General features: G+C 39.8%; 1 protein-coding gene and 1 pseudogene across 8 annotated transcripts; one reads left to right on the forward strand and one right to left on the reverse strand.

Moving 5' to 3' along the window:
- LOC123000424 (steroid transmembrane transporter SLC22A24-like) overlaps positions 1-13,167 on the reverse strand; it is a 19,814-nt pseudogene extending 6,647 nt beyond the window's left edge.
- Positions 13,168-28,925: 15,758 nt separating this feature from the next.
- Positions 28,926-52,575, forward strand: LOC113246976 (solute carrier family 22 member 10-like). Of its 8 annotated transcripts, none has more exons than XM_026487754.4 (11): positions 28,926-29,038; positions 29,997-30,811; positions 31,786-31,889; positions 41,718-41,872; positions 41,975-42,143; positions 43,620-43,743; positions 44,989-45,104; positions 46,937-47,151; positions 48,906-49,014; positions 49,701-49,904; positions 52,049-52,575. In XM_026487754.4, exons 2-11 carry the CDS (start codon positions 30,410-30,412, stop codon positions 52,107-52,109), a joined length of 1,659 nt encoding a protein of 552 aa, XP_026343539.1. In that variant the 5' UTR covers positions 28,926-29,038; positions 29,997-30,409; the 3' UTR covers positions 52,110-52,575. The 8 variants fall into 8 exon arrangements, with proteins under 8 accessions (XP_026343539.1, XP_048073650.1, XP_044235859.1 ...); XM_026487753.4 differs by having other exon boundaries at positions 28,953-29,038; positions 51,830-52,575; XM_048217693.2 differs by lacking the exon at positions 44,989-45,104 and having other exon boundaries at positions 47,013-47,151.
- The last annotated feature ends 9,603 nt before the right edge of the window (positions 52,576-62,178 follow it).

Here is a 62,178-nt window from a genome sequence, read left to right on the forward strand (position 1 = left end):
AAAGGCTGCACAGGTGTCAGCAATGGTGAGCTGAAGCAAACACCATTTGAACATCTTTCATCCAAACCTAAGAAATACTGAACCAGGTAAGATTATTTAGGAACCCCCCAAAATATGTGGAAAACTATAAAAATGGACACATTTTGAAATTTAGAATAAATGTTTAATACGTGAAACATTGCACTTGAGACCTGGAAGAATAATTATATTCATCAACAGCAGAAATCACAGATGTAACCTTCCCCATTTGTCAATATGAGACTGTTGTCAAAACTCTCTCATCAGTCTATCACCAGAAGGTCTCTTAATGCTGGTGAAACCATATAAAAGAAGATGAACAAATGAACATAGAGGGAAGAAAAAAGAGAGGCAAATCAAGAAACAGACTCTTCACTATAGAGAACAGACTGATGGTTACTGGAGGGGAGGTGAGCAGGGTGATGGGTTAAATGGGTGATGGGTACTAAAGAGGGCACTTGTTTTGATGAGCACCAGGTATTGTATGTAAGTGATGAATCACTAAATTCTATACCTGAGACTAATATTACACTGTATGTTAACTAACTGGAATTTAAATTAAAATTAGGAAGAAGATGAAATATGGGAAGTTGTCACAAATGTTTATTGTAGAATGCATGCATTTAGGAGAGTGGATTTGTGTGTTGTGTTTAGAGCATTGATAAGTGCAATAAAGAGTTCTGTACTTGGTCTGCTGTGTAGAATACCTTGGCCCACATCTGCTTCAGCTCCAGCCATTTTGCCAGGGTAGCCCCAGTGCTGAGTGCCTGGGGTCAACCTGACCCACACCTGCTCCAGCTCCAGTTAGCCAGCCAAAGCCACCAGTCTCATGTAGTCTACAGGCGATTTTCCTATACAAGGACACTCTTTCAAGAGTGGTAGAAGTAACTGTGTTGCCTAATTCGTAGACACAAATACAGAAAGTCAACCAAAATGAGGAGACAGAAGAATATGCTGCAAGGAAAGAACGAGACAAAACTTTAGAAAAATAACTAAATGAAATGGAGATAAGCAATCTGCTTGATAAAGAATTCATGGCAGTGGTGGTAAAGATGCTCACCAGACTTAAGAGAAAAGTGAATACCCTTAGTGAGAACTTCAACAAAGAGATAGGAAATACAAAAGATAACTAACCACAGTTGAAGAATGAAATAATTGAAGTGAAAAAGACACCAGGGAGATTCAATGGCAGATTAGAGGATGCAGTAGAATGGATCAGCAATCTGGAAGACAGGGTAATGGAAAGCACTCAAGCTAACAGCTAAAATAAAAATAAACTTAAAAAGTGATGAGAGGTTAAAGAACCTCTGGGACAATATCAAATGTACTATCATTTGCATTATATTAGGGAATCTCAGAAGGGGAAAAGAGAAAAAAAGGGTGAGAAAACCGATTTGAAGAAATAATAGCTGAAGATTCCCCTAATCTAGGGAAGGAAACAGACATCCAGGTGCAGGAGGCACAGAGAGCCCCAAACAAGATGACCTCAAGGAGGTCCACACCAAGACACATAATAATTAAAATGTCACAAATTAAAGGTAAAGAAAGAATCTTAAAAGCAGCAAGAGAAAAGCATCTTGTTATATACAAGGAAAACCCCATAAGGCTATCAACTGATTTTTCAGCAGAAACTTTGCAGACCAGAGGAAAGTGGTATAATATACTCAACGTCCTGAAAGAAAACAACCCACAACCAAGAATACTCTACCTGCCAAGGTTATCATTCAGAATTGAAGGAGAGATAAGAGTTTACCAATCAAATGAAAGTTAAAGGAGTTCATCACTACTAAACTGGTCTTACAAGAAATGTTAAATGTCTTTCTTTAAATGGAAAAGGCCATGACTAGAAGGAAGAAAATTATAAAAGGAAAAAATTTCATAGATAAAAGCAAACATAGTAAAGTAGTAGATTGATCACGTATACAGCTAGTATGAAGGTTAAAACACAAAGGTAGTGAAATCAATTATATCTAAAAAATTAGTTAAGGGATTCACAATATAAAAAGATATAGAATATGCCATCATATACATAAAATGTGGAAGGGAAGAGTAAAAGTGTAATACTTTTAGAATATGTTTGAACTTAAGGGATCATCCACTTAATATATCCTGGTATCTTTAGGATGTTATATATGAAATTCATGGTAACCATGGGTACACAAAAAATAAGGAGAAAGGAATCCAAGCATAACATGAAAGATAGTCATCAATCACAAGGGAAGAGAGGAAGAGAACAGAGAAAAACTGCAAAAATATACAGAAAACAATTAACAAAGGTGGGGGGGGAATTACAAGCCAATATGCCTGATGAACATAGATGCAAAAATTCTTAACAAAATATTAGTAAACCTAATTCAACAATGTATTAAAAAGATTATTCACCACAATCAAGTGGGATTTATTCCAGGGATGCAAGGATGTTTTAATATTCACAAATCAATCAAATACACTGCATTAACAAACTTAAGGATAAAAACCACATGATCATCTCCATACATGCAAAAACATTTGACAAAATTCAATATCCTTTCATGATAAAGACTCCCAACAAAGTGGGTTGAGAGGGAACATACCTCAACATAATAAAGACCATATATGACAAAAGAATAGCTAATGTCATACTCAATGGTGGGAAAGAGCTGAAAGCTTTTCCTTCAAGGTCAGGAATAAGCCAAGTATGTCCACTGTCACCACTTTTTTAAAAAAATTGAGTATAGTTGACATACAACATTATATTAGTTTCAGGTGTATAACATAGAGACTCAACAACTCTATATGTTATGCTATGCTCACCACAAGTGTAGCTACCATCTGTCACCACACAATGTTATTATAATACTATTGACTATATTCTCCACACTATTCAACATAGTACCAGAATTCCCAGCCATAACAATCAGGCATGAAAAAGAAATAAAAGCATCCAAATTGGTAAGAAAGAAGTAAAACTGTCACTATTTGCGGATGACATGATACTGTATATAGAAAATCCTAAAGATTCCATAAAAAAACTATTAGAACTAATAAATGAATTTGATAAAGTTGCCAGATACAAAATTAATACACAGTGGTCTGTTGAAATTTTTATACATGAGGGGTGCCTGGGTGGCTCAGTCGGTTAAGTGTCTACTTTCTGCTCAGGTCATGATCCCAGGGTCCTGGGATTGAGCCCTGAGTCAGGCTCCCTGCTCAGTGGAGAGTCTGTTTCTCCCTCTCTGTCTGCCCCTCCCCCACTTGTTCTCTCTTTCTCTTGAATAAATCAATAAAATATTTTTTAAAAAGAAATTTTTGTACATGAATAATGGAGTAACAGAAAGAGATATTAAGAAAACAATCCCATTCATACATTTATAATTGTATCAAAAAGAATAAAATGCCTAGGAATAAATTTAACAAAGGTATTGAAAGATTCATACTCTGAAAACTATGCCACTGATGAAAGAAATTGAAGACAACAGAAACAAATGGAAAGCTATACCATGCTCATGGAAGAATTTACATTGTTTTTGTGTTGTTTTGTTTTGCTTTTAAGAATTTACATTGTTAAAATATCTGTACTACCCAAAGCAATCTACAGATTTAACGCCATCCCTATCAAAACACCAACACCATTTTTCACAGAACTAGAACAAATAATTCTAAAATTTGTATGGAACCACAAAAGACCCCAAATAGCCCAAGCAATCGTGAAAAAGAACAAAGCTGGAAGTATCACAATCCCAGATTTCAAGATGTACTACCAAGATTTAGTAATAAAAAAAGTATGGTACTGGAACAAAAATTGATACACAAATCAATGGAACAGAATAGAAAGCCCAGGAACACAGCTTATATGGTCAGCTGATCTATGACAAAAAAGGCAAGAATATACAATTGTAATGAGAAAATCTCTTCAATAAATGATGTTGGAATAACTGGACAGCTACATGCCAAAGAATGAAACTGCATCACTTTCTAACACCATTCATGAAAATAAACTCAAAATGAATTAAAGACCTAAATGTAAGACCTGACACCATAAAACTCCTCAAAGAAAACATAGGCAGTTTTGTTTCTTAAATTCCACATATGAGTGAAATCATATGGTGTTTGTCTTTCTCTGACTGAATATTTTGCTTAGCATAATACACTGTAGTTCCATCCATGTTGTTGCAAATGGCAAGATTTTATTCTTTTTGATGGTTGAGTAATATTGCATCATATATAATACCACATCTAAGAAACAAAACTGATGAACATAGGGGAAGGGAAGGAAAAATAAAATAAAACAAAAACAGAGAGGGAGGCAAAACCATAAGAGACTCCTAACTATCGGGAGCAAACTGAGGGTTGCTGGAGGAGAGGTGGGTGGGGGGATGAGGGAATTGGGTGATGGGCATTAAGGAGGGCACTTGATGTAATGGGCACTGCGTGTGAGGTTTTTTGTTTTTTGTTTCTTGGTTTTTGTTTTGTTTTGTTTTTGTTTTTGTTTTAGTTGTAAAAGCACTTGAATCTGGTTCTCTCTCAGCAATGTGTGTTATATGCAATTGATGAATCACTAAATTCTACCCCTGAAACCAATAATACACTATATGTTAACTAACTTGAATTTAAATAAAACAATAAAAAAAAAGAAAACATACATAGAAATCTCTTGGACTTTGGTCTTAGCAATATTTTTCTGGATCTGTCCCTTCAGGCAAGGGAAACAAAGGCAAAAATAAACTATTGAGACTACATCAAACTAAAAACCTCTTTTACAGTGAAGGAAACCATCAACAAAATGGAAAGAGAACCTACTAAATGGGAGAAGATATTTGCAAATAAGAATTAATATCCAGGGGCACCTGAGTGGCTCAGTCAGTTAAGCGCCTGCCTTCAGTTCAGGTCATGAACCCAGGGTGCTGGGATGGAGCTCCACACCGGGCTTCCTGCTTGGTGGGGAGTCTGCTTCTCTGTCTGTCCCTCACCCCTGCTCATGCTCTCTCTCAAATAAATAAATAAAATCTTAAAAAAAGGAATTAATATCCAAAATATATAAAGAACCCATAGGGGCGCCTGGGTGGCACAATCATTAAGCGTCTGCCTTCGGCCCAAGGCGTGATCCCAGCGTTCTGGGATCGAGCCCCACATCAGGCTCCTCCACTATGAGCCTGCTTCTTCCTCTCCCACTCCCCCTGCTTATGTTCCCTCTCTTGCTGGCTGTCTCTATCTCTGTCAAATAAATAAAATCTTAAAAAAAAAAAAAAAGAACCCATAAAACTCAACACCAAAAAAACCCCATAAACAATACACTTAAAAATGAGCCTAGTACCCGAAAAGGCATTTTTCCAAAGAAGACATACAGATGGCCAAGAGACATATTAAAAGATGCTCAACATCAGTAATTATCAGGGAAGTGGAAATCAAACTGCAATGAGATATCTCCTCACACTTGTCAGAATGGCTAGTACCAAAGAGACAAGAAATAACAAATGTTGGTGAAGATATGGAGAAAAGGGAACCCTCATGCACTGTTGGTGGGAATGTGAATTGGTGCTGCCACTATGGAAAACACTATTGAGTTATTTTTAACTTACAAAATTAAACTATATTGTACACCTGAAACTAGTATAACACTGTATGTTAACTGAAAGTAAAATAAAAACTTAAAAAAACACAAAAAATTAAAAATGGAATTACCATATGATTCAGTAATTTCACTTCTGGGTATTTACCCAAAGAAAATGCAGACACTAATTTGAAAAGATACATACACTCCTATGTTTATAGCAGCGTTATTTACATTAGCCAAGATATGGAAGCAGCCCACATGCCCAATGATGGATGAATGGATAAAGAAGATGAGGTATATAAATATAATGCAAGGTCTCATTATACCATCCATGGTATAATGGAATGGAATATTAGCCATAAAAATGGAATATTAGCCATAAAAAAGAATGAGACTTTGGCATTTATGACAACTTGGATGGACCTAGATGGTACAATGCTAAATTAAATAAGTCAGACAGAAAAAGACAAATACCATATGATTTCACTTATCTAAATACAATTTCACTAGTCTGAAAACAAAACAATTAAAAAAAATAAAAAAGAGAAATAGAAATCAGAAATACAGAGAATAAACTGGTAGTTGCCAGAGGAGGGGAAACTGAGGGATAGGTGAAAAAGGTGAAGGGGATTAAGAGTTACAAACTCCCAGTTTAAGATATACAAGCCATGAGGATGAAAAATACAGCATAGGGAATCTAGTCAATAATATTGTAATAATTTTATATGGTGACAGGTGGTAACTACATTTATTTATTTAATTTTTTAATTAGTTTCAGAGGTAGAATTTAGTGATTCATCAGTTGCATATAACACCTAGTGCTCATTATATCAAGTGCCCTGCTTAATGCCCATCACCCAATTATCCCTTCCCCCACCCGGTAACTACATTTAATGTGTTGAGCATTCCATAATGTATAGAATTGTCAAGTCACTATATTGTACCCTTGAATCTAATAATATTGTATGTCAACTATACTTCAATTAAAAAAAAAAGACCTAAGAAAAAGAGATTTGTACTTGAGTCTGTATTATCAAGGTAAAGACTAAACTTATTTGAAAGGAATGGGGGATTACAATAAATCCAGGTTGCAGATTGATTGCATAAGAGCCACTCAGCTATGTCTGGGTTTAAAGACCTTGAGAAATAAGTTTCAGATCAAACAGAAGATAGCCCCCAAACCATTTCTTTCAGTGCAGGATGTGATAAAAAGTACACAGTGGAGACAGAGAATAAGGAACAAAAAAGGGAAGATAAACAAAAAGAAGAAAATTCTGAATGTCAGGGAGGGGCAAGAAATGGGTTCATTCTGGAGTCAGCTTGGAAAAAATTACATGAGCTGATACAAAATTCCTGACAGTATTATCATATGGACAATTCTTAGTTTTGGATATCTGCTCTGAAACGTTTGTTGCTTTGGTAGTGTATTTAAGTCATTATAAGTCTTGTAAATGTGTTACTGTTTGAATATTTTTACAATATGTATTTTATTATTGCATTTGCATCAGAGAACTTGTGATAGAACTGTTTTTGTATTTTTATATTTTTATTTTTTAATTTTTAAAAACATATTTATTTAATTATTTATTTATTTGAGAGAGAGTGTGCACAGGGTGGGGGAGGGGCAGAGGGAAGGAAAGTCTCAAGCAGATTCCACGTTGAGGGTGGGGTCTGACATGAGGCTAGATCCCACGACCCCAAGATCAGGACCCCAGCCCAAACCAAGAGTCTGACGCTTAACCAACTGTGCCACTCAGACGTCTCTAAAGCCATCTTTTTAAAAAGAGCTATGATTGAAGACATGATGGCAAGGCAATCATTGGAAAACTGAGAAATAGAAATACAGTAACTATAATAAGAGTCTATAGATCCTAAATAAATTCTTATGGTACTAGTTGCCAGAGGATCAGAGAGAGGGATAACTAGGTGTGTGCATTTTTAGAGAGATACTGATGGTGGATATATAACATTATACATTTGTTCCTAAGACTGTACAACATGAAGACTGTGCCTATTAGCCCATGAACTTATTCAATAAGGTATCAATATTGGTCTATCAATTGTAGCAAATGGACCATGTTAATGCAAACATTAACAATATGGGCAAGTATGAGTGAGGGGGAAATGAGAACTCTGTACTTTCTACTTAATATTTCTGTGACCTAGAATTGCTCTAAAAATTAAAGCCTATTAGTAAAAAAATTCTCATGGTAAAGGGACGTATATCAAGATTAGAGATAGGGATGCTGTTAGGGATGTTGTAGCAATCAGGGAGTCTATTACTGGGAAAGAGAATAGGGAAAAAAGATTGGGGCTCACCACAGAGAGCTGTGGAGTAGCAGGAAGCAACAGACTGGGTATACAAATGAGAATGTACACAGATCTCAAAAACTTATTGGTGGATAATAAAAAGTAAGAAAGAGATTGGATAAATAACATATACCTTTTATGTAAATTAAAATACCTAAACCCAATGATATCACACATTTATAATAACATATACAAATAAGGAGGTTAACTAACTAGTAAGCACATGAGAATGGTCTCTCTGGTGAAGGATGGGAATGGAGACAAATGGAAAAACACATGTACAGACATGCATATAAGAAAGAGGCCTTGCCCAAACTAATGAGGGTACTTCATCATAAATGAGGAGAATTACTAACTGAACTTTTTTAAAAAAAGATTTTATTTATTTATTTGACAGAGAGACAGCCAGTGAGAGAGGGAACACAATCAGGGGGAATGGGAGAGGAAGAAGCAGGCTCCCAGTAGAGCAGGGAGCCCGATGTGGGGCTCAATCCCAGGACCCTGGGATTAGGCCCTGAGCCGAAGGCAGATGCTTAAAGACTGAGCCACCCAGGTGCACCTTAACTGAACTTTTTAAAAAAGATTTTTTAATATATTTGAGGTGGGGAAGGGCAGAAGGAGAGGAAGAGAATCCTCAAGCAGACTCCTTGCTGAGCACAGAGTCTGACACAGGGCTCAGTCCCAGGACCCTGACATCAAGACCTGAGCCAAAACCAAGAATGGGATGCTTAACTGACTGAGCCACCCAGGCACACCTTAATGAACTTTTTGGATTCATTAAAAATACAGTTGATGGACAATGCTGCTATGAACATTGGGGTCCATATGGCCCTTCTTTTTACTAGATACATCTGTATCGTTGGGGTAAATACCCAGTAGTGCAATTGCTGGGTCATAGGGTAGTTCTATTTTTAATTTTTAAAGGAACTTCCACACTGTTTTCCAAAGTGGCTGTACCAACTTGTATTCCCACCAACAGTGTAAGAGGGTTCCTCTTACTCCACATCCTCTCCAAAAAAAATTTGTTTTTTTCTTGCCTTGTCAATGTTTGCCATTCTAGCTGGTGTAAGGTGGTATCTCAATGTGGTTTTGATTATGGACTCTGGAAAACAAACTGAGGGTTTTAGGGGTGGTGGTGGGGGCATGGGCTAGCTCGGTGAAGGGCATGTATTGCATGGAGCACTGGGTGTTATACGCAAACAATGAATCATGGAACACTACATCAAAAACTAATGATATACTGTATGGTGACTAACATATCATAATAATAATTTAAAAAATACAGTTGGCTGAGAGTTCTGCTAGAGTTCTGCCATCCCTTTCGTTCTTCCAGGGCATACAGGAAGACATCATTTTCCCAGATTGATTGTAGTTACTATGGAGCCCTATAACTGGGTCAATTAATGTGGCAAAAAGAGGTATACCAATTCCAGGCCTGGGCATTAAAGGTTTCTCACAGATGTCCTACAATGGTTGCAGCTGGTTCCCTGAGCCACTGCCTGGAAGGTGAATTCTCAAGAGGGTCACCCTACCATATCTGACTGAAACATCAGCGGGCATCCTTTTATTATGGTAACCGATTGAGATTTGGGGTAGCAAACTACCATGACTAATATGGCAGAGCTATGATGAACATGCTTTTGGATGAAGGGAAGTAGAGAAACTTCAGATGCATTTTTGATTGGAGGAGGAGGAAGAAGAGGAAGCAAGGAGAACATTGAGGATGAAAAAGGTGAGTTGGTCTTGATATGATTTAATGATGAGACCTTCAGCCAAGGGAAAAGGGAATGCTAGTAAAAAGAATGAAGGCACAGATGGACACCTGAAACATCATGAATGACTTTGGGTAGATTTAAAATCTGACAGAAAGAGGTCAAGCCTGGAAAACTTGAGTCACCAGGTAAGGGAATGACATCTCCAGTTATGGTGATGTAAAATAGTGATCACATGGTGAATTATTGCTTTGCGTGCAGTTGAATTTACTTGGTATCTAGCTGCATTTCTTTTCTGAGTTACCTCTCCCATCCTCATAATTATACTAGTATTTATATGTTAATAACATCCAAGTTAATATCCAGCCTTGACCTCTTCTGTGACCTTAATATCCATAAATATACCTATCTGCCTGAATCTCCATATGTATGTCTGTTAGGGAACTCCAACTCAGGAAGTCAAAACAGACATCCTGATTATCTTTCCCAATTGCTTCTACCCTAGTCTTCTTCCATCTTGTATAATGGCATCAGAACTTACTCATTTGTTCGGGCCAGAAGCTTATATCCCCTTGGATGCATCTATTTCTCTCACTGGAAAACCCCCAACAGTAAAAAATAATCTAAACCACTAACAAGTCTTATTGCTTCTTCCTCTAAAACATTTCCCCAATCTGGCTACATCTTACCATCTTCACAGACACCTCTTAGATGTGCTCCCCTATCATTTGTTTTCTGGACTCGTTCAGTAGTCTCCAAGATGGTCCTAAATAAGGAGTCATGGAAGAGATTTTTGAGGATGTAATATTTGAGTTTGAGAAATTAGAAGGTATAGGATGAGCAATGTACAGGGAAGAGAGTATTTGGGGCAGAAGGAATAGCAAGTGTAGAAGCTATGAGGTGGAAACCAGCTTGTTCTGATGATTAGCAGGGAATTGGAGATGGTGGCAGGAGATGAGGCGAGAAAGGGATGCAGGGGCCAGATCTCATGCCTGGCAAGACTTAGTAAGAAACTTGGATTTTATTCTAAGTATATTGGAATATCATTGGAGTGTCACCTGGGTTCTGGGGTAAGAATGGCAGAAAAAAGTTCAAGCTTGAGAATTCAGATAAACCTGGTAAATGGATGACATGTGTAACATTAACAACAGTCAGATACTTGCGGGTGGTGCCTTTTAAAGGAGTGGGCTATCCATTCTCAAAAGTTTTGTAAGAGAACTTAGGTGGTTATTCATCAGAAGTACAGAGCTACTTTCATCTGATAGGGGGATGAACGCAATAACTTTAAGGTTCCTTTAATATCTTCTAAAATATCCTTTACTATTTAAGATCTGGTAAGATTATGTTATAAATCTGAGCCACAGGTATTGAAATCAAAATCACTGGGGAAAGTGATATACACTGGCCTGGAGGCTAGACTCTGATCCAAACATCTACATAGGTAATATTTAACTCAGATCAACTCAGAGGCCACATTTTTTAGCTACCAGATGGCATTGGGTGGAAACATGTCCAGGGGTGTATAAAGTCCTCTTAGTGCCCTCATGGGTGACAGTAATGGTTGATTGCCTCCTTCAGAAGGAACTGTGCCAAGACTCAGGAAGTCTCAAACTTCTCTTTCCCCCAAGCCATGAAATCCTAGGTTCTTAATATTATTTACTTTATATGGTTACAAGTATTGTCTATTAAAGCCATTTCACAAAGATCAGCACCGAAGTGACAAGTGCAATATCTTCCCATACCATCTGTGCCACATTGCTATACAACCCCAGGGTGTGTAATGATGAGTACTCATTGTACATGGGTGCCTGCATTTCAGATATGTGGTGATGACCAGCCTGGAAGTGTCCACAACCATTTATCTTACTGGGCTAGGTAGTTCAGAACAACACCAAGGCCAGTGATGATGATGATGATGATGATGATGATAATGTTTCACAAATTTGCACTTCCAAACATGTAGGTACTTTCTGCCTCAAAACCCCATCCTCTCCCTGGATTGAATTAAGTCTAGTCATAAACCTTGTATCCTGGCATCAGCTTTGAAAATCCCTCCCTGAAACTTCTTTGAATCTGATTTAGATGTTTTGTTTTCTGTCCTTCATGCAATACAATGAACACATTTATCACACCACACCGTAATTTATCAACCACTCTTATCAGGTTGTGGCTCCCTGGAGTCAGAGACAGAGGTTAGCATACAGCACAAGGCAGAACCTAGTTAGAGCTCAGTAAAGGTTTCTAAAGTAAAGGAGTGAATACAACAGCTGATAAGAAAGTAAGTTAGGTAACTCTGACCTGTCTGAAAAATGGCCATATATCAGACTTCCCAGCAGTGCCCCAGCCATAAGTAGGAATTGAGTCACTGATTTTAGTGACTGAGGTTCACATACCAGGTCCCACTGGAAGAGAAAAAAAAGCAGCACAGCAGTTATAGAAGAGTTTAAACCCTTTAGGGGACCCTGACTCCAAACTCATGTGATCCTCAATTGTGGTCCTGCCTTCCTCTTCAACCACTCTCCCCGGGTGTCTCCCAGCTAAAATACTGAGCTTAATTTAGCACTTTAAATGAGGCTGACTCACTCTCTCGTGCTTGTATCCTCCAAATGATCTGCATCCGTGTGCCCGTATATCTTTATTCATTTTCCTCTTAGACCACTAATTCTCTTTGCTGCATTAACTCCCGTACATCTCCAGGTGCTATCTCATAATTTTTTCAAGAAACCCACCCTCATCCTACAGGTAATACAGCGTGCCCGCCTTTGACTTCACTTAGCAGTCTGTATTCACCTACTACAGTAATTCTTATCTTTGGCCATACATCTAATCACTTGAAAAGCTTCCAAAATACTGATGCCTGGATCCTTTGCCCAGAAGGTCTGATTTATTTTAGTCTGGAAACTGGTTTTCAATGAGTATTCAGAACCACTGACCTGGCATAGCATTACTTTTTAAATTATAGGTCTCTCTCACTAGCTTGAATGAGGTCATCATTCAAACTAATCCTTAGTGTGCTTGTTAACTTTGATACCAATACTCTTGACTGTCATAGTATAGATAAGCAATTACTATGAAGGAATGAAGAAAAGGCTCACTTCAACGTCCAGTATGGGGATTAAATGTATAAAGCAAGTCTATCTTTTGTGTTAACTCTAAACACTTTGATCATGTAAGTGGAAAATTTAAATGGGACCTCTTACCTCAATCATGATGGTGGAGGGGAAGGAGCTTTGGTCATACACCCAGCTGTCCACACAGGGTTCTGTGTCTGGCTCACTTGTGTTGGGGAAGGTCCCATTCGGGTGAAGGAGCTGCCACTGGGGATGGAGGAAGAGACGACATTTCTCTGGCCCAGGTTCGAATCCAGTGGGATTGGAGATTCTCAGGAGGGCATCTTGGTGGAGGATCCCAGTGCCGTTAGCAGAGACAGTGTCATTGTCGAGGACGTGGACCCAGCAATAGTGACCGGGACAGCTGCAGTGACATTCTCCAATAGAATATGAGTGTACACTATGAGGCAGGAGATATAAAGGAAAACCAGCTGAAGGATCTGGAATCTCCCCCCAGGCCTCCAACTTGATCCAAGAGGTCGAAAGGCCATCAAGGCGGAAAAGCTGATCCCCAAGAGGAGGCACAATGATTTTAATGAAACAAGTTCAAAGGAAGAAATTATTTCCTTTCACTAAATCACATTAAGTGCATGTTGATCCTGACCCCACTTTCTCCTTCGTGGGCCTTGTTGACCAATACAGAAGAGCAGTGGGAGGACTTGCCCTTAAATATATTTTTAAAAATTTATTTAAATTGAATTAGCATATAATGTATTATTTGTTTCAGGAATACAGGTCTGTGAGTCATCTTATACATATCCAGTCTTATATGATATCCAGTGCTCTTTACAACACATACCCTTCCTAATGTCTATCACCCAGTTACCCCATCCTTCCACACTCCTACACTCTAGCACCCTCAGTTTGTTTCCTATGACTAAGTCTCTTATGGTTTGTCTCCCCCTGTGGTTTTGTCTTGTTTCATTTTTTCCTTTCTTCCCCTATGATCCTCTTCTGCCTTGTTTCTTAAATTCCACATATCAGTGAGATCATATGATAATTGCCTTTCTCTAATTGACTTATTTCGCTTAGCGTAATACCCTCTAGTTCCGTCCACATCATTGCAAATGACAAGATTTCATTTTTTGATGGCTGTGTAATATTCCATTGTATATATATATACACCACTTCTTCTTTATCCATTCATCTGCTGATGGACATCTAGGTTCTTTCCATAGTTTGGCTATTGTGGACATTGCTGCTATAAACATTGGGGTGCAGGTGTCCCTTCAGATTATGACATTTGTATCTTTGGGGTAAACACCCAGTAGTGCAATTGCTGGGTCATAGGGTAGCTCTATTTTCAACTTTTTGAGGAACCTCCATACTGTTTTCCAGAGTGGCTGCACCAGCTTGCATTCTCACCAAGTGTAGGAGAGTTTCCCTTTCTCCACATCCTCATGAACATCTGTCATTTCCTGACTTGTTAATTTTAGCCATTCTGACTGGCATAAGGTGGTATCTCATTGTGGTTTTGATTTGTATTTCCCTGATGCCGAGTGATGTTGAGCACTTTTTTGTGTGTCTGTTGGCCACTTGAATGTCTTCTTTGGAGAAATGTCTGTTCATGTCTTCTGCCCATTTCTTGATTGGATTATTTGTTCCTCGGGTGTTGAGTTTGGTAAGTTCTTTATAGATTTTGGATACTAGCTCTTTATCTGATATGTCATTTGCAAATATATTCTCCAATTCTGTTGGTTGTCTTGGTTTTTTTGACTGTTTCCTTTGCTGTGCAAAAGCTTTCTATCTTAATGAAGTTCCAATAATTCATTTTTGCCTTTGTTTCCCTTGCCTTTGGAAACGTGTCTAGCAAGAAATTACTGTGGCTGAGGTTGAAGAGGTTGCTGCCTGTGTTCTCCTCTAGGATTTTGATGGATTCCTGTCTCACATTTAGGTCTTTCATCCATTTTGAGTCTATTTTCATGTATGGTGTAAGGAAATGGTCAATTTCCATTCTTCTGCATATGGCTGTCCAGTTTTCCCAATACCCTCTGTTGAAGAGACTTTTTTCCATTGGCTATTCTTTCCTGCTTTGTCAAAGATTAGTTGACCATAAAGTTGAAGATCTGTTTCTGGGTTCTTTATTCTGTTCCGTTGATCTGTGTGTCTGTTTTTGTGCCAGTACCATACTGTCTTCATGATTACAGCTTTGTAATAGAGTTGCAGTCTAGAATTGTGATGCCAACAGTTTTGGTTTTCTTTTTCAACATTCCTTTGGTTATTTGGGGTCTTTTCTGGTTCCATACAAATTTTAGGATTATTTGTTCCATTTCTGTGAAAAACGTTGATGGTATTTTGATAAGGATTGCATCGAATGTGTAGATTGGTTTAGATAGCATAGATATTTTAACAATATTTGTTCTTCCAATCCATGAGCATTGAATGTTTTTCCATTTCTTTGTATCTTCCTCAATTTCTTTCATGAGTATTCTATAGTTTTCTGAGTACAGGGCCTTTGCCTTTTTGGTTAGGTTTATTCCTAGGTATCTTATGGTTTTGGGTGCAATTGTAAATGGGATCAACTCCTTAATTTCTTTCTTCTGTCTCTTTTTAATGTATAGAAATGCAACTGATTTCTGTGCACTGATTTTTATATCCTGCCACTTTACTGAATTCCTGTATGAGTCCTGGCAGTTTTGTGGTGGAGTCTTTTGGGTTTTCCACATAGAGTATCACGTCATCTGCAAACAGTGAGAGTTTGACTTCTTCTTTGCCAAATCAGATGCCTTTTATTTCTTTTTGTTATCTGATTGCTGAGGCTAGGACTTCTAGTACTATGTTGAATAGCAGTGGTGATAGTGGACATCCCTGCTGTGTCCCTGACCTTAGGGGAAAAGCTGTCAGTTTTTCCCCATTGAGAATGATATTCACTGTGGATTTTTCATAGATGGCTTTTATGATATTGCGGTACGTAGCCTCTATCCCTTCACTGTGAAGAGCTTCAATCAAGAAAGGATGCTGTACTTTGTCAAATGCTTTTTCTGAATCTATTGAGAGGATCATATGGTTCTTGTCTTTTATTTGTGGAGTGTATCACATTGATTGATTTGCAGATGTTGAACCACCCTTGCAGCCCAGGAATAAATACCACTTGGTCGTGGTGAATAATCCTTTTAATGTACAGTTGGATCCTATTGGCTAGTATTTTGGTAAGAATTTTTGCATCCATGTTCATCAGAGATATTGGTCTGTAATTATCCTTTTAGTGGGGTCTTTGTCAGGTTTGGGATCAAGGTAATGTTGGCCTCATAGAAAGAGTTTGGAAGTTTTCCCTCCATTTCTATTTTTTGAAGCAGCTTTAGAAGAATAGGTATTGGGGCGCCTGGGTGGCACAGCGGTTAAGCGTCTGCCTTCGGCTCAGGGCGTGATCCCAGCGTTCTGGGTTCGAGCCCCACATTAGGTTCCTCCGCTAGGAGCCTGCTTCTTCCTCTCCCACTCCCCCTGCTTGTGTTCCCTCTCTCGCTGGCTGTCTCTATCTCTGTCGAATAAATAAATAAAATCTTAAAAAAAAAAAAGAAGAATAGGTATTAATTCTTCTTTAAATGTTTGGTAGAATTCCCCTGGGAAGCCATCTGGCCCTGGGCTCTGGTTTGTTGGGAGATTTTTGATGACCACTTCAATTTCCTTGCTGGTTATGGGTCTGTTCAGGTTTTCTATTTCACTCCTGGTTCAGTTTTGGTAGTTTATACGTCTCTAGGAATGCATCTATTTCTTCCACATTGCCTAATTTGTTGGCATATAGTTGCTCATAATATGTTCTCATGATTGTATTTCTTCAGTGTTGGTTGTCATCTCTCCTCTTTCATTCATGATTTTATTTATTTGGGTCCTTTTTCTTTTCTTTTTGATAAATCTGGCCAGGGGTTTATCAATCTTATTCCTTCTTTCAAAGAACCAGCTCCTAGTTTCATTGATCTCTTCTACTAGTATCTTTATAATCATTATTCTGAACTCTAGTTCCAACATCTTACTTATGTCCATACTGATTAGGTACCTTGCAGCCAGTACTGCTTCTTTTTCTCTTTTTTGAGGTGAGTTTTTCCATCTTGTCTTTCTGTCCAGAGAAGAATAGATGAACAAGAGAACAAAACACTAAAATGGCAACAATGACACCAGAGAAATATACACTAAACACAGTAGAAGAGAGCTGAAACTGGCCAAAAAAGAGAGAGAGAGAGAAATCAAAAGAGAGAGAAAAAAGATAAAAACAATAAGAAAGAGAGAAAAAAAGAAAAAAGAAAAAAAGAAAAGAAAAAAGAATATAAACAGACTGGTGAGCAGAATTGAGCAATATACTGGATTATATGTGTATTTTTGTCTGTTTTTTAGAAAACTAGATCCCAAAATTGTGAAGAAAGAAAAACTTATAGATGTACAAAAATAAAATTAAGTATGGTGAAAGGATAGAATGTAACTGTAAAAATGAAAATTAAAAGACAAGAAAAAACAAAAGAGAAAGAAACAACAACAGCAACAACAAAAAGGAAGGGATATAAACAGACAGGTGAACAGAACAGAGCAATACACTCTCTTGAGTGTATTTTGGTCAGTTTGTTAGAGGAAGCTACATCTCAAAATTGTAAAGAAAGAAAAAACTTATATATATAAAAATAAAATTAAATACATTGAAAGGATAGAATGTAACTGTAAAGATGAAAACTTAAAATAAAAGACTTTAACAAAACAAAAAAGAACAAAAAAAAAAAGAAGAAAGAAAAAAGAGAATATGATCAGATGGGTGAATGTAACAGAACCACACCTTAGATTTTGGATGTATTTTGGTCTGTTAGATGAAACTGCATCCCAAAATATTAAAGAAAGAAAAAAATATATATACAAAAATAAGATTAAATACAATGAAGGGATAGAATGTAATGTAAAAATGAAAATTAAAAAAGATTTTAAAAAGAAGTTGATAAAATGAGAAGCTGGTTGAAAAAGGAAAGAAGAAAAATTCAAAGAAAAAAAGAAAAAGAAAAAGAAAATTAAAAAAATAGTTAAAAGACTAAAGAATCATGGGAAAAAAGCCATGAGTTCAATGTACTGTATTCCCCTAGCACTGGAGTTTTGCAGTTCTCATTGATCAGTAAACTTGGTCTTGCCTGGATGTTTTTGCTATCTTCTGGGGGAGGGGCCTGTTGCATTGATTCTCAAGCATCTTTGCCTCAGATGGAATTGCACCACCCTTGCCAGAGGCCAGGCTAAGTAATCTGCTTGGGTTTGCTCTCTGTAGCTTTTGTTCCCTGAAGGCTTTCCACACAGCTTTAGAGGATGAGAATGAAAATGGCCGCCTCCCAATCTCTTACCTGGAGCTGAAAGCTCAGGGCCCCACTTCTCAGTGCGCCATCAGAGAAAAGCGGTCAGTCACTCCTGTCTCCCTGGTCTCCAGCCCTACTCCATGCTCACTGGCCTGTGACTGAGTATTTCTATCTCAGGCACAAGACCCCGTTTGGTGTCTCCAAACTCAGCAGACCCCTGCGGTGTGCTCCCCACCTGCTCCTCCCCGGGGGAGAAAGGGAGGTCTCCCCAGTTCTGCTGCTTGTTGGGCCCCTGCTCAGAGAGCAGTCCCCGACTGTGCCACAGTTCCTGGTTTATGGCAACCCTGAGCCCACTCCTGGGCTCACTCTTTGCAGCCGGCTTCCACGCTCTGATACCTGGGAGCTCTGCTACACTCAGCATCCCAGGTCTTCCTGTGACGCTGAGGATCCCGAGAGCACACTGTCCCAGCTAGGGTTCTGTCCCTGCCTAGCAGCCTGAGTGCCGTCCCTCACCAGAGCAGACTTCCCAAAGTTCCATTTTTATGCCCTGCTGCTGTATCACTTGCCTGTAGCCAGCTGATGGAGGCTCCCTCCCCCCGCAGTCTATCTTCCCATATATTGCTTTGGATTCACTTCTCTGCACCTCCTACCTTGCAGAAAATGGTTGCTTTTCTATTTGTAGAGTTGAAGCTGTTCTTTTCTTAGATCTCTGGTTGAGTTCACAGGTGTTCAGAATGAGTAGATAGCTATCTAGCCAAATTCCTAGGACCAGACAAAATTAAGGTCTCCTACTCCTCCACCATCTTGGACTCTGCCCTCAAATCTTTTGAGGCAGGTAGATAGTTTCAATAAAGTCACAGATGTAATTATTTGGCAAAAGAGTTAGTTGCTGACAACTAAACTTGCTTAAAAGATTACTCAGTGAATGATCCTGACTTTACAGGCTCCTGAGAAGTCAGTAGACTTTAGGTGGAAATACACCTGTTTGATGATCTGCTTTTATTTTCAGAAAAGGGATGTGTGAATATTCAAAGGTGAATTGCTTTGTGATGTTTCTGTGCAAAGGGATTTTTCTTCGTTAACACTGATTTTTGGTTAAAGGTTAATGAAAACAATCCTTAGTTAAATTAAATCAAACTGGAATGTTGTGAATAAATGCTAACTTTTGGTAACTGAAGTTCTGCTTCAGTTCAGATCATACCGTAACAGTGATTTTAAGATTTTCAAAATGAGGAAATTTCAAAATGGAGAAAGGAAATATTATTCTGTAGTAGTTTATTTTACCAGATTTATTGAGTCATCCAAATACCATTTGGGACTAACTTTCCCTGCTATTGCTATGAATAGAACAGTGTCATGTGTCTACATGTATTTGTATATTATATATTTATTTATGTTTATAAGTGAAACATGAGGTCAATGTTTCAAGGTCTCATAATCCAGTTAATAAGAGACAGACACACAAATAATTATACTGCAATACTGTAAGGTAAATATAAAGAAGATACACAATGTGCTGTGAAAAACTTAAAAAGGCAATGTTTAATGAGTCCGGGGAGGTGCCATGGGCCAGGGTAATGATCTTTATAGAAGTGAATTTTTAAATACTCTTGAAGGAAGATACTTGAGACAATAAAGCAGTGGCTGAATATTTGGGGAAAAAAGTTTCTAGCCATTTAGAGAATAATAAGCACACAATTATAGTAAAAGTTAAGTAATACTTATGCACTTACAAGATATTCAAAAGCTAGAAGCTAAAGAATATACAGGGCAATAATGGGAGAAGATAGGTTTGTTTGTTTATTTATTTATTTATTTATTTATTTATTTATTTATTTATTTCAGTGGGCTCCACACTGGGTGTGGAGCCTGAACTCATGACCCTAAGATCAAATTTAAAATTCAATGTATCTGGATAAATTCAGATACTAGTGTAAAACCACAATCCTATCAACAGACAGATCAGTTGTATCATCCCAGAATTTTTTTTTGTGCTTACTCCTCAGTCAAGGTGTCCCCTAGCCCTCACTTCTCCACTATAAATTTTATTAGGAACTAATTTTGCTTGTTTTTTTTTCTCAGTACAGTATATGTGAGATTCATGCATATTTTTGTTTGTATCAGTATTTTCTTTTTATTGCTGAATAGTATTATATAGTATGGATGGAAAAATATTTGCAAATCATGTATCTGATAAGGGGCTAATATCCAAAATATATAAGGAACTCATATAACTCAATAGCAAACCCCCCCAAATAACCCAAATTAAAAATAAGCAAAGGACCTGAATAAAACATTTCTCCAAGACAACATAGAAATGGATAGCAGGTATATGAAAAGTTGCTCAGCATAACTAATCATCAGGGAAATGCAAATCAAAATCAAGATGAGATATCATTTCAATGGTTAAAATAAAAAACACAAGAAATAACAAGTGTTGAGGAGGATGTGGAGAAAAGGGAACCTTCGTGCACTGTTGGTGGGAATGCAAACTGGTGCAGCCACTTGGAAAACAATATGGAAGTTCCTCAAAAAATTAAAATAGAACTACCATATGATCCAGTAATTCCACTACTGGGCATTTGCTCAAATTACTCAGCCATCAGAAAGAATGAATACTTACCATTTACACTGACATGGATGGAACTGGAGGGTATTATGCTGAGTAAAATAAGTCAACCAGAGAAAAACAATTATCATATGGTTTTACTCATATGTGGAATATAAGAAACAGCACAGAGGATCATAGGGGAAGGGAGGGAAAACAGAATGGAAAGAAATCAGAGAGAGAGACAAACCATGAGAGACTCTTAACTATAGGAAACAAACTGAGGGTTGCTGGAGGGGAGGTGGGTGGGAGGCTGGGGTAACTGGGTGATGGGCATTAAGGAGGGCATGTGATGTGATGAGCACTGTGTGTTACATGCAACCGATGAATTATTGAACTCTACATCTGAAAATAATGATGTACTATATGTTGGCTGATTGAATTTAAATTTAAAAAAAGAAAACAAAAACACTAATTCAGAAAGATGTATGCATTCCTACATTTACTGCAGGATTTGCAAAATCTAGGATATGGAAGCAATCCAAGCGTCAATTCACAGATGAATGGATAAAGAAGATGTGACGTATATATACAATGGAATATTACTCTGCCATAAAAATAATGATATCTGGTCATTTGCAACAACATGCATGGATCCAGAGGGTGTAATGTTAAGTGAAATAAGTCAGAAAAAGACAAATACCATGTGATGTCACTCATATGGAATTTAAGAAACAAAACAAGTGAGGGGCTCAGTCAGTTAAGCATTCGACTCTTGGTTTTGGCTCAGGTCATGTCAAGGCTGTGAGATTGAGGCCCATATCAGGCTCTGCACTGAGTCTAGAGCCTGCTTAGGATTCTCTCTCTGTCTCTCTGCCCTTCCCCCACCTGTTCTTTATTTCTTAAAAAAAAAAATAAAGAAACAAAACAAACAAAAATGAAAGAAAAAAAGAGACAAACAAAAAAAGACTCTTAAATATACAAAACAAACTGGTGGTTGCCAGAGGGGAGGTGGGATACAGGTAACACCACACATCTATCAGAAGAGGTAAAATAAAATATAATGACAACATCAAATGGTATTAAGGATGCAGAAAAACTGGAACACTCATATGGAACTACAAAGGACCCTAAATAGCCAAAGAAATTCTGAGGAGAACAAAGCTGGAGGCATCACATTTCCTGATACCAAACTATACTACAGAGATAGAGTAATTAAAATAGTATGGTACTGGCATAAAAATGGACATGCAGTACAGTGAAATAGAATAGAGTGCCCAGAAATAAGCTCTTACATACATGGTCGACTGATATTTGACAAGGAAACCAAGAATACTCAATGGTGGAAGAGAATCTCTTCAACAAATGGTGCTAAATAGCCAAATGCAAAAAAAAAAAAAAAAAAAAAAAAAAAAAGAAGGGACCCATATACCACTCACAAAAATTAACTCAAATGGAGCAAAGACTTAAATATAAGACACGATCATTTAAAACCCTTAGAAGGGATCACAGAGAAGAAGCTCCTTGACATAGGTCTTGGCAATGATTATTTGGATATCACAACAAAAGCACAAGCACATAAGCAGAAATAAACAAGTAGGACTACTCAAACTGACAATCTTCTTCACAGCAAAAGAAACATTAAACAAAATGAAAAGGCAACCTATGGAACAGGAGAAAATATTTGCAAATTTTATATTGGATAAAACATTAATATCCAAAATGTGTAAGGAACTCATATAACTCAATAACAAAAAAGCAGATTTAAAAATGGGCAGTGAAACTAAACAGACATTTTTTTTGAAGATTTTATTTATTTGACAGAGATGGAGACAGCCAGCGAGAGAGGGAACACAAGCAGGGGGAGTGGGAGAGGAAGAAGCAGGCTCCCAGCGGAGGAGCCTGATGTGGGGCTCGATCCCAGACCCCTGGGATCACGCCCTGAGCCGAAGGCAGATGCTTAACGACTGAGCCACCCAGGTGCCCCCTAAACAGACACTTTTAAAAAAGAATATCCAAATGCCCCCAAAAGTACTGAAAAGATGCTCTATGTCACTAATCATCAGGAAATGCAAATCGAAGCCACTATGGGGTATCACCTCACACTTGTTAGAATGGCTATGATGAAGAAGACAAGCTATAAATGCTGTGAGGTGGGAGGGAAAAGGGAACACTTGTGAACTGTTGGTGGGCATGTAAATTGCAGCTACAATGGAAAACAATAATGAAGTTCCTGGAAAAAGTTAAAAATAGAAGTGCCATATCCAGCAATCCCACTTCTGGGCATATATCCAAAAGAAATGAGATCAGGATATTGAAAAGATGTCTGCACTCCCATGTTTATTACAGCATGATTCAAAATAGCCAAGATGAGGAACCTAAGTGTTCATCAATGGATGAATGGATAAAGAAGATGTGATATATATATATATATCAATAGAATATTATTCAGTCATTAGAAAGAAGAAAATTCTGCCATTTGAGGCAACAAGGATGAAACTTGAGGACATTATGCCAAGTGATATTTCAGAGGATGGTAGATATATTTTTTTAAGATTTTATTTATTTATTTGTCAGAAAGAGAGAGAGAGAGAGAGTGCACAACCAGGGGGAGCAGCAGGCAGAGGAAGAAGCAGGCTCCCTGGTGAGCAAGGAGCCTGATGCGGGACTTGATTTCAGGACCCTGGATTCATGACCTGAGCTGAAGGCAGATGCTTAACTAACAGAGCCACTTAGGCATCCCAGAGGATGGTAGATATTGTATATAACTTGTATGTTAAATTCAAAAAGCCAAACTCTTAGAAACTCAGAGTAGAATGGGATTATCAGGGGCTGGGTGGCGGGGGAATTGGAGAGATGTTGTTTAAGGATACACACTTCCAAGCAGTAGATAGATAAGTTCTGGAGCTCTAATGCACATCGAAATGCTTACAGCAAACACTGCATTACAGATTTTAACCTTGGTGAGAGACTGGATTTTAAATGTTCTAAACGCAAATAAGTAATCATAATTTTGTGATATGAATGAGGTGGTAATCATTTTGCAGTATATAAATGTATCAAATCAACAGGACCTACACCTGTTTATAGGTATTATATGTCAGTTATACATCAATAAAAGAAAAACAAACAAAAACTAGAAACAATCCAGATGGCCTTCACCAGGTAAATGGTTAAAGCAAATTTTGTTATACATTCCATGTATTTAGCAATAAAAAGAAGCCAGTATTGATACACATAACATTCCCTGTAAGGCAGGTTTAGTGATGTTGAAATCCCTCAGTTTATGTTAGTTTTGGAAAGTCCTTATCTCCTTCATCTGTGAAGGACAGTTTTGCTGAGTACAGTGATCTTGGTTAATATTTTTCTTTCATTATTTTGACTATATGATCTTACTCTCCCTGGCCAGCAGGGTGTCAGTTTAGGTCTCTGGTCATAGTGTTATGGCAGCTCCCTTGTACGGGATGAGTCATTTTCTCTTGCTGCTTTCAAAATTCTCTCTTTGTGTTGGATTCTTAACAATTTCATTATAATGTATTCCAGTGAAGCTCTTTTCAGGTTTAACCTATTTGGGGTCTGCTGGGTCTCATGAATCTGATGTCCATTTCTCTCCTCAAGTTTGGGAAGTTTTCAGCCATTGTTTCATTAAGTTAACTTTTGTCCTTTTGTCTTCTCCTTCTTGGATTCCCATATGCATATATTATTTCCTTGGTTATGTACCATAAGTCCCATAGGCTTTCTTTACTCTTTTTCATTCTCTTTTCTTTTTTTGATGGGGCTCATTTTCTAGTTTTTTGATTCTTTCTTCTGTATGGTTGAGTGTTCTGTTGAAATTTTCTATTTAATTCTTTAGTTCACTCATTATATTTTTAGCTCTAGGATTTTTGTTTGGTTTCTTTGGTGGTTTCTATTTCTTTGTTGAATTTCGTCTCTTCAAGATTTATAGGTTTACCTTTTTTTTTTTGGGTTTGATATCTTAAAAAAATTTTTTTTTATTATATTATGTTAGTTACCATACAGTACATCCCTGGTTTCTGATGTAAAGTTCGATGATTCATTAGTTGCGTATAATACCCAGTGCACCATGCAATACGTGCCCTTCTTACTACCCATCACCAGTCTATCCCATTCCCCCACCCCCTCCCCTCTGAAGCCCTCAGTTTGTTTCTCAGAGTCCATAGTCTCTCATGCTTCATTTCCCCTTCTGATTACCCCCCCTTTCTTTATCCCTTTCTTCCCCTACCGATCTTCCTAGTTCTTATGTTCCATAGATGAGAGAAATCATATAATTGTCTTTCTCTGCTTGACTTATTTCACTTAGCATTATCTCCTCCAGTGCCGTCCATGTTGCAGCAAATGTTGAGAACTCGTTCTTTCTGATAGCTGAGTAATATTCCATTGTATATATGGACCACAACTTCTTAATCCAGTCATCTGTTGAAGGGCATCTCAGTTCCTTCTATGATTTAGCTATTGTGGACAATGCTGCTATGAACATTGGGGTGCATATGGCCCTTCTCTTCACTACGTCTGTATCTTTGGGGTAAATACCCAGTATTGCAATGGCTGGGTCATAGGGTAACTCAATTTTTAACTTTTTAAGGGACCTCCACACTGTTTTCCAGAGTGGCTGTACCAACTTGCATTCCCACCAACAATGTAGGAGGGATCCCCTTTCTCCACATCCTCTCCAGCAATTGTTGTTTCTTGCCTTGTCAATTTTTGCCATTCTAACTGGCGTAAGGTGGTATCTTAGTGTGGTTTTGATTTGAATTTCCCTGATGGCTAATGATTTTAAACACTTTTTCATGTGTCTGTTAGCCATTTGTATGTCTTCATTGGAAAAGTGTCTGTTCATATCTTCTGCCCATTTTATGATTTGTTTATTTGTTTCTCACGTATTGAGTTTGAGAAGTTCTTTGTAGATCTTGGATACCAGTCTTTTATCTGTAGCATCATTTGCAAATATATTCTCCCATTCTGTGGGCTGCCTCTTAGTTTTTTTGACTGTTTCCTTTGCTGTGCAGAAGCTTTTTATCTTGATGAAGTCCCACAAGTTCATTTTATCTTTTGTTTCTCTTGCCTTTGGAGATGTGTCATGAAAAAAGTTGCTTTGGCTGATATCGTAGAGGTTGTTGCCTATGTTCTCCTCTAGGATTTTGATGGATTCCTGTCTCACATCGAGGTCTTTCATCCATTTGGAGTTCATCTTTGTGTATGGTGTGAGAGAGTGGTCAAGTTTCATTCTTTTGCATGTAGCTGTCCAATTTTCCCAGCACCATTTATTGAAGAGACTGTCTTTTTTCCACCAGATGTTTTTTCCTGCTTTATCAAAGATTAGTTGCCCGAAGAGCCGAGGGTCCATTTCTGGGTTCTCTATTCTGTTCCATTGGTCTATGTGTCTGTTTTTGTGCCAGTACCATGCTGTCTTTGTGATCACAGCTTTGTAGTACAGCTCGAAATCCGGCATTGTGATGCCCTCAGCTTTGTTTTTCCTTTTCAACAGTTCCTTGGCAATTCGGGGCCTTTTCTGGTTCCATTCAAATTTAAGGACTATTTGTTCCAGTTCTTTGAAAAATGTCATTGGTATTTTGATTGGGATAGCATTGAAAGTGTAGATTGCTCTGGGTAGCATGGACATTTTAACTATGTTAATTCTTCCGATCCATGAGCATGGAATATTTTTCCATCTTTTTGTGTCTTCTTCAATGTCTTTCAAGAGTGATTTGTAGTTTCTAGAATATAGATCCTTTACGTCTCTGGTTAAGTTAATTCCAAGGTAACGTATGGTTTTTGGTGCTATTGTAAATGGGATGGATTCTCTAATTTCTCTTTCTTCAGTCTCATTGTTCGTGTATAGAAATGCTACTGATTTCTGAGCATTGATTTTGTATCCCGCCACATTACTGAATTGCTCTATAACGTCTAATAGTTTGGGAGTGGATTCTTTTGGGTTTTCCATATAGAGTATCATGTCATCTGCGAAGAGAGACGTTTTGACTTCTTCTTTGCTGATTTGGATACCTTTGATCCCTTTTTGTTGTCTGATTGCTGTTGCAAGGACTTCTAGTACTATGTTGAATAATAGTGGCGAGAGTGGGCATCCTTGTCGTGTTCCTGATCTTAAGGGAAAGCTTTACTTTGACAAGAAAAGATCTTTATCAGTCAGCTTAGCTTGGGGTACTAGATGGGTCAGTTGATAGCACACATGGGCAGCTAGGACCTGTTATTGGGATCTCCAGTTGGCAAGACCACTGACTATTCTCTGAGTTTGAGGCAGGGCTTCTTCTGGTTCCATTCCACAGTTGGGTTGGCTTGCTGGCTGGGATCCACCTACGAGTGGGAATCCTTTGTGGGATCCCTATCGGGTGAGGGAGTGGGATTTGCTCTGTGAGGTCACTAGCTGTGTTCTGTAATCATCTCTGTTTGGGTGAGGCACAGACTGTTCCTTGGTAGTACAGTGCTGCTAACTGGACTCTGTGTTTGGGCAGGGCTCTAAAATAAGTTCTGCCGTTGCTCCCTGTTGTTGGGTTCTTAGGCTGTGCTCCCCAACTGGATGGTGTTGTTGGGTGGACTCTGTGTTCAAGTGGGCCCTAGGCATAGCTTCACAGTTGGATGAGGCCTCTGGCTCTGTTCTATGATTAAGCATGGCTGTCAGCTATGCCCAAAGTTGGGTGGGTCCACAGGCCGGACTTCATGATCAAATAGGCCACTGACTTTGGTCTCCTGTTGGACAAGTTTGCTGGCTGCATCTCTGGTTGTGGGGGAGCCACCAGGTGTATCCCACAGTTGGATGGGATTAGAGGTTGTGCACCATGGTTGGGCAGGTTTGCTGTCTGGGCCTCCTTGTTATGTGGGGCTACAGGCTATGCTCCACAATTGGGTGAGGTCACTAGATAAGGCCTACATGAGGCAAAGCCACAGGCTGGGCTCTACTGTGGGGTGGAGTGTTTTCTGTGCTCTTTGGTACTGTAGTCCATGCTCTGAGGCTGCCTAGGGTCTCTAGTTACTTGGGACCAGAGGTTATTCTTAACAGTTGGGAAAGACTTGGACTTAGATCCCTGTCCAAGTGGGGCCATTGGATGGGCTCCATGGCTATCTGGGTTCCCTTGTTAGGCTTCCTGGTTGAGTGGTAATGGAGGCTACAACTAGCAGTTAGGTAGGACTGTGAATTTGCTTCCCTGCCTGGACAAGGCCATATAACCAGCTCCATGGCTGGTATAGTATGTTGGCTGAGGACCCAAATCAGGCAGAACTGCCAAATGAGCTCCCTGTCAAGGTGGGGCCACCAGCTCAGCTCTGCAGATGGGCAGAGCCACTGGCTGGCTTCTCTTCTTGGTGCCACTGCAAGCAGGAATAAGTTCTCTCAAGATCTAAGTACTACTAGGTATTTATCCAAAGGATAAAAAAATACAGATTAGAAGAGGCACATGAGCCCCAATGTTTATAGCAGCATTATCAACAATAGCCAAATTATGGAAAGAACCCAAATGTCCATTGAATGGTGAATGGATAAAGAAGATGTGGTATGGGGCACCTGGTGGCTCAGTTGGTTAAGCAGCTGCCTTGGCTCAGGTCATGATCTCAGGGTCCTGGGATCAAGCCTTGCATCAGGCTCCCTGCTCAGCTCTGTTCTTTGTCTCACTCTCACTCTGTCTCTCAGGTAAATAAATTTTAAAAAATCTTAAAAAAAAGAAAAAGAAAAAAGAAGATGTGGTGTATATATATGCATAGACTATTACTCAGCCATAAAAAAGAATGAAATCTTGCCATTTGCAATGATGTGGATGGAGCTAGAATGTATTATGCTAAGCAAAATAAGCCAACCAGAGTAAGACAAATACCATATGATCTCACTCATATGTGAAATTTAAGAGACAAAAAAGATGAACATATGGAAAGGAAAAAAAAGAGAGAGAGAAAAGCAAACTATAAGAGACTCTTACATAGAGAACAAACTGAGGGTTGATGGAGGGAGGTGGTCAGGGGATGGGCTAAATGGGTGATGGGTGTTAAGGAGGGCACTTGATGTAATGAGTACTGGGTATTATATGTAAGTGATGAATCACTAAATTCTACTCCTGAAACCACTATTACACTATGTTAACTAATCAGAATTTAAATAAAAAATTGGAAAAAAGAGATACAAGCACTGGTTAATTTAAGCTTTGCCCCTTCTTCATCTCGATCTGATTCTCAGTGGTTGAGGCCTGCAATTTTCCCCAGTAATCCCCATGAGGTGATACCTGACTTGGCCTTTTGGGAAGCAACTCCCAGTGCTGGGGGAACTGATGTCTACCTCGAGTTCTCTTTTTCTCACTGGAGAAACTGTAGGCTTGGGGTGGAGGCTTCTCAGTGTAGTGTTGTGTTGGCATGGAGGAGGGGCAATATGGTCAGAGTGTAGCCACTCCTCTTGCTCTTCTAATGTGATCCTGTCAGTCCCTGTGGTTCAAGGGTTGCTTCAGCCTGACCTCTGGGTCCTGGGATTTCCACAGTGGTGTCTTGCTATAGACAGTTGCTAGTTGGTCTTCTTTTGAGACGGACTGAAGGTAAGAACAACTTTGTTACCATCTAGATGATGTCACTCCCCCATATTATTCTTTGTACACAACAATTTTTAAGTAGCAGAAGTTAAAAAAATGGAAGATAGTTTAGTAGTTACCAAAGGTAGAAAAGAAAATGACAGGAGTAGGAAGGAGGTGAATATACTTATAACATTACATGAGGGATGCCAGTGGAGATAGAACTGTTTGGTATTTTAATTGAGGTTGTGGGAACACTAAGCTGCACATGTGATAAAACCATATAGTACTAAACACACACACACACACACACACACACACACACACACAGAAGTACAGGTGAAACTGAGGAAATCTGAATATTAGTGGATTTGATAAGTATCAATATCCCAGTTGTGATATTATACTATAGTTTTGCAAACTATTACTATTGGGGGAATCTAGGGGGACTGCACAGAGCTTCTCCTTATTTCTTACAACTGCATATGGTTCTACAATAATCTTAATAAATATGTCAGTTAAAAACTACCTAAAGGATTAGAAGTTTATACCATACAAACTGTAGGTACAAGAAACTTGGAATGGCTATATTAGCATGAGAAAACACATGCTTGCAGGCCAGGAACTCTATCAGAGATAAAGGAGCCTCATTCATAATGATGAAACCACCAGTTAAGGATTCTAAACACAAGCACAGAAAAGATCCTCAAATATACTACGTAAGTGAATAAATAAACCTGAGAAAATAAACCCTTGCGTGGACTTACCACGTCCTTCCTCCTGTATCTACATTGCAAGGAGTCTTAAAATTATCATGAGGTCCTGGTGTGATTTAAACAGAAGCACAGTATCAGTCACCAAAAGATAGTAATTGCACCACGCTTCACTTTGTTCTAATTAAAAACAAAGGATTGTATATCTTAACTATTTTAATCTAAATTCAGTACCAAGCAAGAAAAACACTTGCTTTTTGTTCTTTCCACAGAAAAATCACACAACCATTTACGTTTTGTCTCTCAAACTCTATACTTTGGAAATGATCGAAGATTGCATGGCAAGCTTATTTTAGTTTATTTGGACAGTTGTGTACATGCCAAAGTCCAACGCTCATTCAGAAGATCACTGAGGACAAGCGCATTCAGAGATTAAAATTTTAAACAGATTTCTTTGTCAACAGTTAGAAGTGTCTCTGGTAAATTATTTTCTCTGTGAGTTTACTAAAAAATTAACATCTCCTGATTCCAGAAGGACTGGGGATACTGCTTCTGCTGCTCTCTTATAGGAATGATTGATAAGAAACTGGCACTGACTTTGTGTGAATTAATAAAAGGAAACCGTTTTCTCCCTTTGAACTTCTCTCCATAAAGTATCCTCTTGAGGATCACCTGTTCACACTCAATGGCCTTTCAGGAGCTCCTGGATCAAGTTGGTGGCCTCGGGAAATTCCAGGTCCTTCAGATGGTTTTAATTCTTCCCTTTGCGATGATGATAATATGTCAAATATTGTTGGAGAACTTCACTGCAGCCATTCCAGGTCATCGCTGCTGGGTGCCCCTCCTTGACAACGGCACAGTTTCTGATAATGATACTGGCATCCTTAGCCCTGACGCCCTCCTGAGAATCTCCATCCCACTGGACTCATACTTGAGGCCGGAGAAATGTCATCGCTTTATCCATCCCCAGTGGCAACTTCTTCATCTGAATGGAACCTTCACCAACATGACTGAGCCAGACAAGGAGACCTGTCTGGATGGCTGGGTCTATGACCAAAGCTCCTTCCCCTCCACCATCGTGACTGAGGTAAGAGGCCCCATTTACCTCTTTTGAGTATACAGTCTGGTTGTTTATTTCTTCGTTTGTTTGTTTATTAATTCATAGAATTTCTTTTTTTTTTAAAGATTGTATTTATTTATTTAACAGAGAGAGAAAGAAAGAGAGAAAGCACAAACAGGGGGAGGAGCAGAGGGAGAGGGAGAAGCAGGCTCCCCGCTGAGCATGGAGCCCGAAGTGGGGCTAGATCCCAGGACTCCGGAATCATGACCTGAGCCAAAGGCAGACACTTAACTGACTGAGCCACCCAGGTGCCCTGGGTGTTTAGAAAAACAGGATAAACATGGTTCAAGTCTTCAGTTATTGTGTAGATACTGTAGTCAGCTCTCTTTCAGTCTTTCAGCAAATAGCGATTGCTTTATCTTTTTTTTTTTTTTTCATTTAAATTTTAGGTAGCTGACATATAGTGCAATATTAGCTTCTGGAGTAGAATTCAGTGGTTCATCACTTACATACAATACCTAGTGTTCATCACAACAAGTGTCCTCCTTAATACCCATCATCCATCTAGCCCACCTCCCTCCATCAACCCTCAGTTTGTTCTCTATAGTTAAGTGTCACTGATGGCTTGTTTCCCTCTCTCGTTTTTTTCTTTTTCCCCTTTCCCATATGTTCATCTGTTTTGTTTCTTACATTCCACCTATGAGTGAGATCATATGGTATTTGCCTTCTTAACTGCCAAGCACTTACAATGAATTTGAGGCCAGTGAAATCAACCAACTAGACATGAATTACACTAAATATAGTGTGAATACTAATGATTAGACAAGTAAGTACTTGATATAATGTGTGAAAAGTTATTTTTTGGTCATTTGTTCTCAGCCTAGTTGCAAGTAAATATAGGAAAGGGAGGCTGGAGAGAGTGATAACTGTTGCAGCAAGTGAACACTGAGGGATTGTAAGCGACTGTGAAACTCCTCTGTGCTGATTTCCTTCTCTTTCAGTGGGACCTAGTATGTAATTATCAGTCACAGAAATCAATTGTTCAATCCCTATTCATGGCTGGAATGCTGGTGGGAGGCCTCATAGGTGGTCATCTCTCAGACAGGTGAGTGTCTCCAGATCATTACTGCCCTTATTCTATGGTGTTTTCATCAGTTGATGATTAACTCTTTCAAAAAGAAGTCTTTATTGGGTTCCAATATGCAATTTATGCTCTTGTGGGTTGCCTTGGGTTCCCACGGAGCTAGAGATGGAAATGGAGAATTAGAATCTGCATGATAAATGCCATTTTGATGCCACACATATCTTTGTACAGGATACAGAAATGACATCTCCATAAAACCCGTGGAGATTTCAGAACAGTATTTAAAAGGAGGTACTATAATACATCATTTAGAAAGATGAGAAGTACCTATGGGCAGGGAGAGAAAGGTACTCCAAGAGAGGGGGTTCAGCTTGTTTAAAGACACAGATATGGAGAATAGCTTTGGAAGCCTTCGCCGGGGCTTCTGTGTTAAGTCCTTACTGGACCCAGTGAATTAAGTGCTTGTGAGTTTCAGACTGATCATCATGCCATGGTCGCCCCACTGTAATTAGTAGACATTTGTATAAAACACAATGAGGTGGTATTGAAGTTATATTAAGAAATAATTGTGGCTAAATCTGGCTGTTTGATTTTGTAGAAAAAAGGGGGGGTGAGACTTGTTAGAGGTAAATTTTTGCAACCATATGAAGTAATTAATCGTGTCATGATTTGTGTTGTGAGAAGTTTGGGGTATCCTGTGCCTGGCAATGCCCATCATGAAGTGGCAGCCACCCATGGTAGGCACACACTCAGGTCTCCCATGGAAGAAATCGGAGACTTAGAGTATCTCTTATCATCTATTAGAAAAACTTCATTTAATTTTTCAGCTGAAAATTGGGAACTCTGAGTATATCACCCTAAATGTAATTCATAAAAAATTACAGAGTCAAAGTATTGATATTGACCAATCTTTTGACTGAGTCCTTTTTGATAATTCACCATAAAATACTGATTGATGAGTTTATATGAGCATAGGGTAGGAGATGTGTGTGTGTGTGTGTGTGTGTGTGTGTGTGTGTGTGTGTGTATAGAAAGTGGATATGACAGGATAGGAGAGTAGAAAATTTGGTGAAGAAGACTGAGCCTTATAGCTAAGCTACAGATTTTGAATAAAACGTAGGTAAAAAGCTTCTGAACAATGGTCTTGGCACCAAAAGCACAGGCAATGAAAGCAAAAATAGACAAGTGAGATTACATCAAACTAAAAAGCTTCTGAACAACAACAGAAAAAATCAAAATAAAAAGAAAATCTACAGAATGGGAAAAATATTTGCAATCCACATATTTGATAAAGGGTTAATATCTAGAATATAAAGGAAACCACTACAATCAAAAGGAAAAACAAAAACAAAACAAATAACTTGATTAAAAAATGGGCAAAGGAACTCAACAGATATTTCTCCGAAGAAGACATGGGCATAGACAACTGGTATATGAAAAGGTGCTTAATATTACTGACCATCAAGGAAATGGAAATCAAAACTGCAATGAAATACAATCTTACAACAGTTTGAATGGTTATTATATCCAAAAATTTGTTGCCAAGACCAATGTCAAGGAGCTTTTTCTCTGTTGTTGTTGTTTCTAGGAGCTTTATGGTTTCAGGTCTAATGTTTATGTCTTTAATCCATTTTAAGTTAAATTTTTTTTTTTACTGCAAACATATTTATTTATTTATTTATTTATTTATTTATTTATTTTCTTTCCTCTTTTTATTATTAACATATAATATATTATTTGTTTCAGGGGTACAGGTCTGTGACTCATCAGTCTACGCAATACACAGCACTCACCACAACACATACCCTCTTCAATGTCCATCACTCAGTCATCCCATCCTTCCCGCCCCCCTCCACTGCAGCAACCCTCAGTTTGTTTCCTGAGATTAAGAGTCTCTTATGGTTTGTCTCCTTCTCTGGTTTCATCTTGTTTCATTTTTTCCCTCTCTTCCCCTATGATCCTCTGCCTTGTTTCTTAAATTCCACATATCAGTGAGATCATATGATAATTGCCTTTCTCTGATTGACTTACTTCACTTAGCATAATACCCTCTAGTTCCATCCACGCTGTTGCAAATGGCAAGATTTCATTTTTTTCGATGGCTGTGTAACATTCCATTGTGTGTGTGTGTGTGTGTGTGTGTGTGTGTGTGTGTGTGTGTGTATATATACACATATATATCACTTCTTCTTTATCCATTAATCTGCTGATGGACATCTGGGCTTTTTCCATAGTTTGGCTATTGTGGACATTGCTGCTATAAACATTGGGGTGCAGGTGCCCCTTCGGATTACAACATTTGTATCTTTGGGGTAAATACCCAGTAGTGCAATTGCTGGGTCATAGGGTAGCTCTATTTTCAACTTTTTGAGGTGCCTCCATACTGTTTTCCATAGTCAATGCCTCAGTTTTAATAACGGAGTAAACATCTAGACAGAAGAACAGTAAGGAGATAGAGGATTTGAGCATAAACTAGGATGGCTGACAGACATGTGCAGAACTCTCCACCCAACAATAGCAGAATATACATACTTTTCAAGGGTACATGGAACGTTATGTAGACTAGACTGCATTATAAGGCTCAAAACCAGGAATCAATAGAGTTCAAAAGATCAAAATTATATAAAATATTTTCTCTGATGACAATAGGGTGAAACTAGAAATCAATAGCAGAAGCAAAACTGGAAAATTCAAACGCATGGAAATCAAACCGCACACTTGCAACCAATGGGTCAAAGAAGCAATCACAAAGGGGATTAGAAAATACTCAGAGATCACGTATCGCATGGGGCACTGGGTGTTATACGCAACTAATGAATCATCGAACTTTACATCAAAAACCAGGGATGTACTGTATGGTGACTAACATAATAGAATAATAATAATAAAAATAATAAAAGAAAATACTCAGAGATCAATTTAATAAAAAGTCAACATACCAAAATTTATGGTATGTACTGAAGACAATGCTCAGTGGGAAATGTATAGCTTTAAATACCTACGTTAAAAGAGGAAAAAGAAGGGTAATGAAGTCAGCAAGAGGGCAGAATAGGTGGTCCCAGCCTTATCCTCATATTGCAACAATGGTTTAGTGATCATCCACAGACAAAAATGCCTTTGTGGGAACCTTGGGATTCAGGTCAGAGGTTTCAAAACCTCAGTAGAGGTTAAGTTTGAGAAGGGCGGTCTTGAGAAGCATTGTAGTAGCAGGTTCACTGATTGTGGTCTTAGCTGTGGACTTGGAAGGAACATGCCCCCTGCATATCCAGTGCCAATCCAACTTTTCTGTGACTCTGCCACAAGCCCCATCCACCAAGTGACCCAGAAAATGCCATGCTCATTGGTGACCTTGATTACAGACCCGCTGATCTCAGACCTTACCACAGACCTTAAAGTGGCCCTGTGACCCTGCACACCAAGGTTCAAGGCAGTCTTGCCAGGCCAGGGGCCTGGCAAGAGCCACACCAGCCCATACCACCAGTAAAAGGCCCACTAATTGGGCCTGACCATGGAACCACAGCAGCCACATGACCCAGCTCCAGCCTAACCCAACCATGATCCTGGAGGCAGTCCTAACAGTCTGGGGACTCAGGAGGAGAAGGTCTTTACCTGCCAAAACCAGTCTATAGAGTCGAGAAGTGTCTGCTCCTTCAAATGCAGAGACACCAATGCAAGGCTACACAATCATCAAGAATCAGGCAAACATGACACCACCAAAAGAAACTAATAAAGCCCCAGTAACTGCCCCTAAAGAAATGGAGATCCATCAAATTCTTGAGAAAGAATTCAAAATAATTATCTTAAAAAAGCTCAGTGAAATATAGGAGAGCACAGATGGACAACTAAATGAAATCAGGAAAACAGTACAGGGACGAAAGGAGAAGTGTAATAAAGAAACAAAATACATAAAAAAAGAACCAAATAGAATCCTGGAACTGAAGAATCCAGTCACTGAATTGAAAAATTCAATAGAGAGCTTCAACATCAGACTTGATCACGCAGAAGAAAAAATAAGTGAACTCCAGGAGAGGTCTTTTGAAATTATCCTGTTAGAGGAACAGAAAGAAAAAAAAATTGAAAAAGAGTTCAAAAAGCATATGAGACTTATGGGACCAAATCCGGTGAGAGAATGAATGCATTATGGGTGTCCTAGAAGGAGAAGAGAGAGAGAGAAAAGGGCAAAAAGCTTATTTAAAGAAATAATGGCTAAGAACTCCCCAAATCTAGGGCCAGAAATGGGCATCTTGATTTATGAAGCCCCAAAGTTCTCAGATAGGTAGAATCAAAACTCAATGCCAAGTCCAGTCGAACTAAATAATCACATAATCAAAAGTTAAAGAGAGAATTTGTAAAGCAGCAAAGAGAAAGTGATTTGTCAAAGACAAGGGAGCTCCCAGAAGGCTATCAGCAGATTTCTCAGAAACCCTGCTGTGCAGAAGAGAGTGGGATGATATATTCAAAATATTGAAAGAAAAACCTGCCAACCAAGAACACTTTATCTGGCAAAACTCTCTCTTTATACCATATGATTTCATTCACATGTGAAATTTAGGACACAAAACAAACGAACAAAGGAAAAAAAAGAGATAAAAAAATGTACTCTTATCTATAGAGAATGACCTGATGGTTCCCAGAATGGAGGTGGTTGGGGGGATGGGAGAAATAGGTTGTGGGGATCAAGGAGTGCACGTGTCGTGCTGAGCACTGACTAACATATAGAATTGAATCACTATATCGTATACCTGAAACTAACACAAGTTAAGCATCCCGGAATTTAAAAAGTTAAAAATGAATGAACGAATGAATGAATAAGATAAAAAACAAATAAAACCTGAAAAAAAAAAGAACGAAAGAGAAATAAAGACTTTCCTAGACAAAGAAAAACTGAGGGAACGTGTCCCCACTAGAATGCCTAACAAGTGCTGGAGGGATTTCTGCAAGTTGAAACAAAATGGCACTAACCAACAACATGAAAGTTTATAAAAGTGTTTGTGGGGGGGTTCTGGTCCATCGTGGTGACATAGGAAGACCCTGAAATCACCCCGCATGGAACACACCAAAGAACACCTATATATAGAACAGCTCCTCCTGAGGAAGAAATGAAGGCCACTGAACAGCTTCTGGACAACAGGAGACACAACAGCAAACAGAACAGCAGGAGAGATTGAAACATGGTAACAAAGGCAATCTCCAGCCCCGCGCTGTGAGGAATAGTGCTGAAGGACTGGAACAGCTTCCTCTGTCACTGGGCGCAGAAAAAAAAGCAACTAATATTACACTGTATGGTAACTAACTGGAATTTAAATAAAAATTTGAAAAAAAAAATAAAAATAATAAGAAAATAAAAGAGCTGCTAGCATAAAAAAGAGACAGCACTAGAATTCCACCAGCCAAATGGGGGAGGAGCTGTGGGAACACTTCAGGTCGGAGGGACTGGAGAACGAAATGGTTGATGCTCCCCGTCCACTTTAAAAGCCCACACCAGAGCAGGTCTGAATGCCATAACTGGCTTGCTGCCTCAGAGAGCCCTGGGTCCACAAACCCATACCAGCCCTGGTCGAGCTGGAGCACAGAAAATAAGCCGCAGGTTTTGGTTTTTGGTTTTCTTCCCTTTCTTCTTCTTTCCGCCCCCCCTTCCTTTTGTCTTTAAAAAGTCATGGTTTAAAAAAGCAACTAGCATATCAAAGAGCCAGGCCTAGAATTTTGCCAAACAGGGTGGAGGGGAGCTGCTAGAATGCTTTTCAGGTGGGTGGGGCTAATGGACATTGTCCACACTTCCCCTCTACCTTGGAAGCACAGATCAGATCGGAGCACAGCCTGGGTGCCCTAACTGCCATGCTACCTCAGTGAGACCTGGGTCCCTAGCTCACATCAGCCCCAGGCATCCCACCAAGGTGGCCACAGGGCAGTGCACACTGGGACACTCCTGATTAGTGCTCACTACAGCCCCAGCCTTTGTGCCAAGGGGACATGGGGACAATGTGCCCCAGAACACTCTAGGCCCACACCACTTTGGCTTTAGTTGGCTTGCATCTGCTTCAGCTTTAGTTGTTTTGACAGGGTGTCTGCCAGAAAAAGTCACCAGGCACACACAGTCTACACTGGGGACAACCGTTCACAAGGCAATTCCTTCAAGTTTAGGAGAAGTAGCTCTTCTGCCAGATCCATAAAAACGAACACAGAAAATCAAACAAAATAGAGAGACAGAAAAATATGCTCTAAAAGAAAAAAAACAAGGGAAAAAAATCAGAAAAGAACAAAATTAAATGGAAATAAACAATATGCCTGATAAAGAATTTAAAGTAATGATAGTAAAGATACAGACTGGAGAGAAGAGTGGAAGAACTCAGTGATACTTCCAATAAAGAGCTAGAAAATATAAAAAAGGACCAGTCTGGAGAGTATTATGCTGAGCAAAATAAGTCAATCAGAGAAAGACAATTATCATATGGTTTCACTTACATGTGGACTATAAGAAACAGGGCAAAGGACCATAGGGAAAGGGAGGGAAAAGAGAATGGGAAGTCATCAGGGAGGGAGAAAAACCATGAGAGACCCTTAACTATTGGAAACAAACTGGAGACTGCTGGAGGGGAGGTGGGTATGGGGATAGGGTAATGGGGTGATGGGCATTAAGGAGGGCACCTGATGTGATGAACCCTGGGTGTTACACGAAACTGATAAATTATTGAACACTACATCTGAAACTAAAGATGTACTATAAGTTGGTTAATTGAATTTAAATTAAAAAAAGAACCAGAGTTGAAGAATACAATAACTGAAATAAAAAACACACGAGAGGGAATCAACAGTAGATCAGTGGATACAGAAGAACATACCAGTGATCTGGAAGACAGGGTAATGGAAAGCACCCAAGCTGAACAGCAAAAGGCGAAAAGAAGTTTTTAACAATGAAGGTAGGTTGGGTCACCTGGGTGGCTCAGTCAGTTAAGCATCTGACTCTTGATTTTGGCTCAGGTCATGATCTCAGGGTTGTGAGGCTGAGCCCTGCATTGGGGTCCGTGCTGGGCATGGAGCCTGCTTAAGATTCTCTCCCTCTCCCTCTCTAAAAAGAAACAAAAAAGAAATTAGGGAAGACCTAAATAAATGGAAAGATATCCCATGTTAATGAGGTAGGAAAATGTAGTATTAGCACTAAGTTGGTAGTACTTAATCCAATCTATAGTTTTAATGAAATCCCTACATTGTTTTTTTGCAGAAATGGAAAAGCTGAACCTCAGATTCAGATGAAATTACAAGGGGCTCCAAATAGTTAAACAATGTTGAAAAAGAATAAATTCAGAGGACTTATGCTTCCTGGTTTCAGAATTACTACCAAGATGCAGTAAATAATTACTATGGTTTTGGCATACGGATAGACATATAAGCCACTATAATAGAACTGAGAGTCCAGAAGTAAACTCATACATTTATAGCCAACTGACTTTCGAACAAGGGTGCCAAGAGCATTCAACGTGGGAAAGAACAGGCTCTTCAGCAAATGGTGTCGAACAACCAAATTTTCACATAAAATAGAATGAGGGGTACCCCTACCTGATATTCTATGCAAAAATTAACTCAAAATGAATCGATGATATGTAAAACTCTTAAAAGAAAAGTAAACGTTTACAACCTTGTATTTGGCAATGATTCTTAGACCCCAAAAGCACAAACAACAAAAGAAAAATAGGTAGATTGGATTTCATACAAATGAACATTATCATTATCAAGAAAATCAGAAGACAAGGGGTGAAAATATTTGCAAATCATATATCTAAAAAGGGCTTAATATCCAGAATATATAAAGAGCTCCTACAACTCAACAAGATGATAAGCCATAAAAAAAATCATCAAAGAACTTGAATGGATTTGTGGAGAAATTGAAACATTTGCGCATTGATGGTGAGAATAGAAAGTGGTGCAGTCGCTGTGGAAAACAGTTTGGCAGTTCTTCAAAAATCTAAACAGAGTTGCCATATGAACCAGCAATTCCCTGCTTAGGTGCATACTATACAAAAATTGAAAACAGGGACTTCAACAGGTAGTTGTACATTGACGTTCATGACAGCATTATTTATAATAGCCAAAGGTGAAACAATCCAAGTATCCATCAACAGATTAATGGATAAACAAATATGGTATATATACAGAATGGAATATTATTCATTCAGAAAAAAAATGGCACATCGTACAACACAAACAAACCTCAGAACAATTATGCTAAATGAAATAAGACTGACACAGAAGGACATATGTATCCATATGTATCCATCGCCTTCTATGAAATATCTAGACTAGGCAAATTAATGGAGACAGAAGGTAGATTAGAGATTATTAGAAGGATAAGAGGGAAGGGGAGAATGAGGAGTTATCGCTTAACGGTTATAGAGTTTTTGTCTGGGGTGATGAAAATGGAAATAGTAGTGATGATTGTGAAACATGATGAATGTAATTAACCACTGAATTGTACGTCTACAAATGATTAAAATGGCAAATTTTGCATCGTATTATATATATATATATCTTACCACAGTAAATATATTCAAAACTTTCATTGTGACAGTTTGTCACAACTATCTTTGTGAATCGTGTTTCTAATTTTGTCAGTTTTGATTCATGTGTTTTGTAATTTTTCGAGTGTATATACATTTGACATTTTCAGCATTATTTCTGGAAATGTATTCTGTTTTGAAATTTATTTTATTTGATATTAATATAAAGACTGCAGTTGTTCTTTTTACTATATGAATTGCATATCTTTTTCTATCACTTTACTATAGTATTTTAAGTATGACTATTGACAGCATATAGTTTCTTTTTTTAACCTATTCTGGTAATCTCTGTTATTTGATAGAGTGTTTGGGCTATTAGCAATTAATTTGATTAATTGTGATTGTTGCTATGGTTTTGTTTCAGTCTACCATTTTATTATTTTTTTTCTATCTTATTTCCTGGATGATGGTAATGATCACGTTGTGGGATCATTTGTTGTTTTTGTTCCTATGTTTCACACCTTTTGTCTTTTGGGGAATTATTTGAATATTTTTAGAATTCTGTTTCAAATATTGCAGGGCAATTCCCAATCCTAAACATTTTCCATTTGTTTCTCCTCCTGAGCGTGTAGATTAGCACGTTTTATGTAGTCCCACTTGTCCCCACTAAGCCCCCTTTTCCTGGTGCCCAATGATCCACGGAGTTTCCTTCTCCCTATTTGGCCTTCACCTTTCTCCCTTCACTCTTCACCTTATGTAATTCTTTCCTCTGAGAAATTTCTATAATTTTCTCTGTCTGGGCTGTGGCACTCTTACATTCTGTTGTAAATAAAGCACGTGGCTTGGGGCCTGTAAGTCCAGATTCAACAGAGAGGCCCTCTTACACACCCCTTAAGCAACTTTGATTGTTCCACTGATGAAACAATCGGTTGTGTATCAGTTTAACGTTAACCTGTATGGTCTTAGAGACCCTAGTACACAGTCAGCTCTCCTGTGTTCTAGACACTATACACCCTCTCTACTATGCTAAATACATATGGTAGTACAACGATGCCCATAGTATTTTACAATTTCCAATATTTTATTCTTTTGTATATGGTATCACGTGGTGTCGGAGGCCTCCTGGTGATTGGATGATCGTTTTGTTACTGTTTGTCTACATTATAAGCACAGATATTATTTTTGAGATTTCTGTTGTTTTAGTTCTTGATTTGTCAAACTCTCAGGTACGAAGAATCACTTGTTAAAATATCCTCTAAATTTCAGAGTATATTTTTGGTCTTCTTAAGTTTGTTTTTGTTTTTTTCCCACAAATTCTTATTGCTCTCATAATCTCATCTGACTCTCTGTTTCTTAGGTTTGGAAGAAAGTTGATTCTCAGGTGGTGTCTCCTACTGCTTACCATCTTTGGGACGAGTGCAGCTTTTGTTCACACCTTCCTCATTTACTGCTCACTTCGCTTCTTGTCAGGTTGTTCTTCCATCATCATCCTGACAAATGGCATGATGCTCAGTAAGTCAACGATTTTGATCTTCTCCGTTTTCCAAGCCTTGAATTTGACCTTGAACTTTCACCGTTATCTGACATTAATATCCCAATCGGTTTTTCTTTCAGTCATAGAGTGGGTAAGGCCCCCATCTAAAGTCATGGCGATAACAGTGATATTCTGTGCCTTAAGTGTGGGACAGATAGTCCTGGGAGGACTGGCATTTGTCTTTCGAGAGTGGCGCACTCTGCAACTGGTGGTGTCTGTACCTTTCCTTGTCTTCTTTCTCTCCTCAAGGTATGAGCCTTCTTTCACATTTTGCCTTATGGGAACCTGGGGTGAGAATGAGGACCGAATTGGGATATACTGATTTTCTTATTTCCTGGACCCTTTCTTGTTGCCTGGACCTAAAACCCATGCCTCTCATCTGTTCAGTCTGTGCAATTTGATAAACAGAACAGGAAGTAGTAATGACCTTTCTGTCTGGGAGTCCTAGGTATTTTTTGTTTTGTTTTGCTTTAAATCTTACCCAGTTAGAGCAGTCATAGAGTTATTCCCATATTATTTTCCTTAATATAAAATATAGACTTAAATAGCTCAAAAAGAAATACTTTAAATTCTTTTTTTGGCTTTGGAATGAATCAGGTTATGGTAGTTTTCAGATTTTCATTTTTGTAGGTGAAGTTGGATAAAAGGAAGAGGCAGCAAATTTATTCAGAAAGGAGCAGCATGGCTTCTTCAGTACTAAATACTGGCATGCAGATTGGATGATGGACAGCATGTATTCAGGGCTCCCTTTTCCTGTAAATAATTTTAACAGACATTTCTTTATGGATAACTTCATCCCTGTACTTAAAACCATCTAAAGGAGAGTCAAGTTTAGTTCATCATGGAGACACACTTACAGATTTAATACAATGAGATGAGTTCAGAGAGAGAAGAGAGTGTAATCCATGCCAGACTCATCCATTATGTCATTATGTCCTCCTAATAATCCTACAAGGAAGAGAGTACTAGTGTCTCCATTTTATTGGTGAGAAAACTGAGGCATAAGTGACTGACTTATGTAGTAAGTTACCAACATAGCTGGTAGTGGCAGGAGTACTTCTAATCTTTGTTGGGCTTTAAGCTTACATAATTTGGGGACTTCTTTATTTAAAGACTATATATCATGAGCACAAATTTGATAGAACCCATGCCAAGGTTTGGGAGGGATTTTGCTTGAGGAACTCTCAAGCTTAAATTTCATAAGCTTCTTCGAAAATCTGCTGAGTAAGCAGAGAGGCGAGTGGCCTCCAGAGTCTATGTTCCTGACCATGAAGATGTACTGCAATGGATTGGTTCTTTCTTTCTTTCTTTTTTTCTTTCTTTTTTCTCTTTCTTTCTTTCTTTCTTTCTTTCTTTCTTTCTTTCTTTCGATTTTATTTATTTATTTGACAGACAGAGAGACAGCCAAAGAGAGGGAACACAAGCAGGGGGAGGGGGAGAGGAAGAAGCAAGCTCCCAGCGGAGGAGCCTGATGCCGGGCTCCATCCCAGATCGCTGGGATCACGCCCTGAGCCGAAGGTGGACGCTTAACGACTGAGCCACGTAGGGGCCCCTGGATTGGTCTTTCTTACATTTTCCTAGTAGTTGTGAAATAAAACTTGAGTTTCTATTCCTAACCCAATAAATGGTGGATATTAGATGGAAGGCAAAAAGCATCTGTAGTCAACAATCATATGACAAAGAAGCAAGAGAACTGACTACACTTGTGTGCCCTTCCTCCATCAGGTGGCTGGTGGAATCTGCTCGGTGGCTGATTGTCAACAATAAACCAGAGGAAGGCTTGAAGGCACTTAGAAAAGTTGCACACATAAATGGAATGCAGAATGCTGGAGATGCCCTGACCATGGAGGTGAGCAGGAAATGGAAGATGGTTACTGGGTTAGAGGGAAGACATAAGCTGACTCCGCCTTCTTGTTGAGATAGACAGACTGTTTTTCTAAAAAGGGCAGCCAAGAAGGTGAGCTTAGGTCCCTAGTCTTTCATGGCCACCTTACACAGAAGCCCCATTTTGAGCACTGTGCAACCACCTCTTCCTTTAGTTTGCTTCCTGATCTGAATCTTTAACCTATAACTCTTGTGGATGGCCTGCACCTTCCATGGCCTCATTTTCTTTCTTTTCATTTTTTCCAATTTTTATTTAAATTCTGGTTAGTTAACATATAGTGTAATGTTGGTTTTAGGAGTGCAATTTACTGACTCATATGACACCCAGTGTTCAACAAAACAAATGCCCTTCTTAATATCATTTTTGCTGCCGAGGTCAAATAGGTTGCTGCCTGTGTTCTCCTCTAGGATTTTGTTGGATTCCTGTCTCACATTTAGGTCTTCCATCCATTTTGAGTTTATTTTTGTGTATGGTGTAAGAGAATGGTCCAATTTCATTCTTCTGCATGTGGCTGTCCAAGTTTCCCAGCACCATTTATTGAAGAGACTGTTCTTTTTCCTGCTTTGTCAAAGATTAGTTGACCGCAGAGTTGAGGTATCATTCCTGGGCTCTCTATTCTGTTCCACTGATCTATGTGTCTGTTTTTATTGAAATCTTGTTATTTACAAGGATGTGGAAGGAACTAGAGGGTAGTATGCTAAATGAAATAAGTCAGTCAGAGAAAGACAAATACCATATGATTTCACTCATATGTGGAATTTAAGAAACAAAACAGATGAACATAGGGGAAGGGAAGGAAAACTAAGATAAGATGAAAATTGAGAGGGAGGCAAACCATAAGAGATACTGAGCCCTAGGAAACAAATGGAGGGTCGCTGGAGGGGAGGTGGGTGGGGGGAAGGGATAACTGGATGAAGGGCATTAAGGAGGGCACTTGACGTAATGAGCACTGGGTGTTCTAGACACCTGATCAATCACTGAATTCTACCCATGAAACTAATAAAAAATATCATTTTTGTGGTTTAATATCCCCGAGTCTCCTTTAACTCTCTACATCTTCTTGCATATCCCTTTCACACCTGTGATTGTATGTATAATAAGTTATGCTGGAAAGAAAGGGAGCATATCTCTCCTGTCCTGTTGGGTGGAGGTCTCGCCACAATGCCTGGCACCGTGTTGGCAAATGAAACATGTTTGTTGCTGTTTAAGGGTTTGAGATCCATCATGCAGGACGAGCTGGAGGCAGCACAGATCAAAACTACTGAGTTGGACTTGTTCCGTGTCCCCAGCCTGCGTAAGAGAACCTGTCTCCTGCTATTTGTGAGGTGCGCTCCACATAGTGCATTGGCAACCTTAAAAAGGGGGAGACATGAATCTATTTATTTCAAAGGTTCTAACAGTGTTGTGGGGGTGGGTGTGCTGATATGGAGATAAAAGATGAGGAAAACAGACTGAATACTGCTGTGCTGGGAGATGCGCAAAGGGTTATAAAAAGACTCACCGTATGATGAGTTAATTGTGTCATATTGCTCCATCGTCTCATCCTTGGAGATTGATGCTGGGACTTCCACCACAATACCGATTTTGGCATTTAGTTTCCTTCGTTTTTTTTCTTTCAATTTTTTTTCCAAATTTTAATTTAAATTCTAGTTAGTTAACAGACAGTGCAATAAAATCTTACTAACAGTAATATGAAGGGATAGTGAATATATATAGCTTGATAAACATTTCAACTTGTAAAAATGTAACCAGCACCTAGATCAAGACAGAAAATCCTAATTCCCCAGAAGGTCCCCTTATGGATCCCCTACAGTGAGAACCACCGTTACACTGGCTCAACTCGCATTCCTTCCTCACTGTCCACCACATAAAACTTACCGACTGTGCTGCTCTCCATCACCACAGAGGAGTGTTGCCTAGTTGACTTTCACATAATATAAATCATAAAATGGTTTCGTGACAGCCCCCTCTCCTCAAGCTTATTTATGTAAGATCCACCCATTAGACGAACACCCTACAATTTCGTGATGTACTTCCATATCGCTGAACTTGTACTTGTTTCCAATTTGGGGTGTTACCACTAGGACTTTCTTAGAAAATCTTGTACTTTATCTCTAGAAGGATATAAGTACTTATTTTGACAGGGTTGGGGGGGATTTTAAATTAAATTCTGAATTTTTGAAGATTTACCCAAAAAAAGCATATAGAACAACATATACCCCCTGCCAAGCTTAAGAAAGTAACTATTGAATTTTACTGTTTACCTCTTCCCAGGCATTTCCTGGGAGACCGTGTCTTCATTTCTTTGGATTGTGATTTTTTACTTTTCTCTTATCAACTAGGTCACAGGCTCAAGTTTCTGAGTCCTAGACAACCTGAGCTGAAAAAAAAAGTAGAGATAATTGTCAAGAAAGGACTTACTTGCTTAGAATTGCTGTGATCTGTGGTGGTTTCTTGGGCTTTAATGTCTAAATGTAGCTCTCTCTGGGTATAGCAGATCATTAAAGTGGACTCCTCTCCCTTAGATAATTTCTGGGTAAATTGTAGATCCCCAGTGGGAACCTCTGATTATATTTCCTATGGTACAGTTGGTGCACATTTGCTTGAATTCTGACATTTTTCTCTTAGCCCTAGAAAATCATATATGAACCTTAAATTCCCTAGAGCTGTGTCAGACCTCAGGACATGGTGCCCCCAGATAAAAGGGACTCAGGTAGTCTCTTTGCAGCTTCAGTCACTAGTTGAGCAAGTTGAGCAAGACCTGGTTGAGCGCTTCACAGTATTGTGGTTGAAGGAGAAGAAGGACTCACAGCGTACGGACACCCCTCAAAATAGAAATTCTTCCCCGCAGGTTTTAATCATTCTCTATATCATCTAGTTTGGTGATTGGGACAGGTTATGTTTCCCAGTCATTGCCAACTCTTTGCTTAGGGACTCAGATGAAAGAATGACAGAAGGAGTATTGTTTTTATGTATTGCCAGGAAATTATTTATAGTAACTTTAAAATTATACCTTAAAATAATGCATTATACAAATCAGACTGGGCCTTTATTCTTGAACACTGACCGCTAGCTGTCTGGGTTGATATAGTCATCAACTGCAGCATGTAGGCTTTCAATCTGATGGCACGTGCCTTTCTTCCTTTGTTCATTACAGATTTGGAATCACAGTACCCTTTTATGGCGTCATAATCAATCTACAGCATTTTGGGAGCAATATTTTCCTATTCCAGGTAGTCTTTGGAGCTCTCACTGCCATAGTCCGAAGTCTTCCTCTTTTAGTACAGAATCATATGGGCCGTCGAACAACCCAGACACTTTTCATGTTCCTGGTGGGACTTTCTGTTTTGGTCAACACGTTTGTGCCTCAAGGTGAGAGAAGGCTGGACTTTGGGGGAAAGAGGTGTCTTTTTCCCATCCTTTAGGGATTGTATTGGTCCCAGTTGTCTGAAGCTGGGAGTAAAGAGAAGTGCCAATTAAGAGCTAAGTATTCCCCAAAACCAGTCTGAGGGTTTAAAGCAAATCCTGCTAAGATGTTGTTGGGAAAAGAGCCAAAGGTCCACAAGGAGCAGCTCAGACATGTATTTCTCTTCATCACATCCTGAAAGTATCTAGAAACTGGTGTCATTTATTCCTGACAGTTTCTTTAGGATAGCAATTGATCACCTGCCTTTTGGCCTTTAACATTTTTAGTAACAAGCATGAAGGGCCTAGGTTTTGCAATTATATCTCATGTGAGGACACAATGTGGTCACTTGCTCTGTTTGGGCTCTTCATTACCAGCTTTGATGACTTGTCTACTTCCTGATTGCTCTGTATCCAGCTGTCAGTGTGGTGTTAAGTCACCATGACAATAGCCCTTGCGTATGGGAGTCTTCTTGACTTCTAGGAAATGAAAATTTCCCCCTTTTTTCAAGTAGCGAAGGAGTGTACAATAGAAACAAGGAATTAAGTAGATTAAAAGCCTAGTCCATTCCAGTTAGATGACTTTGTAAATTAACAGAATGATGGTATGTAATGACCAGGAGAACATTAGTGGGCACTATAACTCAGCTATGTCCCAGTGCAGGCATGTATCTTATAGCATTACAGGTTTGTGTAACTCTACTCCTCAGAATATCATTAATGATACAGGCTTACTCCCTTACAACAGAGTCTTTTCCAATATTATAAAGCTATAATTAGATTTCTTTTTATATCGGGCAGAAAATCAATTATCTGCAACTTTTCTTTATTGGTTCCCAAATTCTGACATTTTTTTCCTAAATAGAAGTTTCCATTCTTAGTTTCTTATGTCTAACATTCTTCTAGATGTGGCTTCTCTTGCCTGTCGACTCATAGAGTGGTCCTGTTTTTTACTATTCTATCATGCCATACCCGCCCCATGACAATGCGATATCTATACAAGCTTGACGGACACATCCAGCCTTACCTGGGATTTTCCTGGTTTTATCAATGAAAATCCCTGTTGCTAAAACCCCCAATTCCCAGGAAAACCAGGATGACTTGTCACTTTAAATTCTGCACTTTAATTTTGAAGTGTAGACAACTGTAAAGTCGACAAACTTAGAGCTGAGTCCTAACCTCAGTAACTGTCCACATGACTGTCCCACCTTCTACAATAGGGATATAATACTGGACAGAATCAGTAAAAGCACAACTAATGAATCATGGAACTTTACATCAAAAACCAGGGATGTACTGTATGGTGACTAACATAATATAATAAAAAATATTATTATAAAAAAATAAATGTACAAAAATCATCCTAAGATTAAAAGCCTAATTTCAAGTCTGTCATCAAAAAAAAAAAAAAAAAAAAAAAAGTAAAAGCAAATTTCTGCCAGATTCACCTCTTCGTCTCCTTCTTTAGAAAATCTGAGATATGGAGAGACAGACTTGCTGCAATTAACCCAGATAAATTTATGTGCTTTTTAGAACCTATGTGCTACAATTCTACTTTTCTCAGCATATCGACCACTCCGTGCTCTCTGACACTATAAAATGTTCTACAGTATAGCTCAAACAAACCAATAACCTACAAGGTCTTTTTTTCTGGCTAAATTTGCTGGATGCTGATTCCTTCAGCCCAGATTTCTTAGTCTCACTTGTCTTTCTGTCTCCAGAAATGCAGACCCTGCGTGTGGCTTTGGCAAGCATGGGAATCAGCTTTGCTGCTGCTTCTTTCACTGGTTTTTCTGTCCACCTCCTTGAGCTCATCCCCACCGTCCTCAGGTATGAGTTTATGGATGTTTTGCTAGGGCATCAAACAGAACATTCTCAGCTAATTGGCACTTGTTGCAGGAATAAACACAATAAGACCTAGTTATTATAGGGGCGCCTGGGTGACTCAGTTGGTTGCTTATCTGACTCTTGATTTTGGCTCAGGTCATGATCTCAGGGTTGTAAGATAGAGCCCTGCATAGGGCTCCATGCTAAGTGTGGAGCCTGCTTGAGATTCTCTCTCTCCCTCCCTCTGCCCGTCTCCCCTCATTCTCTCTTTCTCTCTCTCAAAAAAAGACCTGTTTATTATAAAAGCAATCATTTGTAATTATAACAGTAATAATATGCTAACAACATTTTAGCCAAAGTTTATTGAAAACTGACTTTGTGCCATGCACTGTGCTGAGCAGTACTTTAAAGCATCATCTCATTAATCTTTGTAACAACTCATCGGGGTAGGCGCAATGTATAAGAGTTTGTGTCAAATTACGAAAATGAGTCTTAACACACTTTGAGCCTGACAAAGACAGCTAGAAAATAATAGAACAAATCTAAAAAACAAGTGTTTGTCATCAAAGCCCGTGTATTTAACAATTGTGTTCTAGCACTTTCCATCTTTTATTAAGTCAAAATAATGTATCTCAAGTTACATGTGCAGATTTTTACCAGATTATTATGTATTGTTGTTTACCCCTCAGGGCAAGAGCTTTAGGATTAGACACAGTGGCTGGTAGGTGTGGGGCAACAGTAGCTCCCCTCTTGATGACCCTAATGGTATATCTTCCCACATTGCCCTGGATCATCTATGGAGTCTTTCCCATCATTGCTGGTCTTGTTGTCCTCTTCTTACCTGAAACAAGGGATCTTCCTCTGCTTGACACCATCCACGATATGAAAAAGAAGTGAGTAAACCTTCCAGCCATCTCCTGGGAGGAACTGTGTGCCTTAGGTCTGTGGGTGAGAAAGGCAGAACACCACATGAGTCCTTCAGATCACTGAGAAGGTTCAGCTTTGCCTGGAATACTTCCCTCTCAGGCCACTGCCTTTCATTAGTGGCAGGGTCACTTCTATCCCCTGTGAGTTCCAATCTAGATTGCAGAAATCCCCTCTGCCTAGAGCTCATCAGTAGTTTCAGTGGTGAAGAGATGAAAATTAGCTCTGCTGTCATGGCACATACTAGCTGCCTTCATAAGAGATACACGTTCATGATGGTATTTCATGAGTCTGAGATCCATAGGAGCTCAGACAGGAAAGGGAAAGGAATGCCACGGCCCGTAAAGGAATAATGTTAGGAAGATCATATAGAGTTAAAATTTTTTTGAAAAGATAATAAAAGAAAGAAATCTTGTTTAGGAGCCTTGGTATTCAGACAATTTTACTGCCACAAGTAATGGGAAGATTGAAGAAAGAGAAAATAAGAAACTAGCAAAATATTTTAAATGAGAAAAATGGTATACTTGTTTCCTAGGGCTTCCATAATCAAGTTCCACAAACTGAGTGACTTAAACACAGAAATTTATTTCCTCACCGTTCTGGAAGCTGGGAGTCTGAGCTCAAGTGTCAGCAGGGCCACACTCCCTCTGAAGGCCTTAGGGAAGGGTTTGTTCCAGGCCTCTCTTTTTTCTGGTGTATCTCTGGCTTGTGGCAACATAACTCCAATCTTCACATGGCATTCTCCCGGACGTGCCTCTGTGTTGAGATTTTCCCTTTTGTGATGCCTGTCATATTGATTAGGGGCCTGCCCTACTCCAGCATGACCTCATCTTAACTAATTATATCTTCAATAACTACATCTGCATGTAATAATTTCACATTCTGAGATACCGAGAGTTAAAACTTCAATGTATGTTTTTGGGGAGGGAGGAACACAATTCAACCCAAACAAATGGGAAGTTCCTTGAAGACTGTCAATCCACTTCTTGACTTTCCAAAGGTGTCACTGGCCAGAGGTCTGAAAAGACCAAGTGAGAGTAGCAACTTTTATTTTATTTATTTATTTTTTTACTAGGAAAATATATTTATTTAGCAGAATTCGGTGATGTTCAACCAGAGGAAAAAACAGAAGCAGTGCTGGAAGGACTGACTAGCCATTTAGAAGAAAAGTTGGTTGGAAAACATTGTCTCATTTGACATCAAAATAAATTTCAAATGAACAAATCAATTAAATGTAAAAAAGAAAAGTGATAGTATAATAATATTTAGGTGCATATTTTTATAATCCTGAACTAGAAACAATGTGCACTATATGAACCTAAATTCAAACACCCTAAGTAAAAATGTTTATAAGAGTTGCCTACTTCAAAATTTTTAGCAGCATGAACAAGGTTAAAATCCAAACAAAATGATTAAAAAAATTTGTAACCAATTCTTTAAAAGATTTTCAAAATTTCTTGTATATATATCCTAATTATGAATAAAGGAAATAACACCATGTGTGCAAGGGCAAGTAAAGACTGAAATACAAATAGCAGTAAACATACAAATACGTACAACTCCACTAGTAATCCAACAATGTTAACTTAAGTACCAATGAAGTCAGATGACAAATATAAAAACGTTTGATAGTAGTGGGTGTTGGGAAGGATATACAAACCCAGAAAATATCATATATTACTGAGTTGAGAGTATAAGTCAATAAACATTTCTGGAGACCAGTCTGGACACAGATTAAAAATGTCAAATACAGATCACTTTAGATGTAGAGTTGCATTTTTAGAAAATTATTATAAAGAAAGAATAGGTAACATGCATAAATATGCACTATTGTAACACTCTTTGTGCATTGAGAGTAGCAACTTTAAAACTGCTTTCTTCGGTTTTATTGCAGGAATTTCTTGGATCTGCACAGGCAGCAGAGGGCTTTTCCAACATTAATATCAATGTGCCCTGAATTTTATTGGATGATAAAAAACCAGTAGTTGGAGGATCAATTTGCACTTGTGCATGGAAAACACACAAACTTATTTTTATCTTTTCTTTTTTTTAAATGTTTGCTTTTTTTTGACGACTGGTTCATTGATTGGTTGTTTCTGTTTTGTTTTTCCAGCAAAGAAGTCTCAAGAAAAGTAAATGAAATAAATTCCTCCGTAAGAGTGACAAAAATTTAAGGTGTTTTCATGAGCTGACTGGTGAGGAGAAGAAAACTATGAAAGAAAGATAAAACACAGGAATTTCCTTTTATATCTACAAACTAGCAAGAAACTGTACTGGAAAATGAATCTCAATTACAATTATTGCATTAATTTGCAGTTAAAGAAGTAATTTGTGAGAACATGTAATTCGATGAACACTCTAATATTTTTGGAAAGTAGTTGAAAATTTCAAATTTATTGGTAAATTATTAATACACAAGATGATTCAGAAACAAAGGAAAACCATGGAATGAAGATGTAGCTGGCTGAGAGAGAGAGAAAAGGGATTACATGGGTGATGGGGATTCAGGAGGGCACTTGTGATGAGCACTGGGTGTTGTATGGAAGTGTTGGATCACTGTATTGGACACCTGAAACTAATATCACACTGTATGTTAACTAATTGGAATTTAAATAAAAACATGGGGGAAAAAAAAGAAAAGGCAGCAGAAAATTTATTTGAAAAAATAATAGCTAAAAAATTCTCAAATCTGAAACAGATATCCAGATCCAGGAGGCACAGAAATTTCTACCCCACCCCCCACCCCAAACTCAATCCAGGAGGTTCACACCAACACACATAGTAATTAAATAGGCCAAAAGTAGTGATAAAGAAAAAAAAAATTAAAGCAGCAGAACAAAAAGAAGATAGTTACCTACAAGGGAAACCCCATCAGGTCATCAGTAGATTTTTCAGCAGAAACTTTGCAGGTCAGAAAAGGGTGGCATGATATACTCAAAGTACTGAAAGGAAAAAATCTGCAGCCAAGAATACTGTATCCAGCGAGGTTATCAATCAGAATAGAGGGAGTGATAAAAAGTTTCCCAGACAAACAAAAACTAAAGGAGCCCATGACCACTAAACCGGCCCTGCAAGAAATATTAAAGGGGACTCTTTGAGTGGAAAGGGAAGACCATAAGTGAGATTATGAAAAGTAAATAAACACAAAAGCAGTAAAAACAAGTATTTCTGCAAAAATCAATCAAAAGATGTATAAAACAGAAGGTTGCAAAATATGACATGATATACTTAAAATGTAGGTCAGGGCAGGCAGAGGGAGTTAAGAATGGGTTCAAATTTAAGCAATCAGCAACTTAATACACACTGCTGGGGGCGCCTGGGTGGCACAGCGGTTAAGCGTCTGCCTTTGGCTCAGGGCGTGATCCCGGTGTTCTGGGATCGAGCCCCACATCAGGCTCCTCCGCTATGAGCCTGCTTTTTCCCCTCCCACTCCCCCTGCTTGTTTCCCTCTCTTGCTGGCTGTCTCTCTCTCTGTCAAATAAATAAAATCAAATCTTTAAAAAAAATACACACTGCTGTAGGCAGAAGATGTTATACACAGAGCTACTGATAACCACCATTTGAAAACCAGTAATAGATATGCAAAGAATAAAGAGAAAGGAATTAAAGTATATCACTATAGAAAGCCAACAAGCTATGAAAGAGAGCACGAGAAGAAAGGATCAGAGAAAGTCTATAGAAACAAGTATCAAACAAGCAACAAAACAAGTAACAAAATGGCAATAAATACACACGTATCAATAATTACTTTGGATGTAAACGGACTAAAATGCTCCAGTCAAAAGACGTAGGGTGACAGGTTGGGTTAAAAAAAAGTGATCCATCTATACGCTGCCTAAAAGAGACTCATTTCAGATGGAAAGACACCTGAAGATTGAAAATGAGGGGATGGAGAAATATTTATCATGCAAATGGACATCGAAAGAAAGCCAGGGTAGCAATACTTATATTGGACAAAATAGACTTCAGAACAAAGACTGTAACAAGAGACAAAGAAAGATACTATATAATAATAAAGGGGACAATCCAACAAGAGGATATAAAAATTGTAAACACACACCCAATATGGGAGCATCCGAAACATAAAACAGCTAATGACAAACATAAAGGAAATAGTGGATACTAATACAATAACAGTAGGGAACTTAATAACACACTTAGGTTGATGGACAGATCATCTAAGCGGAAAATCAACAAGGAAATAGTGGCTTTGAATGATACACTGGACCAGGTGGCTTTAACAGAAATATTCAGAATATTCCATCCTAAAACAGCAGAATACACATTCTTTTCAAGTGCACATGGAACAAGTTTCAATAAATTAAAAAAAAAAAAAAACTGAAGTCATGCCATGCATCTTTTCTGATCACAATGCTATGAAACTAGAAATCAACCACAAGAAAAAATCTGGAAAGAGCACAAATAGCTGGAGGTTAAGTAACATGCTACTAGAAAATGAATGGATCGACCAAGAAATTGAAGAAGAAATAAAAAATTACATGAGAACGAAAATGAAAACATAGTGGTCCCAAATCTTTGGGATGCAGCAAAAATGGTTCTAAGAGGAAGGTTTATAGTAATACAAGCCTATCTCAAGAAACAAGAAAAATCTCAAACTGAAAACCTAACCTTACACCTAAAGGAGCTAGAAAACAAATAAACAAACAAAATCCAAACCCAGCAAAAGGAAAGAAATAATACAGATCAGAGCAGAAATAAATAACATAGAAGCTAAAAAAAAAAAAACCCAAACAAAACAGTAGAACAGACCAAGGAAACCAGGAGCTGGTTATTTGAAAAGATCAACAAAATTGATAAACCTGTAGCCAGACTCATCAAAAGAAGAGGACCCAAATAAACAAAATCACTAATGAAAGAGGAGAAATAACCAACACCACAGAAATACAACAGTTGTAACTGAATATTATGAAAACCTATATGTCAACAAATTCAACAACTTAGAAGGAATGGATAAATTCCTAGAATCGTACACTTTACTAAAACTACAGCAGGAAGAAATAGAAAATTTGAACTGACTGATTACCAGCGATGAAATTGAATCAATAATCAAAAAACTCCTCAACAAACAAAAGTCTGGGACCAGATGGCTTCACAGGTGAACTCTACCAAACATTTAAAGAAGACTTAACGCCATTATCAAACTATTTACAAAAACAGAAGAAGGAAGAAAACTTGCAAATTCATTCAATGAAGCCAGTATCACCTTGATACCAAAACCACATAAAGACACCACAATGAGAGAGAGAGAGAGACTGAGAGAAATGCAAGCCAGTATCTCCAATGAATATAGGTTTGGGTTTCAAGTTCAGATGGCAGAGTAGTAGGGGAATCCTATGCTTGCCTCATCCCTCAAACACAGCCAGATAAATGTCAAATTCTTCTTAACACCCCAAGAAATTGATGTGAAGACTGAGAACACACTGTCCAGCTAGAGGAGGGGAAACGGCTACATCAGAAGGTAGGAGCTGCGGAGAGTTGATTTGGGGGCGAACAGAATTGTGGGTGCTGTAGGGGGAGGGAGCCCTCATCATGGAGAGAGGGGCGCGGGAGGAGAGAGGGAGAGAGAGAGAGAGAGAGAGAGAGAGAGAGAGAGAGAGAGAGAACGCGCAGGGGATTGCACAAGAAAAACTCTTCCCCGAAACCATTGACTAGGAAAAGGAGGGGGGCTGACTACCACAAGTCCTTAGAAGCAGCGGAGCTCAAAATTTGAAGTTTTAGAAGTTTCGGGGTCCTGACTGGCAGGCCTAGTGGTGCTCCAGTGAGGAAGGAGCTCAGAGACCCGGGAGTGGACAGCGTGCTCTGAGGATCCCCTGGGTCCCACGGGGAAAAACAGTTCCCCTTCTCGGAGTGCATTTGGGAGAGTGGCACTGCCCCTCAGGGGACAAAAGAGATGGCAGGCGCCCTGGAGGGGCCCTGTTAATTCGCATAGCCTCGGAGGCACCGCTGAAGGCAGCTCACCTGGAAGCCAGCCTTTGGCTGCAGTTTCCCATAAACTCCTAGCCCTGCATGGTTGTGCAACCGCTTTTCTGGGACAAACTGGCACTAGCCACAGTGTGGGGAGACCCTCTCCCCGAGGATCAGTGCCAGTCTGCACCACATCAGGGCCCCAAAATGTGGAGTTTTGAAACCCAGCCGGGCACCTGACATAAAACACAGGAGAACAGTGCCGCCTGGTGGGCAGACAGCTCAGACACAGACAGGGTGAAGGCAAGGATCTGCAGAAAGCTGGGGACACAAGAGGGAAGATGGTTCGCTCTTCTGGGAGGGCTTCCCGGACAGCAGCGAATGGGAACTCTCTGCTCCTGGAGAGCAGGGTGAGGCCAATCCCACCGCCCACCAATCAACACAGACCGGACTTCAGTGAGCAGCACAGCGCCCCCAGTGGAGGCCATAGCTGCTGACACCCGTGCCCTGCAGGTGCATCTTTACTAGGGCAAGTCAGCCGTGCAGCAGGCCCCTCCCCTAGAAGACCAGCGCGAACCCCCTGCAGACACTAAGTCTATGGGTCTTAGAGCACTGCTGCAAAGCTTCAGCTTTAGGGCAAGTAGGATCTAGCTTCTTTTAACAAGTGGACCAAAACGGACCTGGTTAAAACTTGCCACACAGTGGACAAGGTCTAAACACTCGCCACTATAGGCAAGCAGAAACTCTGCAGAGGACTGACTAGAGGGAAGGAGCAGGCAAAAGATAAGAGCAGAGTGCATGCTCTGAAACACTTCCTGAAGCACCAGGCCCAAGACAGTATAGGACTACCTCCTCCTCCTCCTCTTCTTCTTCTTCTTCTTCTTCTTCTTCTCCTTCTTCTTTAAATATTTTATTTATTTATTTGATAGAGAGAGAGACAACCAACGAGAGAGGGAACACAAGCTGGGGGAGTGGCAGAGGAAGAAGCTGGCTTCCATGGAGCAGGGAGCCCGATGCTGGGCTTGATCCTGGGACCCTGGGATCAGGCTCTGGGCTGAAGGCAGACGCTTAACAACTGAGCCACCCAGGCGCCCCAGGACCTCTTCTTCATACAGCCGTTACTCTCAGGAGTGGGAACATAACAGGCTTTCCTAACACACACAGTGGCTGAGACAAAATGATAAGATGGAGGAATTCACCCCAAAAGAAAGAAGAGGAAGAAATCACTGCCAGGGATTTAATCTGATGAATATAGATGTGAAAATTCTCAACAAAATGTTAGCAAATCAAATTCAACAATACATTAAAACAATCACGCATCCCAGTCAAGTGGGATTTATCCCCAGGACTCAAGGATGGCTCACTATTTGCAAAACCATCCACATAATACGGCACATCAGCATTTCACATTTTGTGAAATAAAATAGTGCAACAATGAAAAGCCAACAATTAATGAGAAAGCTATTTGTAACATCTATAAGAAACTATTACTAATGAGCCCGTATCGTGAGCTCTTTCAAGGCAACAAGTATAACAAATATTGGATTAAAGAAAGTGCACAAGGAACATCACTGAACAATTACTGAGAGAAATGCAAGACACCAGTGAATATGAAAATATGCTCAAATATGTTCAAAGGCACGGAGTAACTATTTTCAGTATACTGAAAAGTAAATTCTACTAACATAGTAGTATGCCTAGGGGCGCCTGGGTGGCTCAGTCAGTTAGGCATCGAACTCTTGATTTCGGCTCAGGTCGTGATCTCAGGGTTGTGAGATTAAGCCCCGCGTTGGGCTCCACATTGGGCATGGAACCTGCTTGAAATTCTCTGTCTCCCTCTCCCTCTGCCCCTCCCCCCTCAAATAAATAAATAAATAAATAAATAAATAAATAAATAAATAACATCTTTTAAAAACCATATTGGTGTGCCCAATAATAATAGCACAAAAATGATTAAGGGAAGAAATAGAGTTACAGCAAAGTGAAGTTTCTATATCACATTGGAGCCCAGTGAGTAGAAACATAAAATCGTTTCAGATAGGTTATGACATGCGCGGTAAGCTCTAGTGGGACCTCTGAGCAACCACTGAGAAAAACATGGTTAAAAATCCTTGCATGGATTTAATGATACCCTGAGACACATTCACTTGAAACGAAAGGTGATTTTGAAAGAGGACCAAGGAACAAAAGAGTCAGGAGGCATAAAGAGAAAGAAAAGCAAAATAGTTGATGTGATTCCAACCGTATCGATAATTATTAATCAGCATGAACCCTAAAACACATGAAGCAAAAACCGACAGGATCAAAGGCAGAAACAGAAAATGCAACAGTAACAGTTGGAAGCTTCCATAACCCACTTTATGTAACAGAGAGAACGCTTAGGCTGAATACCAGCAGGAGCATGGAAGACGTAATCCCATAGACCCACCAGAGTTAACGAATATAGAACACTTTCCCTGACACATCATAATATTCTTCTCGTCAAAATGCTTCTCACATGAAGCGTTCTCCAGAATAGATTACAGATTAGCCCATTAAAGAAGCCTTTAGATATAGTAAAGGATTGAAATAACACAAAGTAAAAAATGCTGTGGAGAGAGAGTGGGGTCGGTTTTCTACCACTTTGACCCCGAGCAGCAGAAGTGTCCTGTGGACACCCGGTCATGTTTTTGCACAGTGGTCACTTGGCAGTAGGATTACCAGTGAACACGCTTCATTTACTTTGTGTTTTATAGTAATTCTATTTTTTAAAAAGATTTTATCGATTTATTTGAGAGAGAGAGAGAGTAAAAGAGAGAGAGAGAGCACAAGCAAGGGGAGAGGCAGGCTCCCCGATGAACAGGGAGCTCAATGCGGGGCTCGATCCCAGGACCTTAAGATCATGACCTGAGCCGAAGGCAGACACTTAACCAACTGAGCCACCCAGGTGCCCCTTGTAGTAATTCTTGAAAGGATTTTTATAAAAAGAAAAACAACTTGGGGAATGGATGGTGACATCAGAAAACAATGGAGAGATGCTAGAAATTATGGCAAATTCTCTGTCCTAATTGTAGTGTTAGAGATTATTCCTGGACATGGTCACAGACAGCCCCTTAAAGGAGGTTCTGTCAACCATCTGTTTCCGAGCCACATTCTCATTCCTTTCAAGATTCCCGAAGTCCTCACCCTTATTGTAGCACCGGTTCAAAGTACCAGTCTTATCTGGAGCATACCTCGAAGGGCAGCCTGGGGAGGGCAAGGCAGGGTGCAGACAGAAAGAGCAGCAAGACTTGGGCCCACACCTTTATTAGGGTGTGTGGGTGGCGTGCTTTGGGGTTCCCTGGGCTAGGGCTGCATTTGTGAATGAGGACCAAAAGAGTGGGGTTTTGGTAAGAAGCCCCATGGGGGGGTCTTATTGAAGGGGCGCATAAGGCATGTTGGTGCTGGGAGGCAGGGGAGACCGTGGATGACAAGAGCGGTTGGAAGCCATGGCAGGAACTTGCGTTCGCCTGGACTCTGGGGCTGGGATCTAGGCACGCACTTGCGTGAGGGGCTGGCGTCAGCTCCCTGCAGGCAGCTCGGCCAAACCCAGTGGGTGACAGGGCAGCATCCAGCCCTGCCGATGGGGGCCGCTGGATCCTGGAAATCTGTCTTGGATTTCATTTTCGAAGGTGACTGGCATCCACTAGGGGAGGGGCCACTTTTCCTCTCTCTGAGAGCCACACAATTCCACTAGTGGGCCCTGGAGCTCTGATTTTAATCTCCTGCCGAATTTTCGATGAGCTTATTTTAATTAACTAACCTTTGTAACCTGAATAGTGAGGCAAAGCCGGTAGCGTTCGCCTCCTCTAGGCCAATAACATATATGTAATCATGCTCTCTAAGCAATGGCGGAGGGCTTTGTCCCCTTGGGCTCTCCATTATAGGAGGGTCATATCGCACACTCTGCCCTCGATCAGGACGCCTGCGTGTGGAAGGTGGCAAGATGGTCAAAAAATCAAAATGGTAAGGAAACATTCATGTGGTGAGCAGATGTGAATGATGTCTTCTCTGAGGTCAAAGCTGTGGGGGTTACGAACACGGAGCCTTGGAGGAGATTTGATAATGTAGGACTTAGGCAGCATTAGAGACTGGGGTAAAATTTCTGCCCATTGGGAGAACCACTTATTGTTTAAAAGCTTGAGGAGGGACACCTGCATGGCTCAGTCGGTGAAGTGTCTGACTGGCTCAGGTCCTGATCTCAGGGTCCTGGGATTGAGCCCTGTGTCGGGCTCCCCGCTCAGCGGGGAGTCTGCTTCTCCCTCTCCCTCTGCTCTCCCCCTTGCTCATGCTCGCTCTCGCTCTCTCTCTCTCTCTCAAATAAATAAATAAATAAATAAAATCTCTAAAAAAAAATAAAAAACAAAAGCTTGAGGAGCATGTCTCTGAGTAGGCCATTGTGTCTGTCTATGTCTGGCCATGGGGGGCCTAGAAACTAGGTGGACATTTCATGAGATTCTATGTTCTAGAGCCCACGACTGAACACTTGATCTGAATCTATAATGTCTGGTGGGTCGAAGGGGATGAACACATATCTGGTGAAGAAGGAGATCACGTGATGGGAGGCAGCATGCTGGAGAGAGCTGCCGCAGGAGTCTGGGTAAGGTATCTGTGGTGGTGGGTGCATACCTACCAGGTCCGGCAGGGGGCAGCAGTGGCCCAATGAAACACCTTTGCCATTTTTTTTTTTTTTAAAGATTTTATTTATTTATTCGACAGCGATAGAGACAGCCAGCGAGAGAGGGAACACAAGCAGGGGGAGTGGGAGAGGAAGAAGCAGGCTCATAGCGGAGGAGCCTGATGTGGGGCTCAATCCCATAACGCCGGGATCACGCCCTGAGCCGAAGGCAGACGCTTAACCGCTGTGCCACCCAGGCGCCCCAGCCATTTCTAGCAGTGTCTGTTACCCTGGGGCCCAAGTCTCCACTTGGGAGACCTTCAGGGTTTTGTTTGGGAACAAAGGAAGTAATTATCTACCAGCACTTTGGCTCTGTACGGGCGTGTCTGCACACCCAGTCAGAGAGGGCTGTCAGTCCCCAGTGGCCTGATGTAATATGGGCCCACTCCCCTAGTGGGTATGCCAGACTCATGTCTGGAGCAACGTCTGGTACTCTGGGAGGTCGTTCGTGTGGGGTCTGGAAACACGCATATCTTTTGGATAAGGATCTGCAATGTAGTTATAAAATGTTTCTGATGTCTGCGACGTGTGTGCGTGTGTGTGTGTGTGTGTGTGTGTGTGTGCGCCGACACGAATGACCATAATCAGCTCGTGTGAGTTGGTTCTTTGTCTCCAAATGGAGGCACTCCAGATAGGCTTTCCCTCCATCATGACATTGCCCTTCTGCCATGGTCTAGGCCAGACGATGAGCCCTTGGCTACGGCTCCGAAGTCTGTAAAAAAGAGTGTCCTTGGGAGTCTCCTTTTTGTGGCCTGCGTCGAGCCAGGCACATCGTTCCTGGTTCTGCTCGTTGGACCGAGCCAGGACGGCCCCCCTGACTAGGGATCGGCCACTAGCAGGGTGATACGCTGCAGTCTTCCAGCGGCCTGCCTTGCCTACAAGGATGCTGTTGCTCTCAGTGAAACACGCCAAGTCCCTTTCCGCTTTAGACAGTTGGTGCCCGTGGGCTCCCCAGAGGCTGGCAGTGGGGGTGGCGCTGGCCGCACCTCAGTGCCAGTGGGCAAAGGGCCCAGCATGGGGGAAGCCACATCCTCCTGTAAATTGGAAAGGCCCTTAACATGAGGGTTAGCCCTTTCCTGAAGGGCCCAGTGGGCTGCAGAGGCCGTGCCACGCCTCTGCTGGGTTGAGTCTCTGACCCAAAGCAGGATAGCACCCGTGCGTGAAGCAGTACGAACTGCGAGCACGTTAACGCCTCTGTGAAAGGGCCCAGTAGGCTGCCAAGATTTGGTGCTCGCGTGGTGCATACCAGGCTGCTGTCTAGGGCAGACGGTTGGTCCAGAACCCATGGGCAACCCAGTGGGTATAATCAGGTGTTGCCAGGAATTCAACTCCAAAGTCTGAGCTCAGAGGGACTAATGGCAGGGCCTGTGGTAAGGCAGCCGACTAAGGTTCTCCCCGACGGAAAGAGGCTGATTTGCTTGCAAGGCCATCAATGGGCCTACGTAGAATGGACATGTGTGGAATGTGTGGTGCCCCAAAGGTGAAGAGGCCTCACGCGTGTTGTGCTTGCTTAAGCAGGAGGCTCGACAGTGTGGTCTTCCCGAGTGGCATTCTCCGAGCGCCCCCGTGGTAGAAGGTCATCTGTATGATGTCGAAGGTGGCAGTGGATTAGTGAGAGTGGA

This window comes from Ursus arctos, unplaced genomic scaffold, assembly GCF_023065955.2.
Source record: "Ursus arctos isolate Adak ecotype North America unplaced genomic scaffold, UrsArc2.0 scaffold_23, whole genome shotgun sequence".
NCBI classification, from domain to species: Eukaryota; Metazoa; Chordata; class Mammalia; order Carnivora; family Ursidae; genus Ursus; species Ursus arctos.

Excerpts from the sequence above, each read along its gene's own strand:
- LOC113246976 (XM_026487753.4), top strand. The coding sequence starts at position 30,410 with ATGGCCTTTCAGGAGCTCCTGGATCAAGTTGGTGGCCTCGGGAAATTC. Across the intron at positions 30,812-31,785 it reads CCTCCACCATCGTGACTGAG|TGGGACCTAGTATGTAATTA; the intron begins GTAAGAGGCCCC and ends CTTCTCTTTCAG. Across the intron at positions 49,905-51,829 it reads ATCCACGATATGAAAAAGAA|GAATTTCTTGGATCTGCACA; the intron begins GTGAGTAAACCT and ends GTTTTATTGCAG.